The 72,089-nt window shown below is 48.7% G+C and overlaps 2 protein-coding genes across 2 annotated transcripts; both read left to right on the top strand.

Moving 5' to 3' along the window:
- Positions 1 to 33,123: 33,123 nt before the first annotated feature.
- On the top strand, positions 33,124 to 37,810 carry LOC129386949 (uncharacterized). Its single transcript, XM_055075463.1, has 3 exons — positions 33,124 to 33,459; positions 34,548 to 34,679; positions 37,659 to 37,810. Exons 1-3 carry the CDS (start codon positions 33,435 to 33,437, stop codon positions 37,808 to 37,810), a joined length of 309 nt encoding a protein of 102 aa, XP_054931438.1. The 5' UTR covers positions 33,124 to 33,434.
- A 1,192-nt stretch (positions 37,811 to 39,002) lies between these two features.
- Positions 39,003 to 58,759, top strand: LOC129387135 (uncharacterized). Its single transcript, XM_055075835.1, has 4 exons — positions 39,003 to 39,116; positions 40,166 to 40,403; positions 48,173 to 48,397; positions 58,157 to 58,759. The coding sequence occupies exons 1-4, from the start codon at positions 39,049 to 39,051 to the stop codon at positions 58,520 to 58,522; spliced, it is 897 nt and encodes a 298-aa protein (XP_054931810.1). The 5' UTR covers positions 39,003 to 39,048; the 3' UTR covers positions 58,523 to 58,759.
- Positions 58,760 to 72,089: the final 13,330 nt, after the last annotated feature.

Raw genomic sequence — 72,089 nt, 5'->3', positions numbered from 1 at the left:
AAAGACCATCATGCGTTCTGTTGGCTTTCTTCGCTCAAGGATCCTACTGGCCGGCCCGGTCGTTGGGCCCTCCGACCACAAGAATATTCCTACACAGTGACTTAGAAGTCGATACGCCAACACCAGGACGCAGATTGCCTCTCTCGCTACCCAGTCGAAGACGCGGCCTCTACGTCTGATACTGACACCGACGCCTGCGTTCATTGTTTTTCCATGGCTGCATGTCGCTGACGAGCAGCGCCGTGACCCGTCCTTGCGTAACATCACTGACCGCCTGGAATCGTCACTCTCCGACAGTTCCCTTCGCTTGTTCAGACTTCAAGATGGCGTACTCTACCGCCACAACGTTCACCCCGACGCCCCTGCATTACTCCTTGTGGGCCCTAAACACCTTCGCTCGACTGTTCTCCACGAACTTCACGACCTCCCCACTGCCGGTCACCTGGGTGTGCCACGCACGTACGACCGGATCCGCGGACGCTTCTTTTGGCCAGGGCTTGCTCGCTCCGTTCGAAGATACGTAGCTGCGTGTGAGAAATGCCAGCAACGCAAGACACCATCGACGCTCCCTGCTGGGTACCTTCAACCACTCGACATTCCCGCGGAACCATTCTTTCGGGTTGGTTTGGACTTACTTGGCCCTTTTCCTCTTTCTACCTCTGGGAACAGGTCGATCGCTGTGGCCAAGGATTAGGCCACGCGCTATGCCATCACCCGAGCGCTTCCTACCAGCTGTGCTACAGATGTCGCCGATTTTCTTCTTCGCGATATAATTTTATTAAGTGGAGCTCCGCGACAACTTCTCACAGACCGTGGCCGGCCACCCCTCTCAAAGGTTATCGCGGACATCCTGCAGTCCTGTGCCACGAGGCACAAGCTACACGTCATACCATCCTCAAACAAACGGCCTCACAGAGCGTCTCAATCGCACTCTCACAGACCTGCTCGCGAAATATGTCTCTTCATACCACACTGATTGAGCCTCGCTCTACCGTTTGTCACATTTGCTCATAGTTCCTCGCGCCCCGACACAGCCAGTTATTGTCCATTTTTCCTTCTGTTCGACCGAGAACCGGCACTGCCCCTCGACACAACCCTCCCTGTTCACGCGGCACCGACCAGTGAATATGCACTTGACGCCATCGACCGCTGTGCGCACGCAAGGGAAAGTGGCCGTGACCGCCTTCTGAAATCCCTAGAGAATCAAAGGCGTTTGTACGACCCGCGACACCGAGACGTGCACTTCCTGCCTGGTACTTTGGTGCTTGCGCGTCAATGAAGGACTGCTCGGTAACGGAAGCTGAGGAAATAGCCGTAGCTCTAGCGGCAGTGGAGGGCTACCGATCCGAAAGGTCTTTAACAATACTCACCGACTCTCAAACTACGTGTCGGAATTACATGAACGGCAGAATAGGACGCAGAGCGCTTCACATCCTCCGCTCCTGCAGGGCTAACAACAAAGTCAGGCATACAATTTTCTGGGTACCGGGACACGCTGGAATAGAAGGGAACCTAAGGGCGGACAAGGCAGCTCGAGAGCACACAAACCGAGCGGCCACAAGCACCGACCCTGAGGAACCCATACCAGTCAACCCAAGCTACTCAGACATTTTGAATTACTATAAGGGCGTCCGAATCAAATACCCTCCACCCCACAACAGCCTAAATCAGCATGAAGCAACCTCTTGCAGGAGGCTGCAAACAGGAACATATCCAAACCTAAACACACTAAGCAAGATGTTTCCCACCCAGTATAGAGACATTTGCCCCTGGTGCGGCGCCAAGCCCACCTTATATCACATTACATGGGAATGCGTTCAGAATCAACAATTCCTTCAAATAAAAGACCCGAGTGCGGAGCAGTGGGAGAGGGTGCTCGCCAGCAGCGACCCGAAAGTCCAGCATGGACTAGTAAGGCACGCTCGCCGAGTAGCCACCCTCAGTGGTGCCCTGGAATAGGGGCGTCGACCCTGCGCAGATGGGGAAGAAGACCGTGAAGACGGCAGACCGCATCTGCTGCCGCTGATTTCTAACCAATTAGAGCAAATAAAGTTTTTCCTCCTCCTCCTCCTCTATGGTCTGAGTCGGGTATGGTAGGCCTTTCAGAAAAACTGCTGTCTCGTTACACAGGCCGATACCGAATGCTTCATGCCGTGACTACCGTCACCTAAGATATCGCCCCTGACGCCACATCTGCTTCCCAGCTAAGTGATATCATGCACGTTACACGATTGAAGCAGTATCACCCTCCCAGTGATGACGTTTAGACGCTCCGGGACGTCGCATCTGCTACCGGGGGATTATGCTACACGCGTGTGGCATTTGATTGTTTGAACAAGGCGCGTGGGCGCCATCACTCGAGAAAAGAGGAAGAACGAACTGGGCTCGCGCGGTAAAGCTAACCGGTCAACACTGCAACCGCTGTTGTAAATATAACCTGTAAATAGTTGCTCGTCTTACTGACTCTTCCTTCGCGTAACAATATAATGCGACTTTTTCTAAGAAATGTAGATTTACTGGAGACTTATAAGTATATTTCAATATGTTGTTGCGAGGATTTGTGTTGTACGTGTGAACTTTGTTTCGAGCGACACTTCTTTTGCGCTTTATCAAGCTGTATCTTCGCATTTGAATATTCTATTGTATCTTCGCATTTCTAATGTACGAGGGCACGTCAAATGGAAGTGAGACAACCCACCCCGTGCAATAATGGTTCGGTTCATTATCTGCGAGGCATGCGTATAGCACGGAGGCATCTCGCATTTACAAAAGTAACGCGCAGGTGCGAGGATAAATGTTCTTTAATGCTCCCATACACAGTGTTGAACATTGTTGGGTGACATGATGGACGCTCCAAAATTTCAGCAGAGTGGTGTCGTGAGGTTTTTGACAGCTGAAGGTGTTTCACAAGATGAAATTAGTCACCGTGTGGCTGCCGCGTACGTTGAACATTGCATTGCATTGGCCACTGTGAAGCGTTCGAGCAAACGGTTCAAAGAAGGACGTGAAACCTGCAAAGACGATCCAAGGACGGGCCAAAGCCGCGGTGCAATCACCACCGTACATACGACAACACAACTGCAAAGGTTGATGAGCTGATTGGGTAAGAATGGAGGATAAGGATCGATGAACTGGCAGAGAGTGTGAACATCAGTCACGGTGCGGTTCCCACCATTATTCATGAACATCTCGGTTATCGGCTCTTGTGTGCGCAATGGTTGCCCAAGATTCTGAATCACCGCTAGCAGACGGAGAGGTTCGGCGCTGCCTTGACTCTTCTGATCCGGTATCGCAATGAGGGTGACGACTTGTCTGTAATTTTGACCGGGGGCGAATCATGGTGCCACTACAACGAGCCTGATACACAGCGACAAAGCTTACAGTGGAAACATTGAAATTCACTACGCTCAAAGAAAGGAAAGGCTGAAAGCTTTTGTTGACTTTTTTTGCTATCGTCAGGGGCCATTACTGATCGAATCTGCTAAACCTGGAGAGAACATCAACTGTTCCCGATATTTCGAAACACCGGATGAACTGCGTGTCGCATTCAGGAACAAACGACATGGAAAATTGACGAATGGGGTCATCTTGCTCCCCGACAATGCTCGTCCCTACACCACTGATCTGGTTAACACAAAACTGCCAAAGTTCAAGTGGGAAACGCTGCGACATTCACCATACAGTCGAGACCTGTCGCCTTGCGACTTGCACATTTGGGGAAATTGAAAAAAGAGCTCAAGGAAACCACATTCGTGATGGACGATGACGTGGAAGAGACAGTTAGACTTTTTGAAGCAGCAAACCAAGAATTCTTATGAGGCGGGAATCGCGCGACTCGTTAGTCAGTGGGACAAATATTTAAATGCTCATGGAGACTTCTTCCAAATAACGTACCCCGTTTGTCATATATTCGCATTGGCTCACTTTCACTTGACTCGACTTTGTATATCTTGCAGAACTCCTGCTTTTTATATGTGCTCTCTGTTGCGAATATAATTTCGGTGTAATTACTCACAATATACGACCTTTGTTCTTAGGCATTACGCGTGTGATGCTCTCGAGCATCACACTCGTAATGCTATGACGTGGGATCGTTCCCCACGTTCGGCAAGTTGTTTTTTCATCCATTTTCATTGCCGTTTATTTATCATTTCTTTCATTCAATAAGGAAGTACAAGTAATTTCCCCTATGTTTTCCTTGGTATATTTGTTGTATTCTCAAGATGTAAAGATATGTAAGTCAGTTAAGTCTTGTTTTCATGAAACGCTAGTAAAGTTCATCTTTTAGGTTTACACTCAAGTGTTCCCATGTGACTCATCGCTTACGAACTTTCAGAGTTGGTTTTCTTAAATTACGTGGGAAATATTGGTGGTACGCCGCCTTAAAAAGCCTTGGAGATGGAGACTCCTGGGCGATGAAGGCTCGGTAGCGCGGTTATTGGCACCGATCCTGTCATGCGCCATCCACTGAATCGCCCGATAAGCAGAGCCCAACCACGCGCGCAGCCTCGAAGTTATTCTTCAGTGTCGCCTGTTGCAATAGTGGCGCAAGGGTTAGCGCGCTCGGCTACGGAGTGGTGGCGGCGGTGGGTCAAAGGATCCAGTCCTCATCGTGCCACATTTCTTTGGATTAAATGAAAAAGACGTAATTCCTGTGATGTTTTTCTGCCACGGCTTTCTGTTGGCGGCTGGGTCGCACAATGACCATAGAAATGATCGGTGCCTTAAAGAAAGCTATATGGACGACAATATGAGCAATGAGAGTACAGGCCCGTGAAAATGGCCGCTTTGGAAAATCTGGAGAGAGTTCGTGAAGTAACTTTTTAAAATTATTATGCACTAAAGAGCGGGAAAAAATTGTCCAAGAAAGAATGTGTCCCAAGTACCTAGCTCTTCCAATCTGTGTGCTCCCCAGCAGCTGAAGTAGCATGTCAGGTGAACAGCCGGGCAAATATCTCCAACATATCATTAAAGCTTCTCTCTCTCGCCCTCTCTTCGGTACGTACAACATTGCGCTTCATTTGCAGAGCCTCTAGATGTCCGAGGAGGAAAGTATTAAGCCGTCCAAAGGCTTTTCTGCCAACTCGATTGTACTTGCAGCTATGTATCCATTTCGCCATAGGCTTAGTCCAAGATTTGCCTCTTTGTCTATACAAAACACTAGAATGAACATTACTGTGGTTGCAGATGTAGATGCAGAAGCTAAAGGAAGTTTCCGGGGTTTTCTCGGTGAGGTTCCATTTTAATAAATTGATTCCTCTCAAGGGCTAGACCCACTGGTGCTAGTTGGTGTGCTTTTTGCATGTGTTAGTGAAGTTTTTCTCTAATATATGGTCGTGTTACTTAGTACATTATCACCAAGCGTGAACTAACCCGTTTGACTAGAATTGAGCTACCTGGTTCTGTTTGTATTACGATCTCCAACTACATGCGATCTATTAGGAGTCAATAAATTCCTCCTTGTTATCATAAGTAGATCATAATTTACTATGCAATATGAAGTGTATCAGTTTATTAACCAGTAATACGTGATAGGGAACAACAATACTGTCATTTAATTATTGTAAATAAGTGTTGCAGATATGCTTGGATGATTCGTTGGTCTTGCGTTACTGGAAGGCACAGCCCTTGAAATGCCGCAGAAATCGTGATGCAGATAAAAAGTGATATGCCGAAGTGATTCGTAGGTGAAGTACTTAAAGTAGAGAAGGAGCGCTTAAGAAAATGTACTTAAAGAAAGACGTAAAAGCACACCAAGTAAACATGCACACCGCGCACAACTTGGCCGTGCAGGCTACGAAATTCTGCGTTCATGGAGTCGGCCCTACGAGAAAGCCGTATGTCCTCCTAAAGATGCGGGTAAGTGTGTTTTACAGTGGTCCAAGTCGTAGCACTGACACTTGCCTCGCTGTTCAGCGATGCGTCCTTGACACTTGAATGTTTCTGGGAAACGCTGGTGCGAACCAGCCATGTCGTTGCATATGTCCCTACCGTCTCCATCGCCGCACTCGACAAAGCACAGCAGGCGGTAGAAGAGCTTGTCGTCGTGAGCCGACGTCCTCCGGTTGGCTGAATGAGTCTTCTTGGACGTCTGCATTTTCGCCTCTGCTCTCTGCTGATGGACGTCTTCCTCGAGCCGCCGGGTCTTAAGCAAAAGGGCGAGCTGAGCGGACCAACGCGAGCGTATGACCCGCTTGGCGAGTCGTCGGTCCACGGGTCGGCCCAGTACCGACGAGGCCGAGCCAGAGAAGCACTGGTCGATGTAGCCGCGCGCCTCAGGAGGAGAGTATGCGGCTTCCGAGTTGAAGATGGAGCGCAGGATCAGTGCGCCGAGGGTGGCGTATCGTGTTGCTGCAATGCGAAAAAATGTACTTCGGTTATCTTCGTGAGAATATGGTGATTTTCAATTCGACACCTCAATATGTTCCCGTTCGCGAATACAAAAGAGGAAAGACTACACGAGCGTCTTTGGGCGAACCAGGACATAGCCATGGAAGGGCACATGAAAATAGCAACGAAGGAAGCGAAAATTGCAGGATTGTGCAGATAAGTAGAAGAAATATTATCGCTTAGTCAGCTAGAAAAGGAGAAGCAATGCTGAGAAAGTTGATCGGGATTCATGCTACTAAGGATTCATTTCGTTCGTACTTGTGTCCGTGTTTGAACGCCTCATTGTCAGTAACAGGGCTCCTTGCAAACTTGGGTCAACTTTCAGACAAATCGTTTATTTTGGGTCCGTCATTGACTCAAATTGCCCACTAGTCTCAAAGGCTCAATAGTCTGAAAAGCTTACAATGATACGGTAGCGTCATGTGCAGGGCAACATTAAGCCAATGTGACTGACTCGAACGAGCTTACTTGTCTGGAGCTTATGGTCGAGGGAGATGTCTGCGAAAATGTCGATTCCCGACAGATAGGCCGAGCTTATGAGGAAGTTGCCGTCTTTGTGAAATCCCACGTGACCACGCAGCTGTGGTGCCCAGTGATCCTCGGGTACCGGCTTTTCTAAGCCCACTTTCGCTGCTGCAACGGCGGCCACGTTCGGCAAAAATCTCGGGCCCAGCGCCGCGGCCAGGGGCGCAATCGGCAGGACCTCGCTACCGGTTTCGCCTGGTGTCACGCACGAAATGATCGCTATCATGGTAGAACAATGACACCAATACCCGTTGTGGTGGCATAGTGGCTTTGGTGTAACGCTGCTAAGCCCAAAGGTGTGGGATCAAATGCCGGCCGTGGCATCCACATTTCGATCGGGCGAAATGCAAGAACATCCGGGCACCGTGCCTTGGGTGCACGGGAGCATTACGTCATGCTGGCAGCCGTGGAAAGGGAACGCTCCGTGAAGCCACAGCGGTGTCCCAACACGTGACCACTTGCGTCTAGATCACGGAGCATGAATGGAGATTTGCTAGGACGTTTGGTTCCTAGTAGCTATGTCAGTAGCTTTTATTCGGTTTGCGCTTGTTCAGCTGAAGTGCCGTGGCTCTGCCTGCAGAGCGGGAACAATAAAACGAACCACGCATTTCGACGTGCGGTCACGGATTGGGCCACCACTGGCACAGCAGATTTTGGCTTCAATCGCGTCGCGCTTTGCTCCCGCCTCTTGTTTCCTTCCTCCAATCGTAAAGGTAAACAGGTGGCCAAGTTAGTGTTAAACTAATCATGGTAGCTCAGCGCCCATGTTGTTCAGCTGCTGAACACGAGGTGGCGGGTTCGATTCCCGTTCGCGGCGGCACTTCGATGGGCGCGGAATGCTAAAACACGTGTGTGTTTAGACTCTGTGCGCATTAAAGAACCACATGAAGTCAAACTTATTTCGGAGCCTTCGTCTACAGCGTCTCTCATTGGCCCAGCATTGATTAATTAATTTCTTATAAGTAGTTATGTTTCTTTGTGACATTGTAATTTAATGATCACTTTGTTTAATCGGCAACGCTCCCTTTAATAGAATTACCTTTGTAAGTAATCACTTAGATGCAACCAGCTACATTTATGACGGTGCAAACGCCGACAGGCGACAGATGTTCGCGCCCGTAAATTTGCCGTGAACTACAGCTAGTTCAAAAGGATGAAAACATGTTAATGCGCCTGGATCGCCTGAACATAGCAGACTTGCAGATTTGCAAGCGTCGAGTGCGACTTTCAAAATAAAATGGGCGCTGTCATGTGGTGTTTAAGGACAGCACAATTTTCTTGAGTCTGTTCCTTTAGAGTGAGCTGGCGACGACGAAAGCACTTGAAGTCGTCTTACTAACCGACATAATTTAACCCGCTGAGAGTCACAAGGCCGGCTTTGAAAAAGATGGGTCCACCTATCGAAACGTTGGCCCGCCTTTCTCAGGCACTTTATCCCTGTTCTTTAACTTGATACCGCCGTTACAGAACCAATATTTGCTCGAGAATGAGGAAAAAGAGAATGAAGAAAATATTTAAGTACCCCTCTAAATATGCAACTAAGTTTAGTGATTTACGTGCGCACAATAAATTTCGTTCATACGTATTTGCTGTTCGAAACGACAGGTGTTTGAAGTCACGAGCTGCATGTTATGGCATGCAAAGCTACACATGAATTTTGTACAGGCACAGATCTTTCCCATGCACCCATATAGAAATAACCGTGTACGTTTGACTGCAGCCTCCATCGAAATGCGGCGGCCAATACCACGATTCGATACAGGGACGTCAGGCTTAACAGTGGAACAGCATAGCCGCTAAAAAGCCACGGTGAAGCGCCTTTCTACAGGCATCATCATAGCGAACAGCCCAGTTCAATGTAGAAAAAATGAGCGCCATGATAGTGCATTAGTCAATAAGCAAAGTAAATGACAAAATAAGGTGCATCCGTCAAGATAAAATATCAATAAGCGTTCTTAGATAATGTGCTTGGTCGGTTCATATTTCGCCAGAATTCTGCAGACGAACAGGAAAACACCGCGATGTTCTTAACTTTCGTGGTGTTCAATTTTTCTAGAAAAGCGTACGGTCTAAATCAGGCTCGTAAGGGTTCAAGAAAGCGCAAACAGCTCAGGCAACCAGGAGGAAAATTTACTGAAATAGGATGCATGCGAAAAAGGTTTGAGTCACCGTCTGCCCCTGTCGTTTAAGCTGTGTTGTCCTTTGGCGATCGGTATTATGCGTGTGGTTCTATTCCAATGTTCTACTGCAAAAGCTGCGTTTTAACACTCCGGATCAGATAATACTATTCTTGTCCGTCACGGTATATAATTTGTTGAACTTGTTCCTCCGCCATGTCTCGTAAAAGAAAGGGGGAGTTGCAAGGCGTCAAGTCAGAGCTACGACGCTGAATATCGTGTAAGCGCCTGAGGCCTTTCAAGCACGAAAACCCGCTGTACTGTACTAGGATTATTTCACCTCCTTGAGTCGTTTCACAGTCTGCTGCTATATGTCCTTGAGGCAAGATATTTCGACTTCCTTCTCATCCTTCGCACACGAAATCTTACTCAAAGAAATGGCACTTCACGAAGTCGGAAGAAACGAAGTTATGCCCTAGAATTTACCGACTTCAGTCGAAACGATTCCAGTCGCTCCCAGAGGACGTACCATACGTGACGAGTTTCGTTGTGTTCAGTCTTCTGAGGTCGAGTATGACTCCCCCATTGACCCGGTTGTTTGTTCGGAGCGTCGAAGTTATTTCCCGGAACAGAGTCCTGGCGCCTTCGACCTGCTCACGGCTCTGGAAGGTTTGCGCTACCCAGAGCGGGTAGAGACGCCCGAAGTTGTTGGCTGTGAGTCGGAGGCAGCTTGCGAAACTCGGCTCCACCGGTTCTTTCCTATGAAGCTCATATCGCATGGATGGTGCGTATTTCATCACCTGTGGCCACAGCATAATCAATAGGGCTGGTAACAAAAGAAGGGCATATTGGTGAGCGCAACGTTTTCATTTGAGATACGTTCCCTCAGCTGTGCCTGTCCTGCGCATTCTGGTGTCATGGGGTAAAACTCCTATACGAGTTTAAAGCATACGTTGTTGGAAGTGTGCAACATACCGAGTCGTAGTGTGGTTTTGTCTTCAATGTGCCCCACCGACTGATTTGCGGCTTTTATGAAATGAGCGACCGACCGGAACGCCTCGGTAAATAAACCAAAGATAACCGCGAAGTCGTGCTTTTCATTTTTCTAAACACGTTGGGCCTGTCGAAAAATCCAGTTGCCCTCTTTCCCTCTCTCTCTCTCTCTCTCTCTCAATATATATATATATATATATATATATATATATATTGTTACGCCCACAAAAGGCGTTACTTTGAAGCCGGGTAGAGTTAGAAGCGATGGCCTTGGTCAAATGAGCGCCTGTCGAGAATATATATATATATATATATATACATACATGTATATAGATATGGTGAAGAAAAGAAAAGGTGAACGGTGGAAATTGGTAGAGCACTGAAAGTGAGTGCGATAAGCTTTGTTGTCTTGCGCGCAGTCTTCCGCATAGAACTTTCTATAGCGTCAAGGCAGATTTTACAAATCAATTTTTATAAGCCAAGATATTTTGGAAACGAGTAATGCAAAAAATAAACTTTAGAACTGCTTCACAATTAACTGCGACCAAACATTATGCCCACGAGTGTGCTCGCACTCCACACGAGAAAAAAAAATGTACTTCATTTGGACAATTTGGCAGATTAATAATGTGGTTTGTACTTCCCCCTCCAGCAGCGGCCACCCACTGCATTTTTGAATATCAAGTCCGAATGCGGCCTGAGTTTATGTACTGACTCTTGCATACAATAAGGAGGCCTCAACCCAAGGCTCTTTGCTTAATCTGTCGAGTGCATGACGCTGCTTTTCAATAAAGCCGCAGTGTGATTGCTACGACGGCGAGTTGCTTGAGGAACGCCCTTCCGCACTTGGGCGTTCGCGTAGACGCTTAGGCAGTGAACGACTCTACGAGGTCAAGCCGGGCAATAGGTGGGTGGCAGTCACCGCATTATCAAAGTGCAATAAGTTTAAGGGGCTTGGTGCAGAAACCGCCTATAATACGTAGGGTGTTTCTGCCTTAGAAGCAAAGTGAGCCGTGACCACTGTGTTATCGTTGCATATAAAATAACCGAAAAATCCGCGCAGTATACCAGCAGTCGAATCAGCCAACACGCTTTCACCATGTGAATCGCTGTGGTGCGGCTCGCCTCTCTGACGAAAATTAGTGTTTCGCAGTAAGAGAAAACAAAAAACGACGCCAATGCGAAGCTGTAGGTTGGAGAACGGCGACAATTCCGGAAGGCCGTAGCGTAAAACATCTCGAAGGCCTTGCCCGCGCGTATAGGCGCCTGTGCTTGTGATTGTAAAGTCGGCCATGCTAAGCTTCGAGCACTGGCATCGACGATCGCCTCCTTCCCTTTGCTGGGTGAAAGTGTACACGGGAAGCTACAAAAATGACACTGCTTCTCGCTAGAGCGAGCTTTAGCTTTACAATACACTTTTCATTGCGAGGAGTTTAAACTGGGCACCCTCTACGCAGCGATGTAAATGAACGCTTTGTTTTTCATTCTGAGTCACCTAGTTTTTGGCCGGTCCGTCATCTCAGGTTGACCAAGTGGCAGGTACAGCGCTACGGGTGGGACTGGAGGGACCTCTTGCAACATCACCCATTCAGTAGTGTAAGGAAGCACTCAAAACAAAGCGCTGCCAGCCGCTCCGCGGAAGCAACCGCTAACGCCAAACAGTAAGATTTTACTATCTCTCCGGTGCTGACAACGCTACGTTTCAAGTAGTCCTAAATCGTTTGCAATAAATTCGGGCACTGTAGCTTCGAGTCAAACAGCTTAACGTGCTTTACCTGAGCGAGCAAAACCAGGAGAGCGTACAGGCTAGATGACGTGACTGGCAGCTGTCTGAGTAGGCCAACGATGCTGTGGATGACTTCTTTTGCTCTGATTTGCACCATCATTTTCAATTTCTCTTTAGTCGTTAGCGTCGACGGAAGACCTTGTTCGAGGGCGTCCCTCCATGTCACTTCGGGATCTACGTACTTTAGCTCCTCCGGACTGCTCGGAGCCGACCATGCTTGGCCGTTGGCTTTCGTCCTCATCTCATCGACGAGTTGGTCCATAACTGATATCGCCGAAAAATTGATCGGTAACGGGGATAACTTGTGGCCGAGATCGTGGGAAACGCCTAGAACAAAATGCCACGCCCTTTCGGCGTCATTAGAAAACGTCGACGCCAGCGTTTCTCCCACGTCCACGCGGAACGTCCGGCTTGCTGCAGAGTAGCCCACCCGAAGTAAAGAGGGCAACCCGCTTCGTAGGGTGGCTCTGACCACTAGGTCGAGGAGGGCGACAAAGCTGGAGACGCTGGTCCACTTCGATGGATCCGTGACCAGCGCTTCGATGACCCTGGCGACGTCGCTCACCTCGGTGCGACCGCTCGACATCGTCGTGAAGCAGCTGCTGTAGAACAGTGCCATCTGGGTCTCGAGACTCACGGGACGCTTGCCGCTCGAGTTCTGCAAGCGGGCAGTGGCCATGGCGGATAATGCGTCGGCAACGCGTTGGTTGAAATTGAGCACGTGTTCCTCGACGTAAGGCCTCCGGTCGGGATCCCTGTCTCGCCACCGACCACACACGCTTTCGTAGAAATCGACGCATGGCGAGGCGTGTGGGTTCATGGCGTCCAGCATGTACCTGCACAGTAAGAGGGTAGAGAGGGGAGGGGATGCCTTTATAAGAAACATATCGTTACGGACAGTTAATTTCTCGCGCAGCTGCTGTGCAGAGAAAGTCGAGTAGCTCCGTGCGTTGTTGGAAGGACTGGGCAAAGATACTTTGCGATAGTGTTTGAGATACAGAAGCAAGATACTAGCGCAATTATTGTATTCGATATGATACTTTCCATTTGTGTCTTGATATACATACACAAATTTCTTTTTATATATTCTAAAGGTGTTTATTTGGCAGAGCTCGGAGCAGCGCAACGTCGACGGGCAGGGCAGTGACAGCTTCCAAGCACGGGAGCCGTGGCTGAGCAGGTACGCTCGACCCACTAGCGTTTGGAACCAGTAGCGCTGAACCCACTAGCGTCTCTCTTCGCTATAATCACCCCCCGGGAGCGAGAAGGGAGCCGTCCTGAGACCTAACAGCTCGTCACGATGAGGGGGTCGTAGTAACGCTTTAAGCGGTCGACATGGACAATGTCTCGTCCACGGCGGCGCATGTCTGAAGATGGCTCAACTGGTTCTATGACATAGTTCACAGGAGATGCGCGTTCGAGAACACGATAAGGGCCTTCATACTTCGGGATCAGTTTTGATGAGAAGCCAGGGGCAGGTAAAGGGACTGAAAGCCACACGAGCGCTCCCAGATCGAAGGGGACCGTGGCAGTGGCGTCACCGCGAGTGCTCCTCTGGCGCTCTTGATCATCGGAAGTAAAAGCCCGTGCGAGGTCGCGGCACTCTTCTTTGTACGATGAACAAGGTGGCGCTCTTTGAGAATCGATTCTACTTCCGACAGGAAGACGCGTCCGGGATCGCTAAGCAGTTCTTGAGGTGGACCATGCCGTAGGATGAATCAGCGAAGCAGGAATGATGACACATCGCGCGCTGTAGCTGCTGGGAGAGCGGCGGTTTCAGCGTATCGTGTAAGGTGACCTACTGCCACAATGGCCCAGCGGTTACCAGCCGACGTCAGTGGAAGTGGCCCATACAAATCGAGGCCAACGCACCCGAACGGCCGGGTAGGGCAGGGTAGAGGCTGCAGATCAGCTGGCGAGAGGTGGGGTGAAGATTTTCGGCGCTGGCAGTCGGGGCATGAGCGAACGAAGTTTTAAATGTAGTTGTACATTCCTCGCCAGTAGTAGCGTCGTCGGAGGCGCTGGTAGGTTTTGAAAAGTCCCGAGTGAGCACACTGTGGATCAGAGTGGAACGATGCGCAGATTTCAGAACGCAGGCTTTGAGGTACAACTAATAACCACTGGCGGCCGTCAGAGGTGTAATTGCGTCGGTGAAGCAGGTCATCGCGAATGGCGAAATGGCGAAATGGCGAGCTTGACGGCGCAATGCACGAGTGGTTGGCTGCGATGACGGATCAGCAAGGCAGTCTGTGATGGAGGCAATCCAGGGATCTTTGCGCTGCTCAGAAGCGATGGTCCCAATGTCCACGGAAGCAACGTCAAGCTGGGATATTGCGCAGCAGTCATTGTCGTCTGGCAAGGGAGAACGTGAGAGGGCGTCAGCATCAGCATGCTGGCGTCCGTTGCGCTACAGTACGCGGATTTCGTAATCTTGTAAGCGAAGCGTCCAGTGGGCGAGACGGCCTGATGGATCCTTCAATGACGACAGCCAGCATGGTGCATGGTGGTCCGTGATGACATCAAATTGGAGACCATACAAATTGGGCCGGAACTTGGTAAGCGCCCAGATGATCGCCAGGCATACTTTTTCTATGACGGTGTAATTGGTCTCGGCTTTAGTAAGCATACGGCTTGCATATGCCACAGCATATTCAGGAAACCCTTCTTTGCGCTTCGCTAGGACAGCGCCGAGGGCAACACCACTGGCATGTTTGTGTACCTCAATGTGTGCCGTTGGGTCGTAGTGGCGGAAAATGGGAGGAGACGTCAGCAAACGACGGAGCTTAGTGAATGCCTCGTCGCACTCGGACGAGCACGAATGGAGAGGTCCGTTGCTGCCAAGGAGCTTCGTCAGGGGCCATATGACGACGGCGAAATTGCGAATGAAGCGCCTGAAGTAGGAACACAAACTTACAAAACTACGGAGTTCTTTGACGGACGTCGGTTTAGGAAATTCAGCTACGGCACGAGGTTTGTCTGGATCGGGGAGGATTCCATCCTTCGAGACGACGTAACCTAGTATCGTGAGCTGCCGCGCTGCAAATCGGCACTACTTTAGGTTCAGTTGGAGGCCAGCGTTTGCTAAGCACGTCAAAACACGCCGTAGCTCGTTGAAGGTGTGTGGTGAAGTCAGCGGCAAAAACAACGTCGTCGAGACAGGATAAGCGCGTGTGCCACTTCGAACCGCGGAGAACTGTGTCCATCATGCGTTCAAAGGTTGCTGGCGCATTACAATGTCCAAACGGCGTGATGTTAAATTCGTATAAGTCGTCGGGTGTGACAAATGCTGTCTTCGGCCTATCGACGTCAGCCATGGGTACTTGCCAATAGCCGGAGTGTAAATCTAGAGATGAAAAGAATTCCGCTCCTTGTAGGCTATCGATGGCGTCATCGATTCGCGGCAGCGGGTATACATCTTTGCGAGTGATCTTGCTCAGGCGCCGATAGCCTACACAGAACCGTACCGAGCCGTCTTTTTTCGTACCAACAACGACAGGGGATGCCCATGGACTGCTCGAGGGTCGGATCTCTTCGCGGCGAAGGATATCGTCCACTTGCTCATTAATCACACGACGTTCGGCGGCAGAGACGCGATATGGTCGTTGCCGCAATGGCGGTTGGGAGCCAGTGTCAATATGGTGCGTGACAGCAGACGCCCGGCACAGGGAAGGTTTCCCGACATCAAAAGAAGAACGAAATTCTTCTAAGATGCGCAGAAGCTGCGAACGCTGAGTTGGGGTGAGGCCATCGGCTATAGCTGAATCGAACACACCTGTGGGCAAAGGGTCGGACGTAGAGAGAGAACCGAGCGTGTTGTAACTGGTGCAGGACGTGTCTTCGGGAACAACTATAATTTTTACGGCGTCGATCACTTCCACGTATCCAAGACATTCGCCTTGAAGCAGCATCACAGGGTATGTGAAGGTTTTACAGACAAAAATAGCTGTGGAGCTCTGTGTGACGTTCACAATCGCAAAAGGCAGCAGCAGACCTTTTCGAGTATAAAAGCTGCCCGAAGAAAGTAGTGCGATGGCGTCAGAGAGGCTGCTGCAATGCATTGATACACTCACTGACGAGTTGGGAGGAACGTTGGTGTTGTGCCTGACGAGTAGTTTGTTCGCAAAAGAAGCATTATTGGCAAGCGTCATATCTGAGATCGGCGACAGTTTTAGTTCGGCCCGTGCGCAATGAATGACGGCATCTTGGCGGGCGAGAAAGTCCCACCCCAGGATAACTTCGCGGGAGAACGAGGAAATCGCAATAAATTCGACGGCGTATACAACGTCCTCGATGAGAACACGAGCGGTGCACGCCACAATCGGTTGAATACGCTGTGCGCCTGCTGTGCGGAGGGCGAATCCAGCAATGGGCGTCGTAAGCTTTCGGAGGAAGCGACAAATCTTTGCGTCCATAACTGATACAGCGGATCCGGTATCCACGAGGGCATATGTGCGCACGCCATCAACTAAGACGTCTATCACATTGGTCGGGCTACGTTGAGGACTTTCGCGCTTCGACGGCGTCGCAGCCCTTGCCTCACGAACTGCGACGATTAGTTTTCCTCATCCCGAGCTTCGGGACGAGGCCGCATCGGTGATGGGGAGCGTCGGCTTGGAGAAGTTGAGCGGCGGATGTTGGCGGACCGGCGGAATGGTGGTGACGCAGCCCGAGGTTCGTCGTCGTAATAAAGGCGCGGAGAACCCGCCACGCGACTACAGTGGCGTGCGACATGGCCTGCATAGCCGCACGCAAAACATATCGGTCGATTGTCCGCTGTACGCCACCGAGTCGTTGCGGCAGGTCCCATCTATGTGGAAGGACGCGTTGGACGTGGCGGCTGGTGAAGTGATTGCATAGCAGGCTGTTGTCGGGGCATCGCGAGGACTTCGGCGTACGTGAGAGGTCCCCGTTGAGGGAGTTGTTGAGGCTAGGTGACGACTTCCGCATAGCTGAGTGGCACAGCCGTCGGGATCCGTTGGGGCCTGGCTATGACTTCGGCGTAGCTGTGAGGCGCAGCCGCAGGAACACGCTAGTGGTGCTCAGGCAAAACCTCGTGCAGTTCTTGCGCTATGACGCGGCGAAGCGGAGGCGCAAAACTTGGCGTAGGCGCGTGTACCGACTGCGGCGGTGCAAAATCCGTCAACGAGAGTTGCCGGGCAACTTCCTCGCGGACGAACGCCTTCATTTCTGCGAGCAACGCTGCCTGGGTGGACATGGCAGCCAAACCAGCGAGGTGTTCGTCACGCGGCAGAGATCGACGGGTCAGTGACCGCTGCCTGCGGAGTTCTTCATAGCTCTGGCACAGTGTGACAATTTCAGCCATAGAGCGTGGACTTTTGGCCAGCAACATGTTAAAGGCGTCGTCTTCTATGCCCTTCAGGATGTTTCGGACTCGATCAGACTACGCCAAGGTCGAATCGACTTTCCGGCATAGGTCCAGGACATCTTCGATATAAGTGGTGAATGTTTCGCCTGGCTGTTGAGCACGTTCTCGCAAACGTTGCTCGGCACGCAGCTTGCGAACAGCAGGGCGACCAAATACATCGGTGAGGGAAGTCTTAAATTCCGACCAAGTCTGGAACTGTGCTTGATGGTTGTTATACCACAGGCTGGCCACTCCAGTGAGGGAGAACAGAACATGGCTCAGTTTGGCCGCTTCGTCCCACTTGTTATGGTCGCCTACCCTGTCGTACGCCGTGAGCCATTCGTCCACGTCAGTGTCGTCCGCTCCAGTGTAGATAGGAGGGTCGCGATGACGAGGCACCCCGGGACACGCAGTTGGTGCAGGTGGAAGCGTTTGCTGGGAGGCGTCTTGGGGCATTCTAGATGGTAGGGTACGGGACCGGAGTTCCAGGATGATCGTCTGAGGGTACCCCGCACACTCCACCAATTCTAAAGGTATTTATTTGGCATGGCTCGGAGCAGCGCAACGTCGACGGGCAAGGCAGTCACAGCTTCCAAGCACGAGAGCCGTTGCTGAGTAGGAGCGCTCGACCCACTAGCGTTTAGAGCCAGTAGCGCTGAACCCACTAGCGTCTCTCTTCGCTACAATATATATATATATAATATAGGTGCAAACGCGTATGCACAAGTACGTGTGCTTGGAAATTTCTTGACTCCGACCAACCTCTCATCCAACCGCTCATCCCAACCGCTCATCCAGCGAAACCGAGTTAACGGTGAAACGGTCAACAAGCTCGCGGGCAAAGCGGCCGCGGCAATGAGACTCATCAAGAGGGTGTCCAACAAAAGAGCGGGGATGAAGGAGGAGAGCCTGACTAGGCTCGTTCAATCCTTCGCAGTTAGCCACATAACGTACGTGGCCGCCTTCCGCAACTGGAGGCCGAGCGAACGTAACAAGATAGACGCCACCATACGCAAGGCGTATAAGGCGGCACTCGATCTCCTCGGGAGCACGAACACCGAAAAATTCATGGCGCTGGGAGTCCACAACACGCTGGACGAAATAGCCGAAGCACAGAGAACGGCGCAACTCGAGCGTCTCTCTGAAACGAGAACCGGAAGAAAGATACTGCGGGACCTTGGCCTCGAGCCGAGGGAAGGCAAGTAGCAGAAAGACGTACCTATACCGGATAGCATCAACAGAAAGCTCAGGGTCTGCCCCATCGCGAGGAACGTGAACCCGGAGCACAACAAGGAGCGGAGGCTGGCGAGGGCCAGGGCTCTCGTGGACCTCCACGCCAGAGAAGAAGGCGCCGTCTACGTGTATGCGGCGGAGTATCGAGGGAGCAGCGACGCATACGTGGTGGTGGCTGTCGGGGCATCGACGGGTGCAACGAAGACCACGGCGAGCGTCCGGACTCGAGAGGCGCACCGGGCGGAGGAGGTGGCCATGGCCTTGGCCGTCTCCGATCCCGGATGCACTACAGTGCTGTGTGACTCTAGAACGGCAGTGAAGAACTACGCCAAGGGTAGGGTATGTAGTGAGGCCGCGCGCATACTGCGCAAGGCCGAAGACATCGCACGCAAAAGTGCTGTGGTGATCAAGTGGTTTCCGGTCCACATGGGCAGTGACGTGTCGGAACGCGGGAACGTGAACCACAACGAAACGGCCAACTCGGCCGCGCGAGGACTAACCAACCGCGCAGCTGCAAGCACGGCCGACTCGGAGTGTTGGTCGCGGTGCACTGCCAAGGACAAGATGACCACCTTCAATGAAATAGTGAAGTGGTACAGACTTAACAGACAGGCTATGCTGCCACCTCACCCGGGGCTTACCTAGAAGGAGGCAGTGTTATACAGGCAATTACAGACGGGGTCCCTGCTCACCCCGGTGCTAGCTAAACACGTGTATCCGAGCGTGTACGCGAGTGACGTGTGTAGACTGTGCGCTAAGGAGAGAGCCACCGCGGCTCACATCCTTTGGGACTGTAGCATAAATCCGCGAGAAGCCAGTGAGAAGACAATGATCCCGCCGCAGCTAGAGGTTGCAACGAGGAGCTATGACAAAGAGACACAACTCAAGGCCGTCCAGCAGGTCTCGGCAGCTCTAGAGAGGCAGCAACCGCGCGAAACCGAGGAGAAGGGGGGCAGCACCCCCAGGAAGGGGGCGGCGGCCCTTTCGGACCCGTGGAAGTAGCGAGGAACCAAGACCTCGAGGAGCACAATGCACGAGACTGACGTAGTGGCCGCGTCGCGGTAAAAGCTTGTCCTCCCTGCGTGGAGAGAGCCTAACCGACTCTGCAGGCATTTTCACTAAAGTTGTTCTCTCTCTCTCCAACCTTGTTTCATTTGACTCAAACGTCTGTTAGTATCTCAAACTTTGTATTTCTGTCTCAAAGTATAATATTTTCATTCCAAAACAGTTTATTGGGGTTGCTTCAGCCGCTTATCATGAAAGCTCTTTATACGCGGCTTTGTCGATGGCTTTTGCTTGTCGCTTTTGTATTTGATGGGAGTCGCTGCTCAGCTTGCCGTCCAGCTAGCTAGTTACCATCTAGTTACAAGAACGTCAATAGGAAGCCTCTGAACGATGGCAGAAATACTGTAGTGGGTTTTACTTTGTCCGTAAACGTATAACCCTTTACGCAATACCGGATCACCGGACATGTGTACAGCAGCGACAACGCTGGTAGCGGGATATTTTTTTTGAGGCGCATCAAGTATACAGAGAGCACATAAAGCTACAATGACCTTTCAAATTTTACTTTTTTGGTGCAAAGGGTTCGTTGGTGATTTATTCATTTATTAAGGTGGCTTAGTGGCAGCAGTATCAGCTTGAAAAGAGGAGTTCAGCCAGCGTTTATAGTTTCGTACGGTGACGTTGCGATAGCAGTATCTTGTATCTCAAGATACACGATACATTCTTTAATGCATCAGAAATACAGATACTGATACACGCCTTGCCAGACGTATCAAGATATAGATACAAGATAAACAAAGGATATCGAAGATAGTATCTATGCATGTATATTTGACACTGCCCAGCGATGGTTGATGGGCTGGTTGGTTTTCAAGGTTAACAAATAATTTTCTCCTTACAACAGGCGCCTAGAGCCGAAGTAGGCAAAACGCGTGTCCCTTATTTTGTGTGTCAGTTTTCGAATCTTGTGGATTTAAAAATGTGTCCAATGTGGCAGCTGCCATAAGCGGCCTGGCTTTTAACCTTACAAAAATTCACGGTTCCTTAGTCTCTTTTCTGTACACGTCAGGATGACATAAGCGAAAATTTGAGCGATGCTTAGCAGTTGCAGCAGAGGTGAAGCGTAGGCTTCGGGACAATTTTGAATACCACAGCACACCTTAATGCCTTTCTCCGGTGTTTCGTTAATAGGTATGTAAGCCCAATTACGTGAGGAGTTTTTTCAACCCGCCCGCATCAGAATGTGCCGCTCATGATCGGAAATGAATTCGGAGAATTCGTGATAAGCGTCTCTGACAGCTGAAGCTTCTGAACCATAATAGCGGTAACAGAAAGGTAGGTAGATGTATGTGTGTGTGCACCTTTTGCTACGTTGATGCGAATTGCGCGTGAATCATTCCAGGAATAATGGGTGTGCTTGAAATAGCATCATGTATGGGCAATAAAGTAAAGATGTCTCTGTGCGGGTCGACCGGCGTAAATGAGCACATTTATTAAATTTCAATCTTGCTGGTATGAAGAATACAGCAAAGGCGAGCAGACATGATAAGTAATAGACCAGCAATGTCCCTGTTACGCTCTTGTTGACATGTCACTCCTTACCTTCTAAAACATTTTCCTGTGATTAGCGTTGCTAGCGCACTTCACAAATTTTCCAGTTTCGAAGCCAGTCGTCAGGCCAAGTTGCATCACGGGTATGTGACATTGCGTATGTGCCATTTATAAATTAACCTGTTTCGCGCCAACTCTGCTACTGGGTATGTTCCACGTCTTATCCGCCACTCTTTAGTAAACCTCTGTGATGTCAATTTGGGTCAGTGGGCATGTGCGATTCGGTATGTGGCGTTCTTCAATGAATCTTTTCACCCCAAACTTGTTTGATCGGGTGGGTGCCACAAGGTATGTGACCCTCCTCAATAAATTTGTTTCGCGCCATTTTGGTTCCCAGAGTATGAGTCACTGTGTGCGTGTCACTCTCTAAGGAACTTTTTGACACGAATTTAGGTTACTGGGCTGTGCCACCGGGTAAGTGTGGCGCTCTTCAGTGACTAAAATGAATTTAAATTCTTCCGGTGTTGGAGAGAGCCGAACGCGCCTCATGTGTATTCAGACATCATTGTTTGAATATAGGTACACATACGCTGCACGCGGGGACTTCACTGCGGTGGCGCTAGATGGCGCGGCGGGTAGAAGAAAGCGCGAGAGAGGAGCCTAGCTGCATACAGGTGCCCTATAACATAAAGCTATTCCAATATGTTTCTATTCCAATTTCCTGTCGTCAAATTTGCGCAACCACCGATGCAAGCACCGGGCGGTCACCCGCAAGGTTGTCTGAACAGACCAATCAAACGCTCTCCTCGTTCATAGGAGGTCACTTCTGTTTACTTGAAAAACGAATAACATTGCCTACACTGAGCGGCTTGTCATATCTAAATGGCTGGCAAGATGCGAGGAGAACGCTCAAGTGGAGAGGGATTCACTGGGGCAGAGCCAGTGCACTGAAAATTGATAACCCGATGAAGAGAGTGGTGCCGGCGTCTGCGATTCGTCGGCTTTCCCTTACTTAGCTTGTGGTGGCTGGTCGAAAATCGCGGCGGCATGCAACGGAAGCTTAAGAATGACGCTAAAACTGACACTCAGCAAAGAAGAGTTGGCAGAATGAGTTAGTAAACGTGCCGAAAGTGCTTGAAAACGTTACACGGTCACGCAAGAAGTTCTATTATACGCAAATACACCCATGCTCTCCGGCAGGTGCGAGTAGCCAGCGTCTCAGGGATCGGCGGCTGCCATCTTTTATTCTTTTCGGAACGGGGCAGCCTGCGGCTATTTCGAAGAAAATTCAGTTTTGTTCGGCATATTAATGCATCTTTATCGCGTACACGTCACACGTCGCGTGATAGGCAGGTGAAGTGGGTGCAGCCAGAAACCTTTTTACCAATAGACGAGGACTAATGGCGAAAAGGGGTCAAATCAGAAATAACTGTTTTTCTTATTTCTGTCAAATCATGCATAATCAGTGTGTACACATCATATCAGATGGGGAGGTATTGCGGTTTTCGCGACGTAGCGTGACAGACAGGTGAAGTGGGGGGTGGTCGAAAAACGTTTTGGCCAATCGCGGAGGGCTGATAGCAGTATTGGAATAGAAAAGTTTGGAATAGTTTTACGTTATAGCGCCCCTGGTCTCATACATGACACGTATAGGCAGTTGCACTACGGTCTGTCGATACATTGCTTCAATGCTAATCTCGAGTTGGGTTCTGCGTTTTATTGCCACTACAGAGAACAGAGAATATGGCACAGACAATAATCGGTTGCGTGATGCCACAAGTCTGTAGAAGACATATGCTCTACGTAAAGATGGCTGCTTAAGTTTTCATGAAGGGTCCCACAAGCAAAGCCTGAGACGCGAGACAATGTTCTTGCAAGAAAGCAATACAGTTGTCCCGTCGATGACCCCTTATCAAAACGTTGGCTGCACAAGGAGGCTTCCTTTATTCCGCAGTTCTGTTGATCATGTGTCCATAAGTTATCTGCAGGCAGCAAATGAAGAAGCTTATGGAATTATTGGCCGCTAGCTCGAACAGAGACACCAATTGTCCTACCATCCGCTTGCCACAATAATAAATTTTATTATAGCTTCGTATTTCGACTAACTAAAAAAAAGCATTTCTCCTTGTTGAAAAGACGAAGTGCCTTGTAGCAGCAAGTCGTGAATGCTGCGCCTAAGCGACTTGTCACAATGTGTCAACTTCGCAATCTCTGTGATACCAATGAACACGCGCCGGGTGGCGTGAGCACCATTCAGAAGTAGAAAAAAAACTGCCAGCATGAACTCATATGACATCGCGTCCTACACTTTATATTACGACAGCTACAATGTGGAAATGCGATTGGTGTTGGCCTGCTAAGAACGGGGTTGCGGGATCGCGGGATCGAATCTCGGCCACAGCCACCGCATCTCGATGGGGGCGAAACCCGAGAGAACACCCGTGTACTTAGATTTAGGTGCACGTTGAAGAACCCCAGGTGGCCCAAATTTCCGAAACAGAGGCTGTGTGGCTGAGTGCTAGCCCTCCGTTGAATGACAGTTCAAGCTTCTATCAAGCAAACAGAAGTGTTATGGGAATTCGGTGGGAAAATTTGCCGTTCGAGGGCAATATAAGAGCCTTTCGCTGCAGTCAGCGCGTTTTATTACCAGTAAATGAGGCCCAGTCCCTCACTGCGGAACACCGCCATGTACCTTTCAATGCGCGCAGTCGACTGCCCGTCCACGTTAACGCGGCTACAGTGCTGCCATCTGGGGTTCGATATCACGCGGGATAGCACGTGCACTTGCTTATTTGCAAAATTAAAAAAGAAAACCCTACCTCGGCCTCTTCAGTTTTTGCATATAGGCTACGTTGCTAAGAAAACAGCACACGCACAGAAAAACTCATCCATAATGTCGCATATTGCCAAAATGTGCTAATTAAATTTTCATTGAGAATTTTAAGACTTATGCATTTGCGAATTATAAATCGCGGTATAGCGAACCCGTGGCTGGTTAACAGAAATCCCAAGACTGGCACCGCTTACGACATATCCGCACGCAAATTCTGCTAAAATAATAAGCCTGGGCATTCCAGCTGAAATCGTCCCAGATTGGTAGAACCGCACTTTTAAGAAACCTAACTGGAACGCCAGTGTATTTCGTAGCACATATTATGGGTAGCATGTCTCGGAACTGACGCTATAGATTTAGAATTTCCGCTAAGCAGACCTGACTTCCCTGCTGCTATGCCTCAATTTCGCGGTGTCCGGAGCGGAATATAAGGCTGAAAGTTGGAATAGCGAAACGTCCACGGAATTTCTAGTGCTTGAAGGAACAAAAAAAGTTTCAAAGTTAGAGCAATGTACCCTAAAGTCAACAATTACGGAGGTTTAAGCACATTGTAGCGTAATTAACGAAAATTTCTCTTCTAATAATGTCCGTTTGTGCAGCCACGCAGCTTATCAGCATAAACAGCAGACTGTAGATATGACAGCCATTTCAAGTGTTGCGCATAAAAAAGAAGAAAAAAACGCATGCATGAAGATTCTTCTTCGCTAGATTATGCCGCGGCCCACGCTCGATGCCCATACGGCAGGTTTGCAGCGCACACGTACAGGGTGACGTTGCGGCATCCTGCGAGAGCCTTCTCCTCGTAGCAGGCCTCCGTGAGTTCGGGCGTGGCCCCCAGAACGGCGGCCGTGGTGTTGCGGCCGCTGTTCAGGTAGATTCCGACGGACACCACGGCGACGATCACGGCCAGCACCAGCACGGCCAGGCAGCACAGGAACCTGGGTGGGAAGTCGCGGGACGGAGGGGCGGCAGGCTCCGAAGAGAAGCGCTCCGTCGTCTTCGGCTCCTTGGACTTCATGCGCATGGACTCCTCGAGCTCGGCCGGATGCTTCTCGAGCGTCGGATGGCTCGACGATCTCCGGTGCTCAGCCGTTTTGCGTCCTGTGAGCGATAGGTGGCACTGTTCATGTTACGCTTTATACCTAAGAATGGAAGAAGAGTTGCACCAACTCATTGCAGCAGAGTTTTGAAGCCCAGAAGGCGAGATTAATGTCGGCAGGGTACCCGGTCTCACTTTTGATGGCTGTGTCAGAATCCTTGTTTAGGAAGCACACAAAATGGAAAAACCGTGGAAACCGAGTACGACAATGAATCTTCAAAGAGAAAAAAGATCGTAGTGATGCCGTATTTGCATGGCTTATGTCATAATCTCAAGAGGGTGGCCGCTAGGAATGGCGTCACACTAGTGTTTTCGGCGCCGAGCAAACTGGTTAGGTTGTGCAAAAGCATCGCAGGAGAGAAGAAAGATGCGAGTAGTGGCTGTGGAAAAATGCATACCACTTTCTTTCACAATAACTGCGCTTCTTCGGTTGTGTATCGCGTACCTCTCTCATGCGGACTGTCTTATTTGGGCCAGACAGGTCGCTGCATCAATGGCCGCATGCGTGAGCATCGCTATTTCCTACCTACAGGTACAGGAGGGAACTTGCCATTGCATTGCAAAAAGCACGAATGCCGACCAGTTTTTGATAGGCTATCTCTGGTGGGGAGAGAGTGCAGTAAACTCGAAAGAGAAATTAGCGAAGCGCTCCACATGAAAAAGTTGGGCGCGCATACATGTGTGAGTGAATCTTCGGTTCATATCAATGATAAAGGACTTCAATTTCTAAACTTATCAAGTTGATCCACGTGTTGTTGCCTTTGTCGGGAAGGGGTGTGACTTCGCTTTTGTGCACGTGTATAACTTTTGTTGATAATTGACTACAAACCTTGTTATTGTTCTTGGATGTATACGCATTCGTGGCGGAGATTTGTGAAATGTTTTCACAATAAACTTCAGTTGTAAGTCCAGCGTTGTCCTGTCCGTTCCTGCTTACGTGTGTTCGCGTCCGTACTTGCTGCAAAACTTTATATTCACCACGCACCAACTTGCCCAGCAAACAACTCTACTAAATGATACGTTACGTTGTAGTCAATCTATGCCGGATGAATTGAGAAATGAAAACGTTCTTTTGTGATTCCGCCAAGCTTAGTTGGCTCTTTCTCCAGTTTTCGTGGTAGACGATACAGCTGCCCTCAATGGCGCACATACTGATGCCGTGCAAACGCTTTCAAAAACGAATCTTTTTTTTGCCAGCCTAGCTGGGCTTCGCGACCGTGGCTGTAGTCTGGATGATTGTTCTTTTGCCAAATCGGCCAAGCAGGTTGCTCTAGTGAAACGAGATGGCGCTGTCGGCGGCGCGGCGCACGTTGGCCCCTTTTATTAATTAGTGGGCTCTCCGTGACGGTCAGTTTGTAACAGTCAGGTTCATGTAGATTGGTCTTCGCGGTAATTGGCGCTTCCAGTGAGGGCGGTGGTTTCGGTCACCTCTAAATGAGCTCCTTTGCGTGTCAGAGTCTATGTCGGGCCCTGACGTCACCTGGGCGGGTGCTGATGAAAGGGATGCTTCGTGTGAAGCATCCAAGAAACGTTCAGCGCTGTTTTGAGACGTAACACCATCGACAATATCCTCCGAGACAGAAGTTTGCAGAGTCACACCGGCGTCATGTACATCTATTGTAAACACAGAGGCAACGGAGGGAGCTGAGGCAAGCAATAGACGCGTCACCGCGTGATGAAACATGGCAACGCCCACGAGATCACCGTGAAAAGGGTCAATAATTTGTGCGTGCGTGTGTGTGTATATATACACGCACTACACGAATCTATATACACACTTCGCCGTATACAGATTCCAATTCATTGTATCTGCCGCCGTACTTTATTTGAATTACACAGACGCTAGTGGCGCGTTCGCCACGAGCGTCCAGGACAGACGACAGGACAGCGTCTGCTTTCCCTTCTCTGTGCACCACGTCTGCTGCCCGCTACTGGCATGATGGTTGTGTGCACGCGGCACACTAGTGTTCCTGCTGAACTGCTGTGTGTGTGTGCACTTGTCTGAGCGGAGCGGACACGAAACATCAAACTAACGTTATCTAAAATTTTACTGTGCTCTCACTAACTGCTTTAGTTTCCCGCACATCTGCCTAATTGAGGTGTGACTTCTGCAATGCCATTGGCCATGCTCCTCATCACGTCTTCGTTCAGACACTTGGCACCTGCCGGGCCACCTTTCCTTAATTCTGCCCAGCAGCACTCGCCTTGCCTGCTGCGACGCGCCAACATGTCGAACGGCTGTACTGTTGGAACACCGTCTGAAAAATTCGAGCACAATGCTAAACCTTGTTATTGCTGTAAATGCTTCGTCCTTAGAGAAAAACCGCCAAACTGATTGACCAGACACAGTCCATATAAGTTTACGGATCACTTTGTTCATAAATAAAAAAAAAGTCATCGATATAGTATATTCAATATTTGGAGGTAATTTTTCTCGTATATTCCTATTCGATTCGATTGGAAAGTTTCGCTATTGCAACAACCTCAGAAAAGGTGAGTAGGTGTTATGGCCTTACGAGGCGACGAATAGCGTGGCATCCTGGCGCTGGTGTCGGCTAACGTCGCGGGTTCGTGCGTTGTGGCCGCGGAGGTCGCGCCCGTGGTCGCACCCGTGGTCGCACCCAATGTGGTGCCAGCCGTGTCCATTTCTTCACTGGCTTCGAATGTGGCCGCGGTCTCGGTGGCGTTGGTGCTCGTGGCTGACGCCTGTTGAGGCCCCATTCTCATACTCCGCGCTTTGGCTTCCTTGAACCTCACGGGCGGCGAGCTGGCTTTCGGAGGTGAACTACCGTCAGGTATGAATGTTGTGGTGGCCCTGAATACAAGCGAGCACGAATATTTCGAAAGTTCTTTCCGAGTCATCGTGTTAGTTGACGTCTTATACACAACACGACTCGGGTATATACACACGGCAATATGGTTTTCTACATGCATTTCAACACCGGTGACGTTGCGCCGTTACTTTACAGATTGCTCTTTATGAAATCAGCGTACGTGCCGAAACATGTCCTTTACGTCAGCGTTCTTCCTTTTAAAACGATGTTTATTCAGGCCTGTGAAATCCTTTTTTATACAGACATTGCCTCATTTAATCTATTATCCACCAGGTCACCTTCGTCTCAATAATCTCCCTCTCGTTATTGCCTATGTTAACCAAAGTGTGCTTAACTCTCCCGAATGAAATATCTCGGATCAAAGATAATTCTGTAGACTAAGCTTTCTGCGACCCAGGTAGCTGCCGTGACAGGTTCCCTGATAGCTTGACGTTTTCGTCACTGGAATTAGAGTAACGGAGTAAACATCGATGATTTGTTTTTCACGTATTGCTTCGAAGTCGGTCTTAAGCTCACCCGGACGCTAAGACGATAGCCGCAATGGCTGCATCTCTGTTGGAGCTTGCAGGTCGTCCCGCAGTTCCAGGAGGCTTCACTGCCTTGCTAACGAGCTGACCGGGGCTATCCGGCACAGGCGTTCGGGAGGGTGTCTTAGTTTTGGTCTTGACTGGAATGTCCGCTCTGCTTGGTGTCCGCGCTCCTGGGCTGACCCTCAACGCCGCTCGGCTCGGACTTCTAGTCCCTGGACTGCCCGTTGCAGAAGCTGGGGTTCTGGCTTTGGAACTTTCAGCTGCAGATGCTGGTGTTCTGGTTCCGGGACCGCCCGTTGCGGCAGATGGAGTTCTGGAGCCGGGAATATTCGGTGTAGCTCGTTGGCTGGGTGTCCTTACTCTGGGGTTGTCGGTTGGGGTAGCCAGCCTAACGGGAGTTCTAGTTCCGGGACTGCCGGCAGTCCTCGCTCCTCCTCTGCTGGGCGTACCTGCTCCGTGTAACCTGTGTGCGGTTGGTGTTCTGGGCATCATTCTTTCGGGGCCTCCGACAGCAGCAGCCGGAGACGTTGTACCAGCCGTCGTATTTCCAGGACTGCCCGGTGCAGTGGGACTGCGCGATATCCTTGCAGCGGGGCTGCCAGATGCCTGAGCAGTGGCTCGAGTGGCCGCCGCAGCATTTGACGGATTTCGTGGAGGAGACTGAGGTCCCATTTTCCCAAACACGGCGATATTTCCGCGTTCCGAAGTAGACAGCAGAAAAATGGCGTCCGCACGGCTGCTCGCGGTTGTTTCTTCTTGATGATGACAATGAGCGCAAACAGTTGCTTGTACCCACAACGTAGGGTTGGCCGAAAAGTGGGTGCTTGAATTAAGAGAAACAAAGGGTAAATGTAGCAGCGACAAAGCAAAAATAGGCTATATATATATATATATATATATATATATATATATATATATATATATATATATATATATATATATATATATATATATATATATATATATATATATATATATGTTTCTTTTGAGGACAAGATGTGAAAAGGGGTTTATTTACAATATTTACGCAGTGGCAGCGAGTGGCACTCCAACAAAGATCATATCATCATCACGAGGTATGTGACCAAACCGCTGCGCATCATCTGTAGGTTCGCGTGATAGCAGCGCGAGAGGCTCAAAAGAAGAAGATCCCCCTTTTTCGGCAAGACGAAAGGTTAGTGTCTTTTTCCAGAATTCTTTTCTACGCCTATTCATCTCATGCTTATAAGCTCAATGACGACCGAAGGCATTTATAATGTGAGGACGAACGAAATCGGTCCCCAATTCCGTTGGTCCGCTCAATTTGAGGTGCCTATAGCAGTAGCTTTATGGACAAAAGACGCAGCATTGACTTTAAGGGGCATCAAGGACTCGCAATTGACTCTTGACCTGTTGTTTTCCTGCATGCACCGAGACTTCGATTCACAGCCGCTTTTTTTTATTTCTCAACTTTTCTTTACCAAACGAACTGAGAATGAATGAAGAGAGAGTACGAAGAAAGTACTTTTGTTTCATTCCTAAAATATTCTAAGCTGAACTCGAACAGACGTGTCGGAATCGTTGACGCAGTGACAAAAGCTGTGCCGTGAAGCTGTCTGGCTTACTGAACTGTTGCGTGGAGTAGTGTTACAAAACAACCTTCACCAAAGGCAGCACTCACGTTTTAAAGCGAACATTTCTTTGCCCCGTCCTTCGACATCTCCGCTGCTGCTGCTGCTGCTGCTATTGCTGTTTGGCACATGCACCGCCTCGGCGGTGATTCAGAGCGTGTGTATACATGGCAGGAGTGTGGCAGAGAGGAAAGGCGACGCTTGAAACTCGTTTGTACGTTTGCATCGCTTCGAATGTGTAGAATTCCCTCGGGGGTTCACTGGGCGTCGCTACATTAACTTCTTCACAGTTGCAACTGTCCGTGAACCCTCGCAAAATGATTGCAGAAATGGCAGTGTTTACCTTTCTACTAACGTGCAAGTCTAGAGGAAATTTAGGTAGGATGGTAGAGAGGCGGCAGAGAATTGGTAGAACCGACGAAATCGACAAACGAGTGGATAACAACCTTGCCGCTCTTCGCTAGCAGTTCTCATACAAAGAAGGGGGGGGGGGGGCAATAGGGAAAAGGCGACGTGAGGACCCGACATAGGTTGTGCGCTCAAACGGGATAAACTGAAGTTGATGGAACGCTACAATACGTTGCCGCTATTTCTGAAAAAATGAACACAGTGCAAATTTCTCAAGCGGACAACTAACGCAGGGTGTGCAGATGCAGGGCCTCATTAGAGCGCACCGTAGGGTCTAAGCGACACTACGGAAGCGGTCACACGTTGAATCAACACTTCTGCACCCGCGACAGTAGCCTTGCGGCTGTGGCATTGCTCGAGGTGTCGGGTTGGATCACGACCGCTGTAGCCGCTCTTCGACGCGGTGAAATAAAAAAAAATTCCATTGACGTTTCACTTAGTGAACGCGGCTTACGCGTTCACTCCAGGTGCATTTCTGCCGTCGTCGTCGCAGTGAGGTTCCGTATAAAATCCAGTGGCGATAAGATTGTCGCCGCGCGTCGTATGCTCTATGTACGAGTTAAAGCGTGCGATGGTGAGCCGACAATTGTGGTTCAATCTCGCGTGCGCAAAAGAGGGAAGTGGGGAGGGAGCGCGCTGTTTTCCGTCGCGTGCATGATTCCGGAGGGTGAGAGGGGGAGGGCGGCGTTGTACTCCGCCAGAAAGTGCGTATTTTGCGGCCGCGCGCATTATTTTGAAAGCAATTTGCAGAGCGTAGGTGTAGCGACGGCGCCGACGGCTCATAGCTGCGTGGGTGCCGTGTTCTCACCGCTGAGTTTGCGTTGAAGCAATAGACAGCACAAATGTCACTTTGATCGCTGCTGCTGCCGCGCTTCCTCATATCAACGTTTTGACAGCGATTGTCCGCGGTCGTCGAGTGTGATGTGTTGATGTTTGCCCGTGCGCGCTGACCCCGTGTTTGTTAGAACTATGGTGATTTATGTGCCAAAACCACGATCTGAATATGAGGCACGCCGTTGTGGGGGACTTCGGAAATTTCGACCACCTGGGGTTCTTTAACGTGCACCTAAATCTAAGTACACGTGCGTCCCCATCGAAATGCGGCCGCCGTGGCCGGGATTCGAACCCGCGACCTCGTGCTCAGCAGCCCAACACCATAGCCGCTGAGCAACCACGGCGGGTTACTTTGTTTGTTAGTTTAGTTAGTTAGCGAATGTTTGGAAGTTTATACAGCCGACATAACTAGTATCCTTAGTTTGTGTAGTTGCCTACTAATTTGCTATCGCAATCGATACATTCAGTTCGGTGCTGCGCTTCCGGGCTTCGCGCACGACACTGCATGTGCCGGGCTTCCAAAAGGGATTCACGCTGGTGAACAGTTTATAAGCTACGCCGTTTTGCCTATACTATTGCAATCCGCCTAGCACGTTCCTCGGAAGTCCCTTGGGCACGAGAAGCCTGCGCTTCTTGCCGAACTTGTCAAGCTTGTGCCCGGCACATGGCGAAGGCTTTGGAATCGGTTGACTCGCGGTCACCCTGCCGGCACTTGCGTTGCTACTCCGTCCTTTTCGCTTGGCGTTCGGCAATTTGATCACGCGACAAACGCGGCACCTGCATAGCAACCATCAAAGGAGGCCAACCCAGCGCGCCTCCGCCTACCTTTCTCCTCCGTGACGCTTCACCTAATCCTCATGCTCGTTCAACATTACTTACACTTTCCTCTAGGTGGTGTTACTTTGCCGCGCGATTAGCGCGCTCCTTCGTACTTTCCCCTGCATGCGATTCTCTTCACCTCCAGATGCCTTGCTCCTTCCCTTCCTTCGCAGCTTCAAACATATATTCGCCGATTTCACTAGCTGGCCACTGGAGCTTGTGCGTAAAAACGCTTGTGCACTTAGATTTGGCACATTGTAAAAAACACCACGGTGTCAAAATTAACCCGGAGTCGGCCCCTACGGCGTGCATCCTAATCCAATTGTAGTTTTGCCAAGTACAGCCCCATAATGGAAGTAAAGTTTGATACTTCTGCCACGATGCGATGTGCCGTGTGAGGCAGTGAGTATGCTCTACCCTCTCAGAGGTTATGAAGTGTGGTGCACAACAACACCTCAAGTAAGCACTTCCCCCCGTGTGTTCTGTGTACTACGTAGGCAAACAGCAGTGGTGCATGCAAAGGTAACGTTGAACGTCAACTCACCCCTCTCGTGCTGGACTAAACATTGAAGAACCTAAACATTCGCCGTCAGCATTACCGCTAATTATCGTCAATCGTAGCAAACAGCAGAGAAAGCCTGGCTTACATCGATTCCCACAGTGCGTGGGATTCACATATTTTTTTTCAATAAGCGTGCACATAACGAGAACAAACTACGTTCTGGCTGTTTTACTTAGACAGAACGGGCAGCTTGTCCCGTACTTAGCGCAATTCTGGATATGTCTCGTATGACCCCAATGATCTGTACTCCCTCACTCTTGGGCGAAATCGCACTAAACGCAAGCCATTGACGTGTGCTAAAACCTAAAGTACTAAACGGAAACACTAATTCAAGTTAAACTACAAAGTGTCCTTTAAAAAATATATTATTTCCGCTAACACGTCGATCACTAGAAGAGAAAGACGAACGTTCTGTTTTGGAACATTTAGCTCCCGAAATCCAGCACCGGCGCGTAAGTGCGACGACTATAGTTTACAAATGCTGTCTCATAGCTGAGCCGAGCTGGCTCAATAAAAGTTCTGGAAATGTGAAAGCTTCCATCTTTAAGACATTAAGAATATTATTGTATTTCGTATTTACAGATAAAAAATTAACTAGGCAAGAACATAGACCGCCGAAATTTGCGACTTCGAGGTGAGCGGGTGCAGAAAATTTATTGATGGTGGCTTCATCGCCCGTGTTCTGTTCTTTTTTTTTGTGTAGTGCCTGGCTCAGGAATGTTTTATTTCTTTTACTGTGGAAATGTAGTCTGCTAGTACTGCTCAGCTTAATTTTGTCTTTAGCATCGCTTTAAAAATACGTGGTTGGATATGGGACAAACGGTCCACCCGCATAACGGAGTCGTAGCGACTTCACTGGTTTCAGAACAGTGCCCGCCATAGTGATGAATAATGGGTTGATGTTCTCTTATGCAGAATCACAAGGACTCCCGCACATACCATGACCGCACCTTCGGCGCGAACGCGTAAGTCTAAAGCTGGCCATAGTTGCCAATTTGCTGCTCATGAGCAGAGTATGGCTTACGCCATTGCAAACGCATGTGTGATGCATTGTACGGTACAACCGAGAAAGAAAGATACACCTCGCAGTGTCGAGAAGCAGATACATTGTTCAAATGGTAGGTTGTTAAATAGCTCGTTGAGAAAATGGCTGGATGTCAAATGGCGTGTATCAACAAATCCGAAATTATAAATCCCGCAGCTACGTGTTTTACACGTTGCGGAGATGCACTGGAGAGACGTAAAATCGAACGCACCAAATATTGGTTTCGCCAGTGCTATGTTAATGAGAAATCAAGTTACAGGATTGCAACAGTACAACGCAAGCGTACTCACTATTTCACCTGAGGTCTAACCTTGGCAACTTCTGCAACAGATGGTCCTACCACCCTCCGCCTGCAGCACGACGGAATGTGGCAGCGCACTTCTGTACAAGGACGTAACACATTCAACAAACACTAGCGCTGTATTGCTACTATCGTTTTTTTGCTGGATAAGCATGCATAAATACGCGTTCCAACGCATGTGTGGAGCACTTGAGCGAAGAGAAATACACAGATTTTCGACCACTCATACGAACGAACTGCCATCATCATGCACTAAACCTCATATTTGACAAGCCTTCACACTGAGCAAGAAATAAAAAAAAAAGAGGCGTCAATTATTTTTTTCAGCTCGGTGGACGTTCAGCTGTGTCCACTGCCAGTCTTAGACCAGCTCCTCCCTGCTCGCCTTCAATATTTTTAAACATGTGCAAGCGCCATCTGGCAGCAGTGTCGCCAAGATATTTTATTGCTAAGGCCAATTATCTGAAGCACGATAGACTTGACATTCTACCGTCCATAAAATAGCACAGTTCGCTCTAGAATACTAGTTGCGCCCTCCTCATCATTTCTGTAAGATTATGTTACGCGACATACAAACAGTGGGGAAACGGTAAAAGCTGCGCCTGTATTTCAAACAGATCCGATGGACGACCCAGAGACAAGACAAACTTGCTTGCACCGCGAGCCTGTACGATGGAGCGCAACCCTGACTCTCTAATTGCCCGCAGTTCTGGCGTTCGTCGAGTGCAACACAACGGACCAGTGCGAGGTCCTCGGGGAGAACGCGACGTGCGCCAAGCACGTGTGCCTCTGCCCGTCCTTCGATCCACTCGCCGAAGGGACACGGTGCAACTCCACCCGTGAGTCCATTTTTTAACGCGATAGCGTTAAGGAACTCGTGTCGCAGAAAAGCCGGTGATGTCGGCGTCGGCTACGTTGGCCATGAGCGAAAAATGGCGGAATGCAGTTCATAAATAAAAACAACTTGCAAGATGGGCTGGGTGGGAATCCAACCAGGGTCTCCGCAGTGTGAGACAGAGACGCTACCACTCAGCCATGAGTTCGACGGCTCAAAGCGGTACAAAAGCGCCTCAAGTGAATGTGGTGTTGCCTTAAAAAACGTGCTGTAGAAAGATATACCGCGGTTTATATCGGTAATTATGAGCACGTAAATTACAGAAGGCACAGTTAAACGAGGAGCAAAGTACGTTTCTTCTACATTTCTTCTGCGCTTGGCGCACACGCAGAGCCATCTTGCGGCAAACACAGAAGACTCCCTCCTCGCAATGTACGGCGCTGCCCGACAGGTGGCGCGCCACTCGCCCGCTTCTACCCTTCGTCTCCTTTGAGCGCATGGGGGCCGTGAGGAGACCGGTGCGAGGATGCCCCAGTACCCTTGCATTTAATAAGTTTTCTCGCTCTCTCCCCTTCCAAATTCCAGCGTGCATCGCTCGAACCCTCGTGTTTAGGCGACGCGGCTCCTCTTTCCGCTCACAGCGCGATTCCTAGGTGCAGCGTCTGATGCGGGACGACTCCGACGTGATGGCTGCGCCGTAGCGCGCCTGGTGGGAAAGCGTCCCCTGCGATGTGTGCCATGCTGCTGGTGAGCAGTCATTCGTCTGCGCGGTTCTCCCAAGCGAGATAGAGGACGATCCCATCGAGGCGTCAGCCCCATGATCGCGTCCGCCGTCATGGCGCGTCGCGGCCCGGCTGTCCGTGCCGATCACGACGTTTGGCTCGCATAGATCGTTTCTCCCTCCGAGACACCGAGTTCATTGGTTCGTTCCGCTTGCTCAGGCGCACGTTTCGTTGCCGCGCGGAAGGCTGCGTTGCTCGGCGGTCACCGCGTGATTGGTGAATGAGTGGGCGGTGCGAACGGTGTGCGATAACGCTATCGCGTTCCACTCTTTCAGGCGAAGCTTAAGCGTCCTCCAATTTCATATACATATATATATGCCAGATAGACAGGCGTCGAGTACAGTGAAAAGGCTGAACTTTATTCGCTGTAATGACCGTTCAAGTACATACCCCCCCAGTACACGTGTCCCGAGCACTGGCTTTGAAGTGCGTTTTCAGTGGAGACAGCTTGCTTTGAGACCGTGCTGCTCCCTAGGCTGGCCTCCGTCGAGTTTGCTGCTCTGTCTCAGATGTTGGTTCTCACGGTCCTCTGACGGCTCTTCTTTACGTCGAGAGATCAGTCGTCGACCCCTATACTGAAGGCGTGTGACGCATTGGTCACCGAAGCGACAACCTGTTATGTAGAAATAATAATCAAGAAGTCGCGCCAGGCAACCCTCTGGTAAGCCGTCACCCTGGGGCAAGTCGCCCCAGGGTGACGAAAAGCAACTTATGACGTACGAAATAGCGTAAGGCATACTTAAGCTGAGGTGTCCTCCAAACAGCAGATAAACGTCGGAACTTCCACAAACGTTTCGATGTTGTTGCACATATCGTGAACAAGAACCAGAGTAACCATAGCCGTGATCTGCCCTGCAGGTTGTACGGCGATCGCTTTTTGGTTTTCTTTCCTCTGCAGTCTGAGTAGACTTTCATACGCCTGTACCTGCTAACGTTAGCCAAGCTGTCCGACCATATAAAAGATTAAAAAATCACGATGCAAGATAGGATGCAAGTCGCGAGAGGTCTTTGGTCGCTCAGGGCTAAACACCGGTCGCTTCGGAGCAAGTTGTGGTGAACTGAAGCCATTTCATTGGCGCGGCTAATATTGTTAGACCGTTGTTTGTGCTGTAGACGTGCGCCGTCCCAGTGTACCGAATCAGTTCTCCTCGGGCTAGGGCAAGCTTTCAAGTCGTGTGAGGTGTGCAAGGTCCATCGTGAGGCTGTATTACGGGCCATTCCATCTGCTCTAATGGAGGCCATGCGTAGGCGATGCTATTTCTTGCAGGTATACGGCCATGCGTCGGCACACGCTGAAATCATATTTTCTTTATTAAGTGTACTCCTCTTTTTTAGTGAAAGAGGAGTGACGGCACACATTTTTCCAACTATTTGGTGGCATGAACCACTGACATAGTAGCGGAAGGCTTTGTGCCAACGAAAAAAAGGAAGTACTTCAGGTGCTTTTGAAATAAAGACAATACAAGTGGAACTTTCTCTAGCGTTCCAGAACGCCGCACTTAGTAAGGCATTGAATTTTTGGGGAGGTTGCTCATCAGCAACATTCGTGTGACTTGAAGTCGCGCTATGTATCATGCAAGCAGCAAAGTCCTCACGTTGGACTGAGAGAGTCTGACGAAAATGAAACGCAAATAAGTGCTCGATGAAATAGAATTGCAGCATGTCATGTAGTGCTAAACACACACACACACGCGCGCACACACACACACACACACACACACACACACACACACACACACACACACACACACACACACACACACACACACACACACGCACACGCACACCCGCGCGCGCACACGCACACACATACGCACAAGCACGCACGCACGCATGCATACGCGCACGCACGCGCACGCATACACACAGACACCCACACAATATATATATATATATATATATATATATATATATATATATATATATATATATATATATATATATATTTATAGGATAGGAATAAACTTTATTTGTCCAACGGTTATATTATATATATATATATATCTATATATATATATATATATATATACATATTACAAGATTATCGAGTGGGTGTATAGATAATCGATCGCAGGCAATCAGGCATTTTCTACACGGCGCAGAGTTCTTCAATCTTCTGCCCTTCGACTCCACCGCGCAGCGTTACAATATGTAGTGGTCGTGCAATAACTTCCTTAAAACCATCTTTCCCTACTCTCCAGGGCCTTTCCTCCCTATGGCACTGGGAAAGAACTGCACCTCAAGCACGGATTGCTCGAGCACGGCAGCTTGTGTCGCAGGGCGGTGTCGCTGCCCTGACGGTTACCAGCCTTCCGGCGAGCTGGAATGCAGCGCCATCAGGCAAACTGGTTAGAGACCATTAACGAAATTTCACGAACTAACAAACTTTGATGAACCACCATTTCGTAATGGACTTGAGTTACTACGTGAACTTTCGAAGTGGAATTAGCTCATTAGCTCAGTTCGATTATGTTCATAGTTTTCTACGGCGCGAGTTTGATTATTGAAGTTGCACAGGACTTTCAGAAGCAGAAAATGAATGTTTTATGTGTCGTTCTCTGTTGCTTAGTTTTTATTGGATGTCTGAGCGAAATCCGGAAAGCTTCAAATACGACATCAAGGCACCATTGCGTGTGGGGCTTGCAGCGCTGTCTACCGGGGTTCAAATGAATCAAGTCGATGTGTGTTTCCATCTGCTATCAGCGCCGGTCTTTCAATTATCGTATGCACCACAGTGCCTTTACATATTCATAACGACAGTGCTGACATGGCTGCCTGAACGTCTGGGCCGATTGCTTCATTTTACGCCGGGCATGTGTCCTTTCTTCTTTGGAAACGCTTTGACAGCGAACTGCAATCCAGGCGCGCAGCCACTCTTTGACGCCATTTTCAAGGGACTTCTTCAGAGTCTGCAAAAAAAGAGTCACGTAAAAGGTAGCGTCATGAAACAACTTCCTTGGGTATTTCTGAGTATGCCTCTGCAACTTTTACAATCAAACAGATGCCTTAAAACGAATATTTCAAACTTGTGTACACAAACTTGGATAATTAGAGAGCTATTCAGGCTTAAAGATATATATATATATATATATATATATATATATATATATATATATAGGCAGAAGTCAATAAATTATACTACGAATATTAAGCAGTTCTCTTGATCGACTAAAGGGCACAACTTCTTCTAATGGCTGGTTCACGTAGGTCAAACATGATAAAAATGTAAAACATTTCGTTGACAGCACGATCAGTCTCAAAGAGCACTGAATAACGCTTCAGCGACTTGCGAAGTCTGCCCGCAGTTCTTCTAGAGTGTCTAACAAGCTCATCTGCAACATCACATGAACCAAAACACGTGCGTCCCATTCTGATTTTCTTCAGCCATTATTGTAGCTCGTTGCTTAATAGCCGCTTAATCAGACGCGAATTTAGCGATACTAGAGTCACATGTAAAAAATGGTTCCAGGGCAGTGTTAGACTAGCATGGGAAATAAGACTTGTTGGTGGGATTTCACTCAGCGTATCCATGAAAGATCGTCAGTCAAGTTTTGTTGGCTTTCAGAATACGTGACATCCTGGTTTGCTTTCATGATCTTGGCCTCAAGCATCCTCCTCATCCTCATGCTTGTTCTCTACTTGTGCGTCGTGGGATGTCGGTAGGAAATAGTTTTTCTTGGTTGATAATTTTCGACCCGACCTTGAGAAATCTTTTTGAGAATGAAGCGAATGGTGAAAAATCGGGTATATAAATAAAAAAATATGTGATAATAGTTTTTATGTAAACTACCGGTAGAGAATAAGGACAAAAGATTTCAAGAGAAATTCAGACGAATTTTTCTCTGCTAATAATCTGCCTTTTAAGCCCCCCCCCCCCCCCCCCCCACACACACACAAGTAATTGGTGTTTAGATAGAAATAAGAGCGGAAGAAAAAGAAGACAGCAGGTACAGCGACTATGTTGGAGGTGAAGCGGTTAATTAAATGCTGTACAGCTGTTCATCTTCTGCACAGCATTTTGCGGCATAGCAATTACGCGCCGGGCCGGCAGGAAGTGGAGGCCCCCACCACGTGACCCACGCAACCACGGATTGCCATATAGTATGTACAATTGTATTGTCTGTGCGATTTGCCCATTTTACAAGGCCAAAGAAGGCATACAGAGCTATTCGTCATTATCGGAATTATGTGTGTGAAGGCGCGCACTTGTTGCCCTACGGATATTTTACGCACCGTGTCTTGTTTCGCTGTGTAATTCCATAAAGAAACAAAGCCGGCAGCCTGCCCATATTCTGGAGTAGTACAGACGGGACTACATATAAACTGACTGTACACCTTGAAGCCTTGATTTAACAGACGCTCATATAATAAGTGATCGGATATAACGAAGTATATATAAAATGTTTCTCAACGACATTAATGAGCAGCGAATATATGCTTATAACGAATACAGGATATAACAGATGGCAGAACCGAATTTGTTATAACGAGGTTGAGCTTTATACAAGCGTTGACCCGTGTCAGAGCGGTCTGAGCTATGCTGCAAAACAGCGGCAGCGGCAGACACGGCCTGTCAAGTGCAGGAAGGCTCGTGTGAAAGGTTCGCTCTGAAACAGTAGCAATTTCATGTTTCTCTTCACGGTGTTTATTCAATACCGCTAAAGCATTCACAGGGACCACTGGTGCCTCGAAAATCTTCGCCGCGCAGGGGTCGGCACTCGCAGTGGCCCATCCGGAGACCCACACACGCGGCAGCGTCGGCCACCACCCTCGTGGTGTCCGGTCAGGCGAGCTTCTGCGCTGGCGACCCTACGGCCAGCACTTCCTTCGTGCCCGCCCTGACGGCCGAGTCGGGTGGCGGCGCCGTCGACACGTTCCGACTCAGCACGGGAGTCACCGGCACCCCACTCACCGCGCAGCATCAGGAAGGGCGCGAATCCTGGCAGGTGCGTACGCGCATGCGCCCTTGAAAGCTTGGGCTGAATGAATTGAGCGCCTAGTTGACGCGTACGCGACAAAAAAAAAAAAAAAAAAACCTTAGCGCAAACAGGGCGACGCTAGAAGAAGACAGAACAAGCTCGCTTCGGTAGCTCAGTGTCCACAGGCACCGAGTTTCCAATCTGCTGAAAGGGGGGAGGAGGCGATTCGTACCTTCTTTTTCTGTTCATTCCCCCTTGCCCACACATGCTCCATGACAAGATATATGCAAAGGTCGAGAGGCAATATCTGTACATATGAGTTTTATTTGTTTCTAAAGTCGAGCGAATATTAATTAAATTATGGGGTTTTACGTGCCGAAACCACTTTCTGATTGTGAGGCACGCCGTAGTGGAGGACTCCGGAAATTTCGACCACCTGGGGTTCTTTAACGAGCACCTAAATCTAAGTACACGGGTGTTTTCGCATTTCGCCCCCATCGAAATGCGGCCGCCGTGGCCGGGATTCGATCCCGCGACCTTTTGCTCAGCAGCCCAACACCATAGCAACTGAGCAACCACGGCGGTTGAGCGAATATTCTAAATTATGACAGCATAGTTCTTGAGATACTAAAGAAGTAAATGAATAAAAGAAACTAAAAGAACAGGTAAGCTTTTTGAAGAAATTCGTAACGCCCTTACCTAAAGTAAGAGAAAACACTGGGCAACATGAACATTTCCTCAATAAGATAACAATTAAACATTACAAACTCATTACAAACTCTTCGTTTGTAGGAACCACTATGGACAATACAAACATTTCCAAAATATGCTGAGAATTTGAAAATTAGAAAGAAATCTTAAACTGTTCGTGTCTGAGAAACACAGGGCAGTACAAAAATTTTCATATTAAGCTAGCAATATCAAATTTAAAGACAGATCGTAAACTCTGCTCTTTTTAAAAATGTAAAGGAACGTACAAACTGGATACAATACAAAAAGACAAGAACAACACTTAAAGGGAAGAGGTTGTAATAACGAAGTGACAAAATGCAATTTTTATGGGAGGGGATAAACTGAGGTCACGGGCGGCGACAGTTTGAATGAAGCTGGCGCATTATAGTGTGACGTTGTTCACTGTTGTCTTATACAAACGCTAACGCCCGATCGAGAATGTGTTTCTACGCGCAGTTCATCTCTGAATAAACTCGTCCCCAATGTCAGTATGATTTATTTTGTAAGCGAACTCTTTGATGCCATGGAGAACTGCTATGTGATTTAATCGCGCTTTTTTCATTGTTGACCTCAGGTAGGTTTTGACGCGACGGATGCATGACAACGATCTTTTAGCTGTGCGTGACGTGACTGGGATAGTCAAAGCATTTTTGACAAGCTCAGTCATGGCGGTTGAGGGATCTCGCAGGCTGCAAACAATTATTGCCCGAAAGCATCTCTAGAACATCCTTAACCGTTTTCAAGGGTGTATTGCACTGCCTTGCTATATATATGAGTATACTAGAGTGAACGTTGAGCCATTAAGGCTCGAAAGCTTGCCTGTAGAACTTAAACATATACATGCAATGCTAAGATTAAAAGGGCAGAGGACGTTCTTTACAAGGGCAAAAAGACTTGCCGCTCTGGTCCCCGCAGTGTTATAATATACACAAAATAGCTCGTGTGTCTCCAAGTTCTTTTGGGGTATAGGAAAGCAGATCGACACTTGCTCCTATGTGTCCACTGTCTCATCCATGACGACGGCATAGTGCCTTGCTTCACTAACCTCATATATGAGTGACCGGAAAACATCATGAACCAAAATTTCCGTCATTTCGTTTAAGATGTCGTGGGGAAGCCACCCATACTTGGTTCGAGAAAGCCATGATCGCAGTTCTCAAATGGCATTTGCCCGAAGTTCCAGAAGATGTCTTAGATTAATTTCTGCACCATCATGACCACATAGTGCCATTTCCGGGCATACTAAGAACTACAATGAAGATAATGTAGCTATTAGCAATTTCCTTGCGTCTTCCTTTCCTTTTCCCATCCCAATTACACAAGAAGTTGCTGCATTTATCCCCGTTTTCACAGCTGTGGTTCAGTTCATGGCTGCATGGTGTAGATAGAGGCCTCATGACTTATAAATCATAGAAGAGTTTTATTCTAGTTAGAAAACCCCTTGTCCACCAACGTCTAGCGAGAGTCCTTATCCATGGGAGAATTTCGAAGAAAAATGTTCATCTCACAAGCAGCGCGACAGGTCTCAAAAAATAACTTGGCCACTGACGCGTTGTACACAAGCCATTTGTACGCATGCTTCCAAGCTGGTTGGTAATGTCGTCACTCTTGCACTTTAACCTTAGGCACTAGGTCCTCACCGACAATTCGTATGCGTGCGGTGGCGGTGGTTACAGTTGCAGATACCGAGCCTGTGCCGCTAAGGCAAACCTCGGTAGGTTCAAAAGCGAGCCTTAAGGTCCCAGGTGGGGTGTATTGCGTGGCCTTTCATCATCCTATATGTGAGATGTGTTCTTGTTGATGAGATATATGTCCATTGTGTTTCACGTTTTTCTGAAATACAATACCATGAAGGTAAGACCACCGAATAATGGAGTGCCAAAAGTGTGTTCTTAGTTTAGGAGAAAAAAATTAGGGGCCAATCCATTCTACTGACGTAGAATGCCAGTGTAGCTGTAAACGCCCTAATCCATGGTGTTAACACGGTTGAATAGGAAAGTCAAATGGGTGCACGAAACAAAACACGATTGGCCGGGGCGCTGTCCAAACGAGTGCACGAAACAAAGCACGTTTGTAATTTGCGATTAAGTAAACTCCTTGGTTAATTAGCATAATAAAACTTGGAAGCACTAGAGTTTTATTTAAGCAAACAAACATGAGGTTGTCCGTTTCCCTCCCGTAGAAGCACATGAATTGACAGCAGGCCGCAATTCCAGAGCATTTACAACTTCGCTGTGAACTACGTAATTATGAAAAGTAAATGAAACTGGCGTAATGACAGAGTCGTCTTAGCGGACAATCGTCATATAATTTTTCGGGACAGCTTTGAGAAAACAAGTGCTACAGCAGTTTTCTGCAAAGCATTCGCCATAAAATTGGCTTTGCCGCAAGGCGTTTTACAGCGAAGCTGTTTACCTCTACCATCCAAGGAAATTTTCGTGTCGTTCGCGTGGTAACGAAAAAACTCCCCATACGAGGCTCAATCCCGGAGATACCGTGTCGTTGGTGTGGTAACCAAAAAACTCCCCATAAGGGGCCCGATCCCGGAGATAGTGCAAAGCCGGGCGGACCCGCGGTGGAGGTGAATTAGGCGTTAAAGGGCCCCTGAAACGCTTCGGACAAATTTTGTAGGCGCGTAGGGTACAGCTTAAGTAGAACATTCGCACCACAATTTAAGTGAAGCGTTACGTATTAATGGAGCTGCAAGCGATTAGAAGTTACCCTCCCCCCTAGCTATGCTTTTCCTCCTCAACTCGCTCGCCGAGCGAGCGGCGCTAAGCTCCGCCTTCACTGGTTCAGCGTCACGATGCGACGTCACATCGCTCACTTCCGGTTGTTTAGGAGCACGCCCCCTCCCGCGCGAGACCTCTCCGCTAGCCGCTTGGCCGTCGACCGAGAGCTATCGAAGCTGCATGCGTTGCGAGCATTCTGTCGTAGCGCCGAACGTGTCCGGTACTCCGCTAAAAACAGGCAAGCTGGTCATTTCGGCAAATGACTGGAGGCATAAACTCAAGCTGATGAAGGAACTTTAGCGTAGACGTACGTGAGCAGCCTGATCGGTCTGCACGGTCCAGACACTTGCTGGCGCAGCGCTTAACCAGTCAAACAAAGCGCTAATATTGCTCTAACCAAGTGTAAAGCATTTTAAACATTTATAAATCAACGTGTTGATGATTACACTCCTGCGAAAAATACACACCAGCAGCAAAGAAGAATACACTTCGTTGCTGCTACTGTGTATGGTTGAGCTCTGTGCCACCAGGTGGCTGCACCGTGCAGACCATTCACATTTGCCCTTCTGCGCATCTCGTGGCTCATCCCGGCACAGTCAAGCGGCCAGACCCTGTCCCCTTGCGCTTGCGTTTGCCCTAATACTGGACTCGCGAAACGGTATTGCGTTAGTAATCTTCCGGTGTAAAGTGACGGCCACAAACGCTCAAATCCTGGCGCCGATCGGATACCGGCAGTCCCATGCGCAGCAGCCAGTTCGCTTGTATACTGCCTTGCAGAGGGACACGATGTCGCAGCTTGACATATTGCCAGTCGCTAGGTTTGCAGTCCACAAGGCAACAAAGTCGAATCATAGTGCTCGCGAAAAGACTGAGACCGACTCTGACCGCGGAGCTCTCGTCAAAATGGAGTACGTTGTAACACAAACAGACGACACTTGCTGTGTGCCGGAAGTGCTGAAGTGTACTGAAAAATTGTTCTTGTGCATTCTCTTTATGTTACTTTCTTTTTATAAAAACAAATGAACTAACATTCCAACTATTACGAAGAGTATTTGTTTACCATACAGTTGGAAAAATTATCGACCACGCACAGTGGTCAGCCAATCAGATAGCTCGCCCACGTGACGTCATATGGGTTATTTGCATCATATGGGTAGGGGCGGCTTAAAATTCCGCCGAGCAGTGCGCTACGATCGGCAGCGATGTGTATTTTTAATACCTTATAATAAATTACACGCTTTACGCAGAGCACTTAGATGTATCAATTAATGATCAGAAGGACCTACTCTAACGACTCAGTACGTTTGTAGAAAATCGCCAAAATCGTTTCAGGGTCCCTTTAAGCACTCCCCATGCGTGGGCCGATCCCGAATTTAGTGCAATACCGACACTACCTCCGGTGGAGGTGAAGCAGGCGTTAAGCACTCCCCATATGTGTGCCGATCCCGAAGATAGGGCAATGCCGGGCCGACCTGCGGCGGATGTGACGCAGGCATTAAGCACTCCCCACACGTGGGCCGATCCCGAAGATAGTGCAATGCCGGGCCAACCCGCGGCGGACGTGAAGCAGGCGTTAAGCGCTCCCCATACGTGGGCCGATCCGGAAGAAAGTGCAACGCCGGGCCAACCCGCGGTGGAGCTGAAGAAGGCGTTAAGCACTCCCCGTACGTGGGCCGATACCGAAGATAGTGCGATGCCAGGCCGACCTGCGGTAGAGCTGAAGAAGGCGTTTAAGCACTCCCCTTACGTGGACCGGACCCTAAGATGGTGCAATGCCGGGCCGACATGCGGCAGAGGTGAAGCAGGCGTTAAGCACTCCCTATTCGTGGGCCTATCCTGAAGATTGTGAAATGCCTGGCCAACCCGCGGCGGAGGTGAAGCATGCGTTAAGCACTCCCCATGCGTGGGCCGATCCCGAAGATAATGCTATCCTGGGCAGACCCGTGGCGGAGGTGTAGTTCTCCATTAAGGGGCTCACATTCACAGATTCGCTGGTCATCCGTCTTCACAGAGTGGAAGGGCACTGAGTTTATTTGTTCACGACGCGAACGTTAGCCCGCCCAGATACCCCGCTCCCCCCTACGAGAGTACACACGCGTTTCATTCATGCGGGGGCTTGAGGCAAACAGAAGTAAAACAAAAACAAGTGCCAATCGTTTGTTATTGATAACAGTGTTGTAGTCTGTACGTACAAAGAAAAAGTAGGTTGAGCGGAAGTTCACGGTTCTTGTTTCTTCACTTTAGTACCTACCTCGAGGTGCACACTGATTTGGCGTGGAACGTGTCGCAGACAGACTTGCAGACGATGGACAGACGACGCACGGAGAAACACAAGAACTTGATTTATATAACAGCACAATAATACACTCAGAAGCGTCAAAAGTTTCTCGCTCAGCTACCAAAGCTGACTAAACACCTAATGCTCAGCTGCCAAAGCTGACACAACGGTTAACACTTGAACTCAACGCTTGCACTTCACCACTTCCCCTATGCTGGGGTTGTCTACTTCGCTGCTCGAAGCCTGACCTGAAAAACCAGCTAACATGCAGCACGCTGAACGCTCACTTAAATAATATGGCCCGAAAAATGTTAGCAAAGGGAGGCGGCGTTGAGAAAGGAAGTAGGCGCCGCAGGGCGCGTAAATTTGCTTCTTCCCCTTGTCTGCTTCAAAAAGCTCGAGCCTTCTCGAGCCGTCTGTCCGCACGCTCACTCCGTCTTCAAGACCACCGGGAGAGGAGGTCCTGGGCGGTGCTCTAGGAGCGCGCTCGCGGGAGCGTGGGCCTTCGAGTTTGTTTGAGGATGAATGAATGAATGAATGAATGATTGAATGAATGAATGAATGAATGAATGACTTTATTTGGCAGGATTAAAGCCCTGCAGGACCTGCGGGGGTGGGAAGCGACAGACACATCTACTCGCAGTAGAGCTCCATCACCTCCACGGCCCAGCGCAGGACGTCGTCCTGCAGGTCAGGCTCGGAGCTGCCCAGGGCCGCACCCCACAGCTCCACACTCGTAAGGCGGGGGGCAGGAGCGGTGGTCGGGGCATTGTAGAAGTATGGGGTTATAGTTAGCATAAGGGGCTGGGCAACGACAACAGCCGGGATCGAGAAATCGGTTGGAGTATAGTTTATTCAGGAATTCCAATTTTCCTATTTATCCTGCGGCCGCGCCGAAAACGTGCCATAACGGCCTTACAGGTCACTTACAGTGACAACGTTGGCATACCTTCCCATGGACAGAGCAGGAGTGACGTCGATCATTCGCGGAATATGAAGCTGTCGCTTGCTGAGTCCGCAGTCTTAATGGCCACGTCGATTCCGGATGGCGATGACGCTCACGATTTTTTGACCCGCGGTGGTTATGATTCCGACAGTTGGTGGCAGGTCTGATTCAATTTCAATTGCTTTGGTTGACATATATTTTCGAAATTCGAAACGGAAGAAGAATAAGCGCCGGAACTGCTGCGTAACAGGCTGTCACGTCACAGTAGCGATGGTAACCCAAGCGTGAAATGACGGCCTCCCGTAGAAACCGTGGGAAAGGCCGGATTGTATCGATGCTAAGCCGTCCGAACACTCTTCACAGATCGGTCCATACGCCTCTCTTAAAAAGTGGCTTTGGGTTAGGTGTGTGTGGCCAATTCTCCGACGGCACAGGACCACCTCGAAGAACCGTTCCCCGTGTCTGGCACTCCGCCTTCACTCAAGATGAGCTTAGGGCTGTGGAGTTTATTATGGAGCTCTGGGACCCATTATTTTGCTATAAACATTTTATTTATATTCGCAAAGATGAGGTATAGTCCCTGCCGAGCTTTATATTAAAGGTAAGTTCATAGTTGATGTTTTTAGTAAACAATTGATTTGGGTGTCTGGGAAGGGTTCGAAGTCTTAGAAGCGAATTTGCATGAAAGAGACACCTGCACTTATCAAGTGGTCGTTTATTGGATTCCGCACAGAGACTTGGAAGAGTAGACGTTCGGAGAGCTGCAGTTTCTAGTCGGAATCCCTGACCTGAACTGGATCTAAAGTTCTTGGTGTTGTTACGCTTCCCCTTTTTTGGTGCGACACAAATCTGTGTAGACACGGCAATTTAAGGCAGCGCTGTTACGTATTCCAACATTTACCCAACTGTATTTTTTCAGGGCATTTGTCGAAAACCGTACAGGAGAAGACATGATGCCACCTGACCCCATCGCTAATGTACAGCGGGGGGCACTGTAGCCCTCCAGCCTGCCCCCCCCCTCCCTCGTAATCGGCACCTATGTCAGTGCCTGTGAGGTTGTGTGGTTCAGCCCGAGGTGTTTTGCGTCATGACCTGTTGTGTGACGCAGGGTTCCATGATGGAGATCAGCACCCAAGCTGGCGCTGCCAGCATGAGCGAACTTCGAGGCCTGGGCGGCTCGTCGATTGAACCCTTCGTGCGACCCGTGCTCAGCAATGAGAAGGTGTACACCAGGTATCCACACCTTGCCAGAATTTTCTTGCCCGCGTCCCAGCGATCGGGGCCGGTCTCCGGCCCTAGCGAGCCCCCAGTCTCCGAGAAGGCCTCCAACGAGGTACGGAACAGTGAGTTTATGAACTACCTGCTCGAAAAAGGGAAACGGAACTTGCTCAATGGGCATAGAGTCTAGCACCATTACGATAAAGGTACAAGGAGAAGCGAAACACAGACGCTAGCGCTAACCTTCAACAGCGAAGTTATATTTCGCGTGATGGCCCACTTATGGGGGCAAAGGTTCGTGTGCTCAAAGGTTCGGTTGGTTCTCTTAGGAACCCAATGGAGGACAAAGCCGTTGGTTTGAACACCCACACACAAAGACCTTTAATCAAACTAAAAAAAAAGGCATAAAGTAAACAGAAGGGAACAGAAAGCATGCCTAAAATAAACACTCAAACAGACATTGCGTCAAGAAACACACACAGAGCTTGCATGAGGTTAACGAGTGCGCGAGTCCGGGCTTGCCACGAGGGCGGGGACGCGTCACAGTCTCGACGCGGCGACGCGGCGACAAGCTGGCGAAAGGAGTGGCGTCGGTCTCACCATAGGTCGCGGTGTAAGCTGACCGACCGGGCGACCGGAGTGCGCCCGCTCTGGCTAGGCGAGGTAAAGTGGGCGGCTTGGTGGCAGGAGTGGACGGCGGCGGTGTTCTGGCCGGGCAGCTGGAGGTAGAGCTCGGGCCCGTAGCCCGACTGCTCCTGTCTCGCCCACGGCGCGGAAGCTCGAACGCCAGCCTCGAGCAGCAGGCGGCACGACAGACGGGGCGGCGTTCTGGCCGGGCAGCTGGCGTAGAACTCGGGCCCGTAGCCCGACTGTTCTCGTCCTGCCCACTGGCGCAGAAGCTCACCGGCGTTGAGGAGCTGACGGCACGCTCGGGTAGACGGGCGACGCCCAGGAACAGGTTGGCAGGAGGCCCCGGTCGGGTGAAGCCCTGGTGGGCTCGGGTCCGGAACCCGACGGCCCGTCTTCAACGCCCGCTCCGGTGGTTGACCTCCTCCTGCCGTCAGTGGCGTAGCCAGAAATTTCGTTCGGGGGGGGGGGGGGGGGGGCTCACGTTGCAGGTGGGCCTCCTCCTTAAGAGGAAACATTAGGTCGGATGCTCCTATCCAAATACATGTAGCAAGAATATTCGTTTTTTGGCAACCACTGCACCAAATTTGACGAGGTTTGTTGCATTTAAAAAAAAAAAACCTTAATTCTAGTGACTGTGTTTCGAATTTTCTATTTAGGTCGTCAATATTTCATTGAAAAGTGGCAAAATTCGAAAATTTTCAGAAAACGAAGCAATTAAGTTTACAACTCTGTAAATCAGCAATGAAAATTGATATCACAATGCTGTGAATTGCACATAATAGTACATCTACAGCGGACAAAATTGATATGTTACACATGCGACTCAAAAAATTAAGTGTTATGGAAATACGGCTTTTGCAGAATCCTTGTACATAACATAACCTATTCACGTAATATACAAATTGACATGTAGAATTGGTCCTCTTTGAATGGTGTAATGGATGCCGTTTACAGAACCGCGATATCTGTTCTTGATGCAGAGCTATTAATTTGTAAACTTCGTGCTCCTATTTTTTTTTGAACTTTGGAATTTTTAAAAAATATTTTAAACAGAGTTCAGGCCCTAAATCGAAATTCCGCTTCCAACAGACACTAGAATTTAGCTTACTCTCCCAAATGCAACAAATTTCATTAAAAGCTATTCAGGAGTTATCTCAGAAAATCGTTTCTGCGTTTTACATGTATCCGTATAGCCCGCGTCGGAGTTGGGCCCGACCTAAAGCTTCCTCTTAAACAATTTGCCTAGGGATCAAATACACGAATAATAACTGCATTGCCATTGCCAAAGATACTGCAAACGAATTGTTGAACGCTAAGCACTGTCAATACAAGTAAACTATGTATTTTTTCATAAAAGAATAAGCTCGTATGTCCCAAACATTGTGCCCAACATAACTGATGTCAATGCTTCCATGTATTTTGTCTATTTAATAAGTAAACAATATATAACACGAACTTTAGAACTACATCAGTTCGAAGCCAGCAAAGCAGTGCATGCCGCTGATATGAAAAATGTAAAGACGACAGGTCTGAGCTGTGTTGCGGATGTTGCAGCGTTTCTAGCTTGAACTTTGCCAGTTTTGTATTAACCACATCGGCGACGTGGGAACGGGCATTGTCGTGGAACAAGATGACCCCATTCGTCAATTTTCCACGTAGTTTGTTCTTGATTGCGACACGCAGCCGATCCGGCGTTTCAAAATATCGGAATCAATTGATAGTCTCTCAAGATTTAGCAAATTCTATCAGTAATGGCCCCTGACGATCGAAAAATTAAGAGTCAACAGCACCTTTCTGGCGGAAATGACTGCCTTTGCTTTCTTTGGGGGAGGTGAATTTGAATGTTTCCATTGTAAGCTTTGCCGTCGTGTTTCAGGCTCGTAGGAGTGACATGATGGTTCGTCTCCGATCACATTTGCAGACAAGAAATCGTCACCTTTATTGTGATACCGGATCAGATGAATAAAGGCAGCGCCGATCTTCTCCTTATTCTGGCGGTGGTTCAAAATCTTGCGCCTCCATTGCGCACACAAGAGCCGATAACCGAGATGTTCATGAATTATGGCGTGAACCAAACCGTGACTGATGTTCACACACTCTGCCAGTTTATCGATGCTTATCCTCCGTTCTTGTCTCATCAGCTCATCAACCTTTGCAATATTGTTAGGGGTGCACGATGGCTTTGGTCCGGTCTGGGATCGCTTTTGCAACTTTCACGTCTTCTTTGAACCGTTTGTTCCAACGCTTCACAGTGGCCAATGAAATGCAATGTTCCATGTACACGGCAGCCATACGGCGACTAATTTCTTTTTGGTAAACACCTTCAGCTGTCAAAAACCTGACGGCACCACGCTGCTCAACTTCTAGAGAGTCCATTACGGCACGCAACGATGTTCAACCTAGTGTATGAGAGCATTAAAGAACATTTATCCTCACACCTGCGGGTCACTGTTGTTAATGAGAGATGCCTGTGTGCTACGCGCAGGCCTTGCAGATAATGAACAGAACTATAATTGCGCGGGGTGGGTAGGCTCACTTTAATTTGACTCGCCTTCGTACATTAGAATTGCGAATATACAATGGAATATGCAAATGCGAAGGTACAGCTTGATAAAGGGCAAAAAAGTGCCACTGGAAACGAAGTTCACTGCACGTATACGCAAAATCTCGCAACACGACACTTAAACATACGTATAAGTAAGTCTCCAATAAATCTACGTATCTAAGAAAAAGTGACGGTATATAATGCGTCAAACAAGGCAAATAAACATGTTGCGCAATCACAGATTCACAGAATCCTAGATCCTGCCCCCATTCCATCCACTCCGCCCCATGTATCGCGCGCGACGGAAGGCGGCGTGCTTGCTCCTCACTTTTCTCCCTTGCGCACACAAGACTGAGCCACTATCGTCGCCCCCCCCCCCCCCCCGCCCCCCACACGCTTTCACTCGCACATACAGCATGCGGCGCGGGGTCACGATGTTATCGCACTTGGACTTTATGCGGAATATGAGGGCGACGGCGACGGCAGGAATGCGCATAGAGCGTCCATATAATTGCTGTCGCAATAATATAATAAGAGTATCCGGCAGCTGAAGCGTCCCATGGCCCACTACGTTCCACAAGAGAAGTAACAAAATACCACTTTCGCCATGCGACAATTCGCTGCACTACCACAACGCTTCTTTTTTTCTTTTGTGGAGCGGGGGCACCGCAATGAACAAAAAAAAAAAAGCGCAATGTATGTTGGTCACAATCGAATGCCTACTTTGGGCAACTAATATGGCTATTAAAGGAATATTGAAGAAAACACGAGACGCTTGGTCCTCCAAGAACCATGCGCATACTGCTCGGTATCCTATACCGGCGAGACAAGACTTTCTGTCTGGAGAGGTTGCGCTCAAGCGAACGCGCTGGAATCCGTCGAGTCCCCACAGTGATGGTGGCTAGCGACCATTGTTTCTTTTTCTCGTCGGCTAGCTAGATAGCGTCCAAAGCTCTGCCGGGCGAAAATGCACTCGGCCAGAGAAAACTGAACGCCCACCGAAGTGCGCCGCGCGATGGTCGGGTCAACGCGAGAAAAACGCATGCGCTCTGGCTGGCTCTGGCAGCGCGCGGGTAGGGGAGCGAGAACAAAAAAATTCAAGAGGCTGAATGTGTCCTCGTGATTAAAGTCAAAGTAGAAAAAATAAATAAGAACGTAGTTGCCTTGGCTGGCTTTAGTGTCATCACTGGATGCTTTGGCGCAGATGAAAAAAAATGTTGATATTTTTTTTATGTGACATGACGGCACGAATGAACCACCAGAACGTTTCGTCTCATCCGGCCTCGCTGCGGGCTCTGTCAACTTGTCTGATAGCGTGTTGATTTGGCTTGTCTCGTTGCATGGCCCGATGTGCGACTTTGGAAAAGTCAATGCACCTTTGGCGTCAAATATTTATGGGGGCATTAAACTTACAAAGTTCCGCGATTGAAAATCTAAAGCACACGTTTGGAAATGTCAATGCACCATTCACATCAAAAGTTTATGAGAACCTTATACACATAAAGTTTCGGAATTGATATCCACGCGCTCCGTAAATTCCATGACAGAGTGTAGATTCCGCGGCCTCCGCGAGATGCCGCGGCGAGCCCGTTCGCCATGAAAACGTCCTTGAAACTTTGTGCTCGGATGGGGCTGCTTGCGTTATGTGACTCCCGGTGCATGGGTGTTGCCGCGAAATTTAGCCCAAGTTCGCAATTTTCCCGGTGAAATGGCTTTTCGAGCGTGAAAAAGACGCTCTAGACAAAATCTAGAATGATTTCCGGCACCGGGGGTTACTTTTGTCGGCGATGCATGGACAGCACGAAAAAATTTCGGGGGGGGGGGGGCTGAAGCCACATAAGCCCCCCCCCCCCCCCCTGGCTACGCCCCTGCCTGCCGTCGCTTCCTGGGACTCTCCTGGCGTCTCCCCGGCGTCTCCCTGCGTGTCCTCTTGCGTGTCCCCCCGTTCTGCCAGCGCACCACGCTTTTTCTTGTGGTCTAGCCGATTTGGCATTCTCGGATTGTCTGCCCGAAGCCCCGTGGTCTTTTCTAATTGGTTGCTTTTTTCTTTTTGTTGTCTTTCCTGCGCCGCGCGTTCTCGTGCCGGACGCTCTTCGTCGTCGTTGTTTTCCTTCTTCCACCTCGGTGCGTGCACTCAGCGTCGTCTGCTCTCGACCGTCGCGATCACCGCACCATGTCGCGCACCACACATCACTGTGTTCGCATACCGATGCATCGCGCCCCGCCCCCTCCTCTAATGGCGATTACCGTGCATGCTAGTCAAAACGAATCACACACAAAATAAGCGATGTACTCATGGCGTCACTGGTGATGTGTCCAGTAGAAAGGGAGAAGGGTAAGCCAACAAGCTGACCTTTCCCAAGACACACGATCGTGCTTTGTTAGGTCAGTCATGCCGGCTTATACCTTTCTCGCTCCTTAAGTCTACCTTCAATATAACATCACTGATTGTCCTGTCATGGGAGCGCAGTAGAGACCGCGCCTGCTCTCCGAGAGCAGTATCTTCGCTCGTGCCAGGCTTTTCCTATGTTGCTCTCCGTGACTTTCAAAAGCATTTTTGAATGCCTCTCCCCCCCCCCCCCCCCCCCCCCCCCCCCCCCGGTTGAAGTAAACGTCCTTCTGCAACAACATGCGCGAAAATCGCAAGGTGGCAGCACACGAAAAGCCTGGCACGGGCAAAAATACTGCTCCTGGAGGGCAGGCCCGCTCAGCACTACGGGCCCTACTGCTTCTCCGCGCAAATCAGCTATGTTATTTTGAAGGTAGAGCTCCGCTCGGCGCGAGAAAGGTATAGTGTGACATTTCTGACTCAGCAAGAACGCCGCAGGCGCCAGTAAGATTGTCCCACATATGCCTTTAGACACAGCGTTAACGTTATCCGATTCATCGTAAATCTCACATGTTCAATGATCCCCTCGCGACTATCACACGATGATTTCCCATGTTACCGTAGTCACAAAAAACGCAACAGACACCAGAAGCATTCAAGGAGCACGACATCCACACACACACGACTTCACACCGCAGTGCCGGCACGCCTAGGGACAAACGCATACAATACGACCAAAGAAACCTCTCCGTCGTAGAACCTAGGCGAAGTGATATCATGAGGAGCTAACAAACAAAGGCGCCAAGGACAACATGGGGGAAATTGTACTTACTAATTCAATTAAAGAAATGATAAATTAATGGCAATGAAAGTCGATGAAAAACAACTTGCCGCAGGTCGGCAACGATCCCACGTCTTTGCATTACGGGTGCGTAGACGCGTGATCATCGCACGCGTCTTGGCTTCTCGTCATATGATTAATAATAATCGGGCCCCTTGGTTAACCCACTTTCTTCTAGGCGAAGTGAGACATTCGTGGAGCAGAAGCCGCTATATTTTCTCGCTCGTACCCACTTGTACTCGGGCCTGTCCACAAATGTTGAGCGATTCTTGAAATGACCTCCTCGTGCGCAAGACTGGCTTTGGGGCGACGATGGCTACAATATGGCGCCAGACTACCGCGTGTCGCGTCGTCTATATGGAAAGAAAGCGCTGCATGAGCGGAGTTCTGTCTCCGGGGGCTGCTGTCTACCGCCCCAACGCGTCAAAAACGCGCTGCCTCTCGCGATCTCTCGATTAACGAGGCCGTCGCGTTACACTTCGCTCCGTTCGCAATGTGCCAGACGAGAGAGATTATCCACGCCAGTTACTCTACTCACAGCGTTCTCCTCCTATATAAACCGTGTACCTATTTATACATAGTGCAAAATATTGACACGCGAAATGAAAACACGCATAGAGCTGCGCTTTAATTTCGCATTATGAAGTATCGTAAGCGTCGGTGTAGTTTTTCTGTTTGTGTTCTTCCTTTCAAATGCTTAATTATTTTTCGTTATCGTGAAACACTTCAAGTGCGCCCATGTCAGATACTCCCGGTAGCGCGTTCATGCGGGTCGCATCATTAATTTATAAATATGGGAATCAATATTAGTCTGCGTAATATATGTGGACAAAGCAAACTGTGAACATAAGCTGCAGGCTAGCTAACGGGAACTTAGTCACATGATCGCAAGCATTTCATCGGCAGCAAAAGGACTAGTGACTTTCATGAGGCATGAACTGAGCGGCACCGCTTTTATTTCACTCAGGTTGCTCGTAGCGCACGGTTGAAGTGATGCAAAGCCAATGTCTGCTTACGAGATTCGTAAAACACTTGCGCTTACGTGCCGTCGTTAGGTAATATGAAAATACTTGGGCGAACTGGAAATTCTGGTATTCGAACCCCACAGCTGCTAACATATGATGCGTCTGTTTAGCCATGTTCTCCGCGTTTTCCGTTCCCTGAGGCCTATCAAGGTCCTCTATCATATCTTCTCTATTTTCATACTTAACTCGACAACCGAAGCACGTAACCGGGTGGGAGCCGACATGCGTTATCGATGAGCACGCAGCGAGGTTGAGCGAAGGCAAGGGCGACGTAAGTATGCGTCAGTCACTCGACAACTTGGGCCTGAATTAAGTTTCACAAAAAAACAGCAAGCGAAAAAGTCATCAGCGAAAAGAAGTGTGCTTTTCCTTCAATTCAACATTCTCGATTTATACATGCTAGTGGTTGTCAAAAAAGTGCCAACAAGCATGTCTACTTAAATTTGTCCCACTAAAGCTAGGATGCCCGACAACCGCTACGGCCACGCATTCTTTTTGCAACTGAAACGAGCGCTCGCCTTCCGGGCGTTGCTTAAACGCAACAAACGGTTACATGCTTCTATACTATATGTGGAGCATGGCACCTCCTTCAAGAATACATTGCCGTTGAAGGCAGAAGTAAATGTGAAACAGCAAGAATAATTATAGACAATAGAAACTGAGCGCAGCATTTCTGCCGCTGACCGATGCATCAGCAACGTTCATTGTGATTGTCCGCTAAAGAACTGCATTATTTGTGGTGTTTGCAGTACATAAAGGCAATGCCTTCGAGATTGGTTTCTGCTACCAAAGGGAGCCATTTTCAGAGCTCCTAATAATGAAACATAGAGCACTTTGGAACCACATTACATATGAGATGGTGCATGGTATCTGAAAAGAGGTCATGGTGACAGCAATAGCGTTCGCAAATGGTGTTCTGTGCCTAAAATTGCATACATTGTAGGGGTTGGAAGTTTATCAAAGATCGTTTGGCTGGTTGCGTTTGGGAGCCCACGGCAAAAGCACAAATGAGGCAGTGCAAAGGGACATTGGTTAGGCGTCGTTTGAAGTGGTAGAAGCGCTCAGTAAAATTAGGTTTAAAGAAAGACTCGGGAACATGGATCATAATAAATGGGCGACTAAAGTGCACAAGTATCTGTACCTAAAAAATACCGGAACGCCCCACGCCCAGTGGGAATCGATGTTATGCGAAGCAGTGGGCGGAGAGCCTACCAAGTTAACGAAACGACCATCAGAGGACCAACACATAGGCGGCTATTTCATGACCTACATGATACAAAGGTCCTGAGATTCACGTCATGAACTATCATTTATGTTCATCACACACTCTTGTCATAATATGCCAATTTTTATGCATACCAAATAGGCGAAACGAGTATGAGAGTACCAAGACGTAGGCGGCTATTTCACGACCTACATGACAAACATGTCATGGCATTCATGAGATGACCTATTATTCATCTTCGTCATACAATATTGTCCTACTATACCAGTACTGGTGCATACCAGGTTGACGAAACGACCACGAGAGCACCAGGACGTAGGTGGCTAGATGAACACTGTCAGTGGCAAATGTTAGCCAAGAAATGTTTCACATTTAAAAACGTGGGCAGAGAATAGAGGAAGAGGTCAAGAAAGTTGGAAACCAAGTAGGAGGCATTTAAAGTGTAAAGTGTAGATTTAAAGTGTAGATGTAGTGTAGTAATCAGAAAGAAAGTCATAAAAGCAGAAGCAGCGAATTGTATGCAAAGAATGGGAGCGAGAAAGACCTGGAGATTCGTAAAAATGAGGAAAAAGAAATTAGAAGGGAAAATCTGTACGATAACATGAAGGGAAGTTCCTTGCTATTTGATGCTCGAGCTGGTTGCCTAAGGAAAAAGCAAATGTTCGAAATTAGATGAGGCATGTGTATGCTGCAGCGATAATCAGGAGACCGCTCGGCACATCCTAATGGAACGAGAAGGGTTTCACCCAGGGAGACAAGTACGTAACGTACAGCTTGCAGAAGCGCTTGGAATTCAGGTAGACGGAAATATCAATTGGTCAGCCGTCGAGAAAAGAAAGCTTTTGTCCAACTTTTTTGATGATGTACGTTGCTTTCACAACGTACTAACAGGTAATATTCTGCAGATATAGTCATGGTGTGATCTAGGCGCCGGGTTTGCTGGTTTGCAACGTTCTAATATGGCGAGGGGCCCTGTCTTAAGACAGCACGCTGGAGATATTATTTTCTTGTTTTGTTAGCTTTGCAGAGAGAAATAAAATGGTCTTATCCCGCTTACGAACAGAACGGTATCGTAATAGCGCCAAACCAGCACTGCGTAAATACAAATTAAAGAAAAGGGTATGCAGCAGGGTAGCGTAGTGATGATTGCTTGAAATCGTTGTAAACGATTTGTTAGATGCCTAAAACAGATGCCTACAACGGATGCCTAAAACTAGGAGAGTTTTGTTATAGGAGGAAGTTAATGCTGCTTATTGGGTGTTTTATTCTTCCCGCGCAGAAGACAAAGAAGGACGAGAGCTTCATGTCCTCCACAAGTGAGCGCAGCAGCAAGCTCCGTCGATCACGCAGAGCTTCGGGCTCGGTCAAGCACGCGGTCGTGTCTCCGAAGGAGGACGACCGCAAGGGGCCTCAGGCTGCCGATGCTGCACCATGTGAGGCCGGCTGTCCTCGCGATGACAGTGGCAGCAGCAGGCAGCAGCCTTGTGACTTCAGCTTATCGTGGAGTAGCGTGGGCAGTTCGTTGGACACACTCCTGTCCGTGCCTGTCGTTGCCAGGGTGCACGGCAGTTCCTCGAGCGGGACGGAGACCTCGCTGCAGGCGGAAAAGGAGCTGCACCTTCCCGTCGACAAATTTCAGCCCTAAGCCGCTTCGAGGCTTAGCGGAACGAAGAGGGATGAAATACACTGGATTTTTAGTGTGGTTTCTCAAGTACGACTTGGACTGCGAATACTGTTTAGAGTCTGCTTCTGCGCCATGTTTCATGTTCTCTGTGTCATACCCTTCGGGCTCCTATGTGACCTCCGCATATACAGTCGCAGACATGTTTAGAAATTTCAACTCATCGAAGGGCCTTGCATCGCTTGGTGAGACATGCCATACCATAAAGTGCTATATGCAAGAAAACAATTCAATACCTAATGGTGCCTTCTTTAGAGATAGTCGTTATCTTTCGCGGCACCTATACCCATGGAAGGTGTAACGTGAAGGCACCTCTGCTCCAAGTGCCTAACCAGGGGCAGTATTCCCGAGCCATGAGTTCCGGAATAGAGCCACTTTCACGAGATATTACGTCACTTGGCACAGTGCCAGAAATGCTGTCGGCTGTGTACTTTGACGCGTACCATGACAAGTCATGCGAAATCTCTCAAAGATGATTGTATCCTCGAAAGTTTCGTAAGACGGGATGCTCCAGAGGCTCTATTCCAGACACGCATGGCGGCTGCACGGCCGCCATTATCCATCATGTTGACTCTGATTGTCGATGCCGGGAAGTGGAAGTTTTGAAAATGCAATTTTGCGCTTTGATCAAGATGACAAAACGTGACGTGGACCTGCAAATTTGATCGACTAACACCTTTTATGGTCCATGGCAGCTATATTGTGACGCTATCGTTTCAAAACGAAAGTGAGCGGTAGCTTGCAGGCGCCCGTGCAATGTGTCTGAAATTTCGCGAATATGTTGGGGCGGTCCGAGGTAACAGTCATGTCAGCTCGCTGAGTGGCCGATAGAATATGCCGTGAGGAGCGACACAGGAAATGCCGTTTCGCAAATGTCAATTTGACGTTGCCTGACGTTGCGCAGGGCTCTCATTGCAGTAACTTTCATAATTTGTGGTGCGATTAGCCTCGCCAATTATGCTAATGAGAGGCCATGTGCAATGGTGACCGAGAGACATGCGTATTGTCGCATTTTCCCTGTCGTTTAGGGGGGGAATAAATCTTTTCATAATGCGCGTTCATAGTATTTGCATCACTTTCACGATGTATTGGCATTTGCGTCTTGGGCCACCATTTTGTAAAGTCGCGCGTTTATTTGAAATGAATGAATGAATAGAATTTACTGATAGGAAAGACGGAGAGGTCGACCTGAGCTAGTGCGCTCTAGTCTGCTAGTCTGCACTGGGGAAAAGGGAAGGGGAGTGAGAGTAATGGGATGGATGATAAGAGAAGTGGCGAGTGCTTATGTACATGAGACAGTTGTCTCGCTAGAGCTGCTCGTCGAGCTTGGTGTCCTGCAGAACCTTCAACAATACTTTTGTTGCACGCATTGAAATTGCAGTGTCAGGCCGTGGGCCGAGGATAGCTTCCTCCGACAGTAGTTGTCTGCCAACGCTGGCTAGGAAACTGTCTAACGTCCTTCACTCCATCATATATGCTGGGCAGTCGCACAGTACATGTTGCAGTGTTACGGGCATCTGGCAGTGTTCACAATCAGGGCTGTTCGATTGGCCGATGAGGTGTGCGTAGCGACGGGTGAAAGCAACGCCGAGCCGAATGCTGTGTAGCAATGATGTTTTGCTCCGTGTAAGCTTCGGGGGCAAACAGAATTTACCATCTGGCTCAATCATATGTAGACGTCTGTGAATGTTGTCATAGTGGGTCATAGTGGGCTTTGTAAGCCTTTGTAAAGTCCTGCATTAGTGACTTGATCATGGAGTTGGTGTCAGGTCGCGAGTAGGCAATCCGTACTTCATCAGAGGAAGAGGAGGCCGATCTTGCCTCACTGTCAGCGAATTCATTGCCAAAAACACCACAATGGCTAGGCACCCATTGAAAGGTGATCACGTGGCCACTTAACTCGGTACTGTGATGAAGTTTGACGACTTCCAGCACGAGCAGATAGTATGGTCCATTCTTTAAAAAGTATTTTAGCGCCTCTAGCGCTGATTTGGCATCGCACAATATCGTCCATTTATGGGGTGTCTGCGTTCTCATAAAACGGACAGCCTCCCATATTCCCGCAAGTTCCGCAGCCGTAGATGTCGATTTGTGGTCTAATCGAAATCGTCGAGTAATTCCAAGTTGTGGGATGACAAATGCGGCCGTTGTGGCAGATGGCGTGACCGAACCATCGGTATATACTTGTACAGTCCCACTATATAATGTAAATATATGGGACAGTGTGAGTTGCTTCAAGTCAGTGGGGGAAACGTGAGATTTCTTCATAATTCCGGGTATCTGAAGCCTCACTAGTGGTCTTGGGAATGTCCATGGAGGTATCGCGGGGATGTCGGTGGCCTGGAATCTTGCAGGTATAATGCTTGCGTGACATGCAATATCTTTAGAAAAAACACAGTCAAGGTTCATGCTTGGAAGTGTTGACAGTGCATGGTGTGAGTGTCATGTTAGCAGGCGAAGATAGGTTCGCACAGGTTCACAAGACCTGTATATGTCGATTGGACAAGCCCGTGCTTCCGCTATTGTGCGCTTAGTTGACGTGCAGCGTGGCAAGCCAAGACATATTCGTAGTGCTTGTGCCTGAAGGCTCTCCAGCGTGCGTATACAAGATGACCCCACGTTAGATAACACAGGCATGCTGTAGCGTATGTAGCCCACAAAAAGTGCCTGGTACACTTGGAGCAAACATCGCTCAGAGGGGCCCCATATCAGTCCTGATATTACACGAAGAACGTGTATGAAGTTGGTCAGTTTAGCCCTAAGCGCAGTAACATGTTTGGTCCAAGAAAGACTGCGGTCTATTATCACGCCCAGAAATTTCTGGTGGGTGACTAAAGAGAGCGCCGTTCCGTCAACAACGATTGGATAATGTGACATTGATTTGCGCGTGACTGCCATGACGGCACACTTAGTTGCTGAGAGTTGCAGGCCTCTACGGCGCAAGTACTTCGCCGTTATGGTAGCCGCACGTTGGAGCCTTGCACGCACTTGTGGACGTGTGACCCCAGATGACCAGATACAGATATCATCCGCGCACGTACTGATACGCGCTGTTTCAGGTAGCTCGTCTGCAAGGCCCGCCAGTATGATATTGAACAATATGGGCTAAGGACACCACCCAGCGGAACACCCTTGCGAACGTCATGTGTATCAGTCTCGCCATCCGAAGTGGACATGAAAATGGTGCGGCCACTGAGGTAACTCTGCAGCCATGCATACATCCGGCCACCAACACCAATATCCTCAAGCACCTGAAGAATCGAATGGTGGAAGACGTTGTCGTAGGCACTTTTGATATCCAGAAATATTGCGCATACCAGACGCCGGCGCCTCTTTTCCTGTTGAGCAGAATATACTAGGTCGATCACACCGTCAATGGATGACCGGCCTCTTCTCAATCCATTGATGAAATCAGGAAGTCCACCACTTTTCTCGAGTAGCCATTCCAGTCTGCTCAGTACCATTCACTCCATCACTTTACCGACACAGCTTGCCAAGGCTATTGGCCGATAATGTGAGAGACCATGTGGGCATTTCCCAGGTTTTAGCAAAGCCACAAGACGACTGCACTTCCAGTGACTAGGCACAGTTGCTGCGTCCCACGTAGAGTTGTAGAGCGTCAGGAGAACTTCTCGAGCTTCTACTCCAAGATGACAAATCGCGGAGTATGTAATTCTGTCTGGTCCTGGACAAGTTGACCGGTGGGAAGTAGATATCGCAGCGTCGAGCTCGTGCATAGTAAAAGGCGCGTCCAGACGGTGATCACTAGATGGTGGGAAAGTCAGTCGCGAATGCGTTGGTATATCGTTTGAGGAGCTCACAAGTAATTTGCAGAAGTCATCGGCGACCTCAACTTCACGCCGGCCTTGCCGTATGGCCACAGCGCTGAACGGGTGAAGCTCTTGTGGAGGCGGGCGAAGGCTGCGTATAATTTTCCAAATTCGGGAGAGAGGTTTTCTCGGATCCAGAGAGCCACAGAATTATCTCCAGCGTTGTTTGCCAAGCTTGTCAAGGTGGCGCAGGACATGACGCTGAGCCCGGCGTGATGCAGTGACGTCTAATGGTGATTTGGTCCTTCTGTATTTCCGTTCTGCTCGACGCCGTATCGCGCGAAGTCGCTCGTACTGGTCATCAATAGGTGATCTAGGGGAAGGTGCGCTGAGGTGTTTTGTTGTGTCACGTAAAGTTGTCGCCATGACATCTTCAATATTGGATGGTGCTTGGATGGCTTGACATGCGGTGGTCACAGATTCTCGAAATGTTGGCCAATCGATAGAACGCACAGTGTGCGGAGCTGGGGGATGTAACCATTTCAACTGAATATATGTTGGCAGATGGTCACTTCCATGGGTGTCGAGATCAGTACACCATCGTGTAGCAGACAGCAGGCTTCTTGAAACAAACGCAATGTCAAGACGACTGCTGTAGTAAGGTGGAACATTGATGGAACATTGCAAGCCTTCCACGTCGTCTTGCACATTTCACTGCAAGTACTGTTTGTACAGTAATCATTTCACTGTTTGTACAGTAATCAATAGTAATCACTTTTCAGTTCGTAAGAGGTTATGACCGCGGCGGCTCTTTAGTTTATAATAATAAATGCACCCAAGCTGGCGCCTTGACGGTTCTTCACGCTTTGCGGGTAAGCAGCGAAGTGAAGGTGATATGGCAGCGTCGGCGCTTGTGTCACGCAAAAGGCTACTTCCAGCGCGCGCAATGCTATCGGTGATATTCTGCCGAATCTCAGCCAATCGAGTCGGGCTGGGCACGTGCGTTTCACGAGATAGTGATAACGCGGCAGGCGTGCTCATCACCACATGGATGGTGGCGCATCCTGTCTCAAGGTAGAAAACAAGCGCACTGGTGCCAATATACGATGGCTCATTCCATTTCTCGGGGACAAGCATCCTGGCCAATAATGCTGACGATAGCTTGCATGCGGCAGACGACGGAAGCGAGATGGGTTTTCGCCGGTATAATTGCACGCCTCAATCAACATGCTTTGTTTTTGCTCAGAAAGAAAACTGCTTTGCTTTATAAAGAACGTTAGGTTCAGCTCCTGCGTTAGAGTTTCACAGGCGAAACGATAAACTTGCGTCACGTTAAGCCTCGTTCACACAGCCGTCAAATGTTTCGCTGCGTAACCGTCATGGCACCGGTTTTCGTCAGGGGAGCCGCATAATTGTCGCCCTGAATATCTTTGATGGAGATTTTTTTTTGTCGGAGCACTGCACAGGGCTCAAATGGACAAAAAAGTAGACACAATTCAAACACTTTTAAAGACACAATTCAAACACGTGCAACCTAGGGAAAATAGTTGGTGGTAGAATGCCACTTGCGTAAAAAGCTGCATTCGGCACTAATCTTCAACATAACAAAACAATACTTGAACGTACCGTTGCGGCCTTGAAGCCACAATAAGCCCGTGTAAATGACAGACGGCAACTTTTGACTCAAGATCATTGGCAAGCAGTGAAATAACTTGCAACATTCTTGAACATTGCTACTTGAATGTTTATTACCAAGCTTGTCATGCAAGTTGGACACTCACCGGAGAAGTGTCCGTCAGAGCTAAGTAATGTGTCGACGCTGGGGTAGCTTGTGCTGGGATGATCACCTGCAGATGCACAAGCAAAGGTTTCGCTGCTGCCAGTCGGGTTTCTGTCCGAAGCCACATAAAAAACTGAGGCCCTGTCTCCTTGTCAAGTAAGTAGCAGTATTATTGAACATTGCTACGTGGAAGTTTCTTACCAAGCTTATTATGCAAATTCGACACTCACCGGAAAAGTCTCCTTCAGAGGTGAAAGGTGTGTCCACGCTGGGGCAGTTCGTGCTGGGCAGATCACCTGCAGATGCAGAAGCAGGTGTTTGAAGAATATTCGAAATGATTATTCTTTATGAACAAAGGCGTAGCCGTTGTCAGAAGACTTGTTTTCTACCCAAAGCAACATAGAAAACCGAAGTCCTGTATCTTTAGGCAGCAGCGGCTGTCCAAACAAGGGATACAATTCTGGGAGGGTCGTGACGTGACGTTGCCTACAACTACAGAGGCAAATCGGAAAGCCCTTTACGATTCACCTTAGCTTCGGCCAATGCTCACATAAAAACGCAATATTAGTAAGCACAGAGGGGTGGTCTGAATTTTGTTGACTGATAAACGCAGTGGTTTTCCGCACATTCCTGGAACAATGTAAAATTGAAACAAATTATCAACGCACATGATTACTGGTTACGACTGCCTATGCGCACGAATGGTGACCTCGTTGAACTAAAGAACAATGCTAAGCATATCACATTTAAGTCCATTTTTGCATTAGAATCCTCAGCCAATTCTTCGCATTCACCCCCTCCCACCATACTGTCCTGGACTTGATTTCCTTAGCAACGTGTACACAACCGGAATGTCGTCCTGCGCGGGCTCTTGAAAACAGTTTTTGATCTCTAACTTCACCTACAAATTTTATAAATATTTGTGTCATGTTAGCAGATTAAGGCAGCAAATGCATGTTACACGTAATGTTGCACTGGCAATGTGGAAAATATTTTCCTCTAAGGCAATAGTTACCATTCAAAGTGGAACGCTCGGTCTCCGGACTGCTGGCAGACGTGCCTAGCGGGCAGTGATCTCGCTCTCTCGCGGGGGAACTGCAGGAAGAATGTGGTCCTTTGCGGCTTCCGGCGTATATGCCAGCGTATGACATATCATACATTTACATCATCCCACATGTCAAAACAGGAAGCTAAGACCTTCCCCTGCCGTACCTTGCATAACTGGGAGAACGGTGGGCACCGCCTTTTTTATGAGCCGTGTGTGGCCACGCTCTATGTAGTCCCGTGCAGTAAAAAGGTTATGCATATTCGGCACGATAAATACAGTTGGCTGGTTGTCTTTGTCTTGAGGTCGTCCCTTCCAGTGGTCGTCCCTTCCAGAACCCTTGTAAACAACGCAACAAATTCACGTAAGGTATAAAATGACACATCGAATTTGTCCGCTTTCAATGGTCTAATGCATGTCGTTTACAGAACCGCGATATCTGCTCTTGACGGTGAGCTATGAATTTGTAAACTTCGTGCTTCTATTCTTTTTTTTTTGAACTTCCGAATTTCCGAAAATCCTTGTAATAAAATGCAGGCCCTAAATCGAAATTCCGCTTGCAACAGTCACTAGAATATAACTTTTTTTTTCTCAAATGCAGCAAATTTCGTGGAAATAGGTGCAGGAATTATCTTAGAAAAACGCTTATGCGCTTTGAATGTAATTGAATAGGACGCGTCGGAGTTGGGCCCGAGCTAAAGCTTCCTCTTAAGTGTAACCACAGCGCACAAGACGCCCTCTCGCGGACCGCCGGTCACTTGCGCACGGAACACGCAGTACAATACAATACGGAACAACTCGCCTCCGTCCTTCGCGGTCCTGAACGCGACGAGCGACGACGTGAGCGTACCGCTGGCACCCTTCACCCCTTGAGCACACGGAGCAACCACCGTGACACACTATTTGGCTAAGAAAAAAATTGTCCCTTCAGCATTTTCTAAGCTGTTCACCTAAAGACGCAAAGCCAGCAATGTCTCATTTCATTCAAGCTACGCAGCGCGCGCAGCGTTTGAAGTACAAGGAAAGGTAAAAAAAAAAGTCTCGCCTTTCGTTCAAGACGCAAGAACGATGCCGATACGAAAGCAGCAGAGGTTCCTTCCGCACGAGAGACTGAACTTAGCACGATGCCACGAGAGATAGAAGTTCGCACGTGGCTACACGCTGCCGAAACGGACTGAAGTGCACTGAATGGCTTGCGGTGGGGCAAAGCTTGCCTCTATGTCGTTCATTAAAAAGCCACAAAATCGTACAGTGCCAGCTATTCAAGTAAAAGTGCGTAGCCTGATTAGGAACAAAAATTTTACAAGTTTAAGATTTTGGGTCAACTTAATTTTCAACGACATTTTTTTACCCCTCACGCCAGCTAGCGGCTGTCAAGACTGGGATTGGCAGTGTGAAGACTGAAGACTGGCCACTATGTGGGTACCATGGAACACAGCAGTACAGAACATCCGTAACGAACTTACGGATGATAACACCCAGAGGGCGTGGGCTGGAAAACGTGACAATATTTGAAAGTTAAGACACAGCTTCCTCTTAAAGTGCAGCGAATGGGGGCAACGTGCGCAGTATGGGCTTTGCAAAACTAGCCAACAAATGACTTTAGAAAGCGGGCCAGCGAGCGGCTGTGTGAAGACTGGGCTTTCACGTGGTCATGACGGACTTCGTGATGCCAGATTTGCCCGAGTGTCCTATGTGTGGATTTCTTTTTTCGTCGCTGTGGTCCAAGAGTGAATTTCAATTCGAAGCCAGATACACCTCGGACAATCAAAATTGGACGAAATACCACAGACACGTAACTTAAGGCGAGACGACTCGTCCGCGCCAAGCGCTGCCTGTCCTGTATTACCACCGTCAGTATGGCGACTGGTCGGTCATTGAGTGAACACTTACTCGTACCTGCACTAACGACGGAAAGCATAAAACCGCAATTTAATACGCGTATACTTCGCCAGTAGCTCGCGCCTTTTAACTTAGCATTCATATTATAAATATACAGGGTGAAATGAAAAGCCTCATTGTAGTTCAAAATTAAAAGAAAGGTACCATGTATATGAGGGCGGAACATTCCTTTATTGAGGAGCGAAAAATGGGCGTGCCGCATCAGGAGACAGTGCCTAGCAGGTATTGCCTGTCAGTGGTGCTGGAAAACAATGCACAATGTCTTCATCGCGACAGTGCGGCCGGTAAGGACGTCCTATTTACCCCCCATGCATTTATCGACAGAAGAGTGCGTATATATGATAAATTATTGCAGCAATTAACTTTAGTTCCCCCTTTTCTTGCAGTCATCCAGTATCCTGGTGTACCCACTTTGTGCCCTGTTTTTGCTTGTTTTACAGCTTAGGTATAGTGACCTAGATTCTAGCGTATGTATTGAATAGATTCCAACTAGCAGTTCGCTAGCTGGAATCACTTGCATCCGCTTTTGAATGATATTTTTGTTCCTAAATAAAGATTGATGATAATGACAATGAAAGTGAACATCATGAGCAATTGTTGCACAAACTATCGAAGATGATTGCCAAAGTAAGGGAATGACTTATATGGACGCCATTGATCAAAATTTCTCAGGCTGGGCCACAGACATTTTGACCTCTCACGAAGGGTTGATGGCGAAATTTGAACAAGAACGTATCTGAATATTTTAATGACAACCGGTCCCGAAATAAAGGCCGCGATAACGAAATACCATACCACTCGGTTTTTTTTTCCAAATCCGTCATTGGCCCCCCGTTGCTAAGCAAAATTTTGACCGATCACAGAAGATTATTGGCGGATTCGGCATAAAAATAGAGTGGAAGTGTTCTACATCATCGCGATACAAGGGGATTCACGAACACTGATACTTGAGAAATTTACTGCTGGCATCAATCACGGTGTTTGCTGATGGCGTAGAGCATAGAGTTCTTGTTTCCAGTCTGCTTAAGTTTGTGAAGTTCTCTGATTTTCGCTTCCGAGGCTTCCAACGTGGTGTAAAGAGCAGCCTTGATTTTACAAGGAGCCATGACGCTACAGCTAGGGATACCCGGATGTCGAGCTTTTAGCTGTTTAGTTCACCAAAAATATGCAATAAGGACACGCTGTCGCAGTCATGCCATTTGATCACACTCTTCACGACGTTAAGAAGGCCTTATTCAATGACCTTTAGAAAGTGCACCTATAGTAGCTATCCGCGCTAAAAAATTCACACGAGGACAGAAAGCGACTAGAACGTGGACAGAGTACTAATGGAGTTCTAGTCGTCTGTGTCATCGTGTGAATTTTTTGTAGCGATAGCTACTATGGATTCGCAGTGTCCACAACCCGCCGTGGTTGCTTTGTGGTTATGGTGTTGGGCTGCTAAGCACGAGGTCGCGGAATCTAATCCCGGCTACAACGGCGGTATTTCGATGGGGGCGAAAACGCCCGTGTACTGAGATTTAGGTGCTCGTTACAGAACCTCTGGTGGTCCGAATTTCCGGAGTGCCCCGCTACGGCGCACCTCAACAAAATCCTGGTTTTGGAACGTAAAACCCTACAATTTTATTTTTTTCTTAAATTTACTCTAGTTTATATCAACACCTTATTGAAACGCTGTTTTCTTGGTCAACTGTTGACCCTATTAGCGTTTCTTGCACATGTCACAGGTCGCGTCGACCTCAGTGAATTGGAGAACTCTTTAAAGTTGCGATATGTATATTAAGTAACTTGAAAAGTAATCACTTTTGACATTACCGGGAGGAATAATATCTAATCAAACTGTCTGATTTAAGGCGCCGAAACGCGAAATTCGCTGTGTAAAACTCCATAACGAGGCATTGGGGGAAGGGCTTCAGACTACTTTCTACCACGTGGGATCTTTGAATCTTCAAGTAAATCTAGGCGTGCCGGGATGTTTCTGCAAATCAGGCACACGAGCTGTTTGCAAAAAATTAAAGAATCTTGCTGAAACCCCTATATCACTGTGTATTCAAAGGCGCATTTCAAATGATCGCGCCAGTAGTGTTAACGGTAACGAGCACCAAGTCTGACGAGCTGACCACATTTGATGAATAAGCTGTTTTAAATCATTTGTGAGCGTTTGCTTGACAGAAGGGAGGCAGGAAGACGGACAAGATGTTGCTTGTATGCCAACGGTACTAGGAACTATTATTGCAACGAAAAGGCTTTTGTAAATTTCACGCATATTTTGTCCATACTTGGCTCTCAGTAACCTCGTGATTTACGTAACACTTGTCGCATCAAGAGAAGTAAACAAGCAAAGCCTACCGTAAACAAAAATGAGCATTGTCCTCGCGTAACAAGATTTGGTCCCGGTGTAAAAGAGGCGCCAAAATATGATCACAATAAAAGAAACAGTCTCCTGAGCGTCAAAATTGAGCTGGGAACACCGCGGGCAGCAGTCTTCACGTGGGAGATAAACCATGAACTAGACTTTGGTGTGTATACATCATCGGGAATATCTTGAGCATTTGTATGCCTTTGCAAAGTCTTCGTTATGCATCAGTGGGACGTTGATCTGGGTAGTCGCTACTGCGAACGAACTCCTTGGGCAGCGGCGGTGACTGCTGTAGACGTAAAAGAACTGCGCATCAGACAGTCTCCACAGACTCCACGCGACTTTGGATGTGTGCCACTGGGTCGAGTTCAATGCGCTCAGAACAGTGGATAACTCGAGTGCGCTGAAAATCGCGTTTTCAGCATCGGCGTCCCATATCACTTGGTTAAGGTAAGTTTTCACGAAGGAATCCACGAATTCATCGATGTTTGCTTGTGTTCTTGGTTTCCAGTTCATGTTGTAGAAAGTCATGATCCACAGGGCTTCAGCCATTAACTGTCCAAGAACGAACATGTTTGGTAGCTTTGAGGCGGACGAGCCCGTACGTATGAAATGGTACACATTAGGCAACAGTAAAACGTATCGATCTTCCACTATCTTTACTTCTTGGTAGTTGAGCATTTTTTTCGCAGCCATGACCGATATACGTGCTCCTCTTATATCGAGATTATAAGCACGGCCGTTCCGCAGGTTCTCGGCGAAATCGGGCGTAGCATTGGAACCGGTATTGAGCCTTGCTCATAAATGCAGCAAGCAGTAGGCTCACATTTTTTAAGGCCCTCTTCAGTTCGTTGGCGTCCTCGGTTTCGAAGAAAGGACTGTCCTTGAATTGTTCGTAGGCGGCGTCCTTTATGGCGGCAAATATATTTCTTGCTTGGACGTCTTTGTCGTGGCTCGTTAGAGGTTCCGTCTGAAACAAATCCCATAGTCCCTTCAGCTTGATTGTGCTGCTCGTGCAGATTTCGAAGACGCGGGAAGAGACAGTGCCCTCCTCGAGGTCAAAAGCTGTCAGGCCGCTAACAACGGCGTGCCACAGAATGTAAGCGGCTTTCAAACTTGGATCTGCGTCGTCGGTGAAGAACTCGTAAAGGTGATGAATATTTCTGGTGCCTCGAACATCAATAAAATCCATATCATCCAAAGTTAAACCACATGTCTCTACGGCAGCCTGAAGGCCTCCGATGTTCCAAACCTCGTGGTCGAAAGCACTGCGGTTGTTGCGGACGTGTTACATTTTCGTAAAAACTGTACCGCGAAACTTTTCGCACAGCAGTGTGGCCATTTTAATCACCCGCTGTCCTGTCAATGACGTGTTCGTATTGCTATTTATAGCATCCACCGTAGTTATGAGGTCATTCTGAGAGCTATAATCGATAGGACATATAAGGGATCTTTCTAAATACAATCTTGCGGGTTCGTAGTATTTGACGCGATTGACTGATGGAAGGTGATACCTCAGCGACACGGCTACGATGAACGTCATGGCGTTTCGGGGGTCTGCTTTTTTCAGAAGGCCCGTCATGTGTCGCAATAAAGCGCTCGCCAGAGATGAGGCGAACGACTCGTGCTCCAGTATGGCGTGTACGCACGTCTGGTAGTAGGCATTGATTAAGCGTCCGGCCTCGCGCATTGCCACGTTCCCCGACATCACGCCCGTGATCATGGCTTCCTGGAGCTGGGCTCGCACGGTGGCTTCCAGGAGAACTGCATCGCTGATTGCGCTTGAGCAGACGTAGGCGAAGAAATCTTCGCACGGGCTTACGCTCCTGTTGACATACACGGCAATTTCATGGGCGTCGTCTGGACAGCAGAACGCCGCGTCGGAAGGCTGTACGTTGTTTCTTTGGCGTTCACGCACGTGGAAGACGGCGAAGGTGATCGCCGCAACGACGACCAGAGATAGCGGTATGCCGCAAGCCACGAAGATTACTCGCGGAGAAGCGGTAGTTGACGTGGAGGAACGCATGTTCATCGTGCCGGGAGCTCCGGGAACGCCGGGTCCGGTCAGCGTCGTTGTCACCGGGCGTGGATTGGCACCGTCCGCCATGGCGTCTTTCTTCTTCTACTTCGTCTCGTCGCGTGCGCTACGAACGTGCTGGCGCAAGATCGGCCATATGCTTTTTCTTATATATTCAAAGGGCCCGAAGGGTATTATGTTGGGAGGTTCGTGCGAAACAACAAACAAGCCATGCAGCACTGCAACACTGAGAAAACTATTCATGTCGGAAGAACAAAAATATATAAAAATCAGTATGTGAACATTGGTTGAGAAAATTAACTATGTAAAATATTAACATTCTAAAGCATAACATTAGTTAGAACACCGCGAAAACAACAAGAATTCCTTTATAACACGGCGATATAATTTGCTGTATGACACTTAAATATTAATTGGCACACAAATGCAGAATACTTATTAGTGCGTACAGACACTGGGCATAACCTCCGCCGCCAGCTTCCGGAAGACCCTTAATAATAAGAGTATTTTTTCCCATAGGGTTCTTCATGTCTTCCACGACGTCTTGACGTCTTGTTCGTCTTGACGTCTTGAACAGAGCTCCCTGGGAGTTCAAACTTGTGCTTAGGTTGGATAGACTGCTCGTGCTTTCTTCAAT

This window comes from Dermacentor andersoni, chromosome 3 (assembly GCF_023375885.2).
Source record: "Dermacentor andersoni chromosome 3, qqDerAnde1_hic_scaffold, whole genome shotgun sequence".
NCBI lineage: Eukaryota > Metazoa > Arthropoda > Arachnida > Ixodida > Ixodidae > Dermacentor > Dermacentor andersoni.
Note: the sequence above shows the minus strand (reverse complement) of the source record. Positions and strands in the feature narration are given on the sequence as shown.

Bases quoted from the DNA above. Each gene is read 5' to 3' on its own strand.
- LOC129387135 (XM_055075835.1), top strand. From the start codon at position 39,049: ATGATCTTGGCCTCAAGCATCCTCCTCATCCTCATGCTTGTTCTCTAC. The intron at 40,404-48,172 runs GTGCGTACGCGC...TGTGTGACGCAG, and splicing joins AAGGGCGCGAATCCTGGCAG to GGTTCCATGATGGAGATCAG. The intron at 48,398-58,156 runs GTACGGAACAGT...CTTCCCGCGCAG, and splicing joins CCGAGAAGGCCTCCAACGAG to AAGACAAAGAAGGACGAGAG.
- LOC129386949 (XM_055075463.1), top strand. From the start codon at position 33,435: ATGACCGCACCTTCGGCGCGAACGC. The intron at 33,460-34,547 runs GTAAGTCTAAAG...AATTGCCCGCAG, and splicing joins CGCACCTTCGGCGCGAACGC to TTCTGGCGTTCGTCGAGTGC. The intron at 34,680-37,658 runs GTGAGTCCATTT...CCTACTCTCCAG, and splicing joins GACACGGTGCAACTCCACCC to GGCCTTTCCTCCCTATGGCA.